Source organism: Magnolia sinica, chromosome 12, assembly GCF_029962835.1.
Source record: "Magnolia sinica isolate HGM2019 chromosome 12, MsV1, whole genome shotgun sequence".
NCBI classification, from domain to species: domain Eukaryota; kingdom Viridiplantae; phylum Streptophyta; class Magnoliopsida; order Magnoliales; family Magnoliaceae; genus Magnolia; species Magnolia sinica.
Window position 1 is genome coordinate 5,857 of NC_080584.1, and position 56,315 is coordinate 62,171.

The following is a 56,315-nucleotide window of genomic DNA, read 5'->3' on the forward strand; positions in this document are numbered from 1 at the left end:
ATCTGATGTTCTGGGTCGATTTGCTTGAGTTCGGAGTGAAGAGTGTGAGAACGGTTGGAATTTATTAAGCTTTTATTGAAATCTGAGTCGTGTCGCTTGCGTGACGATTTTAAGCATTCTGACCGTTGGATTCTGACCCAATTTCACCCTCTGATCAGGATAGTTGGCCCAGGCATATTCTAGTGCTTGTGGACCTGATCGAGATTCCGTGACCGTTGATTTGAGTGTGGTCCGCCACGGCTGATCTGAAGAGCCGGTCGGTATGAAAACTCTGCTTGACCTAGATCCATGGTCAAGGAGCTTAAGTCTGACCTTTCGTGGTTATAGGCCCACCAGAAGTGCTTCGTTAGATCGAGAAAGGCTTACTTTGGTTATAACCTAAGTATACCTTGACCCTGGGGTTATTTCCATCATTCTAAGGCCTATTTATAGTCCTTAAACCCTAGCTCTCATTTCCATACGATTTTTCTCTAACCCTAGCTTGGAAAGAGAGTGGAAAAGAGAGAGAAAGTGAGAGAGATAAGTTGGTGAATCATCTTGGATTCTTCCTTGTTCTTCTTCATCTTTGAACCTTCACTTTGAATCGTTCTTCTGACGATTTTGAGTCCTTTTGGGGTAAGTTAACCTAACCCTAACCTGTGTTAGAGCTTAGACTAGACTTGGTGTTGTTGTATCTCATTTCTATCCTTATTTTAGGGTATTCTAACGCCGTTGACGAAGACAACTCGTCTAAATCAGTTCGGTGTTCCTTTCTTTGCTTAAGGTGAGGACTTTAAGTGTATAGGTTATGATTTTCACGGCTTTCAATCCCAGTTAGTGATTTATTCTTGTTATGGATGAGATTTCACATGCCAAATGTTGTGTTTACATTGCTTTCCTGATATGCATGTGCTATATTGAGATTTGTGTATTCTAAGTGTATTTATAAAGTACCGTATACGTATAAAATACGTACTTATGTTTGCCATGATTATTTGTCATGTATGTATGCTAGAGGCATGTATGATAACTCCTTGGTAAAAGGAATTGTCTAAGTGCATGTATTCCAACATACGTCATGTATGTTGTTCCATGTATGCTAAGTGTTTGTAGAAATGCATGAATGATCTAAGTGTAACTGATTACACTAATTGTGGGCGTTGAGAAGTGATTCTCAATACTCCTATTGATGCGCATGATTTCCTTTATGCAGTTACATTCCAAGTTATTTAAATTCAAGCATCTCCTATGCTTACATTTATGTTAAGTTGATATTCTTCAAGTGCTGGTGTACCATGATTCGAGTTGTTGTTCCATTACTGTCTTACGTTCCATATGAATATCTGTAGTAGTGTAAAGTGTTTGGGACTATGCCTTAGTCCAGGAAATCGGTAGTTGACCCTGTATGCGTGGTTGAGATTGCTTTCGCCACGTAGGACGTATTAGACGAACCCGAGCCGTATTAGAGTTGTCGGCAGTGGTTTGGCCACGCGGAGTGTTTGCGCACTCTATGTCGTTCAATTCAACGTGCGCTCGTTCTAGTCGAGTTCGTCAAATAACCCGATTGTCCGATGTATGTTAACCATGTATGGACGCTACTGCTTGAATCTAGGGTACCGAACTTACCAGTGACATCCTATTAACTATGGTACTTGATCCGCTAAGACTCATGAGCCGGACATGGTGGTATGGGACACCGTGGTCGAGCTGTCGGCCTACGCTGGGGTGACGAGCCTCCCCGTAGTGACCAGTGAGCAACTAAACTCGTGAGCCGATTATGGTGGTATGGGACACTATATTCGTGCTGTCGGCCTACATTGATTGGTGACGAGCCCTTTGGAGTGACCTCGAGCATACCTGAATACCGCAAGGAGGTGACGAGCCAAATTGTGGTAGTAAAGGCATGAAAGGCGTACATTGATTGGTGACGAGCCCTTTGCTACGACCTCAAATGTATGATCGTATGAGATGTCTAGGATTGACGACCCTAGTATGGATTACTGTTTGGATGGTGATATGAGGAAGGTATCTTAGCTTCCCAATCCTGTTGTATGAATTGGACTAATAACAACTTGGTAATCATATCCATGCACCGCATTTGCATGTGCTTTGTAGATGTGGCGCACTTTGAGGCGATGTCATGCGTAACGTAAGATGAAGACGCTGAGGGTGTACGCGGGAGGGCACGCATCATATTGCATTCATCCTTGCATTAACAAGAGTACTTAGGATTTATTTAATTGTCCTGCTTTATCATTACTGTTTGATTGAACTGATAACATGTTAACTAGTGCCTTATTGTTCCCAGTTGATCACTCACTCCCACGTTTGAGGGCCGTGTTACACACCCACCGGACTCTGTCTTAGGCCCTGATGTTGCGGATGTGGATGCGGCGTCGAGGCAGAGCGAGCCTGGATGGCATGACGCAGGCGCCTTCTCTATATGCGGCTTCGAGACGGGTTCTAGCGAGCCTCGATGCTTCGCGAGATCTCCGGGATTAGGCTATTTTTGAATCCCAACGATGTAATTGATACTTATAATTTTGTTAAATAACACTTTCACACGATCTGGATTAATTCAGGGATTTACACTTGTACACATATTTTACTAAGTCTTCCGCTTGCTTTATTCACTTGTCCCTGAATCATATCTGTGTTTGGACTTAATCTATTCCATGTTTTATGCACTAATACAGTCAACATACATCTCTCATTAATTATGTTGCATAAGTGATGTTTTGAAACTCGGGAGCTGAGTTATGCTCGACCCCCGAATTTCAGGGCGTTACATCTATTCTATACACAATTCAATCAATCAGGTTCCCTTTTATAACGATCCAACTTCATATGATTCGGCCTATTTCTAGTGATCCAAACCTTTGACATTGGCCATTTCAATGGATAAAAATCATTGACATACTTGAGCCATTCAATGGATCGAATTTGTTCATATCATTAGGTTCATTCCGCGATCCAAACTCATCATACAATTGAAGCTGCTTTCCATGATCCAAACTCATCATTCGATTGAAGGTTCTTTTCACAATTCAAACTCAACATATGATTGACGCTGCTTTTCATGATCCAAACTCATCATATGGTAGAAGTTGCTTTTCATGTTCCATGGCATTAAATGTGTTAAGTTGATCCATGCCTTAAAACCCTCTTCTGTTCTGTACACAATTCAATGAATCGGGTTTCCTATTATAACGATCCAAATTAATATGATTTGGCCCATCTAGTGATCCAAGCCTTGGACATTGACCATTTTGATAGATAAAAATCATTGACATACTTGAGCCATTCAGTGGATCCAAATTGTTCATATGATTAGGCTCATTTCTCGATCCAAATTCATCATACGATTGAAGCTACTTTTCAAGATCCAAACTCAACATATGATTGAAGCTGCTTTTCATGATCCAAACTCAACATATGATTGAAGCTGCTTTTCATGATCCATGGCAATGGATATGCTAAATTGATCCATGCGCTAAAACCCTCTTCTGTTCGATTACACAATTCAATCAATCAGGTTTCTTTTTACAACGAGCCAAATAAATTTGATTCGGCCCATTTCTAGTGATCCAAACCTTTGACATTGGCCATTTCGATGGATAAAAATCATTGACATGCTTGAGCCACTCAGTGGATAAAAATTGTTCATATCTTTAGGCTCATTCGACGATGCAAACTCATCATACGATTGAAGCTGCTTTTCATGATCCAAACTCAACATATGATTGAAGCTGCTTTTCATGATACAAACTCAACATATGATTGAAGCTGCTTTTCATGATCCATGGCAATGGATATGCTAAGTTGATCCATGCGCTAAAACCCTCTTCTGTTCGATTACACAATTCAATCAATCAGGTTTCTTTTTACAACGATCCAAATAAATATGATTTGGCCCATTTCTAGTGATCCAAACCTTTGACATTGGCCATTTCGATGGATAAAAATCATTGACATGCTTGAGCCATTCAGTGGATAAAAATTGTTCATATCATTAGGCTCATTCGACGATCCAAACTCATCATACGATTGAAGCTACTTTTCATGATCCAAACTCAACATATGATTGAAGCTGCTTTTCATAATCCAAACTCATCATATGGTAGAAGATGCTTTTCATGATCCATGCAAATTTTTGTGCTAAGTTGATCCATGCCTTAAAACCCTCCTCTGTTCTATACACAATTCAATCAATTAGGTTTCCTTTTATAACGATCCAACTTAATATGATTCAGCCTATTTCTAGTGATCCAAACCTTTGACATTGGCCATTTCGATGGATAAAAATCATTGACATGCTTGATCCATTCAATGGATCCAAATTGTTCCAATGATTTAGCTCATTTGGCGATCCAAATTTATCATATTCTTGAAGCTGCTTTCCATGATCCCAACTCAACATATGATTGAAGCTGCTTTTCATGATACTAACTCAACATATGATTGAAGCTGCTTTTCATGATCCAAACTCAACATATGATTCGAGCTCCTTTTCATGATCAAAAATCATCATATGATTGAAGCTGCTTTTCATGATCCATGACAATGAATATGCTAAGTTATTCCATGCGATAAAACCCTCTTCGGTTTGATACACAATTCAATCAAGACAGTTTGTTTTTACAACGATCTAAATAAATATGATTCGGCCCATTTCTAGTGATCCAAACCTTTGACATTGGCCATTTCAATGGATAAAAATCATTGACATGCTTGAGCCATTCAGTGGATCAAATTTGTTCATATCATTAGGTTCATTCGGCGATCTAAACTCATCATACGATTGAAGCTACTTTCCATGATCCAAACTCATCATATGATTGAAGTTGCTTTTCACAATCCAAACTCAACATATGATTGAAGCTGCTTTTCATGATCCAAACTCATCATATGGTAGAAGTTGCTTTTCATGTTCCATGCCAATGGATGTGCTAAGTTGATCCATGCCTTAAAACCCTCTTCTGTTCTATACATAATTCAATGAATCGGGTTTCCTTTTATAACGATCCAAATTAATGTAATTTGGCCCATTTCTAGTGATCCGAACCTCTTGTTTCAACACTTAGGTCATGGTATCAATTCCCAAGTGGGGGTAGCTGACAGTGAAGTGTGAACTGATAGTGGGGTGTACTAACAGGCTAACAAATATATATATAGTGATCCAAACTTTTGACATTGGACATTTCGATGGATAAAAATCATTGACATGCTTGAGCCATTCAGTGGATCCAAATTGTTCGTGTGATTAGGCTAATTTCGCGATCCAAATTCATCATACGATTGAAGCTGCTTTTCACGATCCAAATTCATCATACGTTGAAGTTGCTTTTCATGATCCAAACTCAACATATGATTGAAGCAGCTTTTCATGATCCAAACTCAACATATGACTGAAGCTGCTTTTCATGATCCATGGCAATGGATATGCTAAGTTGATCCATGCGCTAAAACCCTCTTCTATTATATTACACAATTCAATCAATTAGGTTTCATTTTACAACGATACAAATCAATATGATTCGACCCATTTCTAGTGATCCAAACCTTTGACATTGGCCATTTCGATGGATAAAAATCATTGACATGCTTGAGCCATTCAGTAGATAAAAATTGTTCATATCATTAGGCTCATTCGACGATCCAAACTCATCATACGATTGAAGTTGCTTTTCACGATCCAAACTCAACATATCATTTTGCCATTTGAAGATGTCTTGATCTTCAAAATTTTTGTATGTTTGCTTAAACAGCTACATGTTAGATTATTTGGTTGAATCAAATAGTCTATTAAAAAAACCAAGATCCAAAAAAGAAAATAAATTTTGAGATAGATGACTTGTAGGGTTGAGTCGAGGCGTGACGTGAGTCACTCGGCTTGAAATCGAATTTTCTCCCCTTGAACAGCGTCCCAAGTGCAACAAGTTTCCAAAGCAATTGACCTCCAGGATATAACAACTATGACCCGGTCCCAGCGGTGCACTCACTATACGCGGGCTTAAACCACTTGCAGTTTAACCCGAAAGTGCCGAGTTGCCTCAGTGACGAACTCAGCAACCAAAACTCGTAAACCAGAAGACAGAGAGAGTTTTCATAATAGAAGAAAAGATTTTTTGTAGTTTTAAAACTGGAACGAAAGTCCTTATACAGACTCTGAAGTGGTGCATCAAGCACCCGCATCGGCACCCGCACACGTGCCTGTGGCCCGGCCCGTCTCGTCCCGTCTCGCACACGGACTCAGCGCCTGCACGTGTCGTTAATGGCCTAGATTAGAGCTATTAGCATACCCCCCTTGACCAAACTCATATGCCCCCTGAATGGGGCTTAAGCCCTAAGGCAAAAGGCCTATCTTATATAGAAGAAGATTTTCTTTGGTAAATACGATATGAGACAAAACCCACAACTCAAAAGCACCATAAATTTCAAATGCGGAGGAAAACCAAAATATTTGAAATTCCAATTTTAATATAAATTTTGAAACAAAATACAACAATCCACCACATGTTTCAAAATAAAAAGTCTTTCGAGTTAAAGCGTAATAGTTGTGCAATGATGTCAATGTCACCATAGACTTGAACTGACATTAGATTAAGCAAGACAGATTTACAAGAATCAGGTGACACTATAGTCTTGAACCTGAATCCTTTTAGTGTAAATCGCAAGTACATGCCACTCACACAAATATTCTTCTGCAAGTGATTCTGTAGTTCGGTGCTTTTTGGCCATACACAATTACCTAGATCTCATGAGTGTTTTAGAGAATTCGCCTAGATTCTCATAGGAAGCGGCCTCCACCTCCACATCCATATCAGTGAATTCCATCAAGTGTATGCAACAACTATATACACCACCAAATATATGGCTACGAATCCATTAAGAGTTCTAAAAACTCATCATTCTGCGTTGTTGCTCGCACGACTACACTATAGAAGGGGCTCATTTATCTCAGTGCAATTGTCTACCTCGTGTCTTGTTATTTACCCATTGAACTTATCTCATGGGATTTCTACTTGTATAAGTTGGGTTGTCGACACTGGCAGCTCATATATTAGGCTTAGCCCCATTCCCTTCGATATATCATTGACTAATCTTTTAGATAGTCCTTTGGTCAGAGGATCTACCAGATTCTTTTCTGACCTCACAAAGTCAATAGATATAATTCCATCACGCAACATGCGTTTCACTATGTTGTGTCTAAGTCTAATATGCCTGCTCTTTCCATTATATATTTTACTCTTTGCTTTTACTATAGCTGTTTGACAATCACAATGAATAAACATGGCCGATACAGGCTTTGGCCACAATGGTACATTAGCTAAGAGATTTCTAAGCCACTCGACTTCTGATCTAGCCTTTTCTAAGGCAATAAACTCAGATTCCATTGTTGACCGAGCGATACACGTTTGCTTGGTAGACTTCCAAGAGATTGCTCCTCCACCCAAAGTGAAGACATATCCGCTAGTGGATTTTGTCTCATCTGAATCAGTGATCTAATTGGCGTCACTGTATCCTTCTAATACAACAAGATAACCATTATAATGTAAACCATAGGCCATACTGCCTTTTAGGTATCGCAAAATCCTAAACAAGCATTCCAATGCTCTTTTCTAGGGTTATATGTATATCTACTTAGTCTTCCTGATGCAAAAGTTGTCTAGTTTAGTACAGTTGTTAGATACATGAGGCAACCAATTATTATGGAATATTCCAATTGAGACATAATACTACTTGTATTCTTCATGAGAGTTACACTGTAATCATAAGGTGTACTGACAGGTAAATAGTCAAAATGGTCAAACTTTCTCAGTTGCTTTTCAATTGAATGGGATTGTGATAATACAAAACCACTATCTTCAATACCCAAGATTACACAAGCCTCTCCTAAGTCTTTTATGTCAAATTTAGATGACAAGAATTTCTTAATTGCATTAACTAATTTAATATTAGTTCCAAAAATTAGCATGTCGTCAACATAAAGGCAAATAATAACACAATCATTTCCAGAAAATTAACTATATACACACCTATCTACATCAACCATTTGATTTCAAAACACCATCAAATTTTTCATGCCATTGTTTAAGAGCCTGGTTTAGACCATATAGTGATTTAATTAGTCTACATACTTGATATCTTATAACCCTCAGGTTACTCCATATATATCTCTTCTACTAAATCTCCATTTAGGAAAGCCATCTTAACATCCATCTGGTGTACCACCAGTTTAAATATGGAAGCTATCACTATTACCCTTACAGTTGTAATCCTAGTTACAGGGGAATAGGTATCAAAATAATCTATTCCTTCTTTTTGTTTGAAGCCTTTTGCTACCAACTTAGGATTAAACTTATCAATAGTCCCATCTAGTTTTAGTTTATTTTTAAACACCCATTTACAACCTATTGGTTTGTTCTCATGTGGTAGGTCTACAAGTTTTCAAGTATTATTGGATATAATAGATTCTAACTCATCATTTATTGCTTCCTTCCAGAAGGTTGCATCTGGAGATTTAATCGCTTCTGTATAAGTTGTAGGATCATCTTCTACTAAGAAGGTGAAAAAACCATCTCCTAGGTTTGTTTCTCTTCTAACTCTAATACTTTTTCTTGGTTGTATCTCTTCTATTACTTTCTCATAAGCACTTTTACTAGTAGACGTAATATCTGATCCATTAACTTCCTCTATTCCTATAGACTTAGATTTCATAGGGAATACATTCTCAAAAAACTCTGTGTCCATAGGGAATATATTCTCAAAAAACTGTGCCCCTAGCTTCTATAATTGTATTAGGATCTAGAATATTATCCTTAGTCTTTAAAACTAGAAACCTGTAGGCTGCACTATTTTGTGCATAACCTATAAATACACAATTGGTCGTTTTAGGGCCTAACTTTCTTTTCTTAGTTTCAGGCAATCCTACTTTAGCAAGACACCTCCATACTTTAATATATTTATAAATAGGAACATGCTTCTTCCAAAGTTCGTATGGTGTTTGTTCAGAAGACTTAGAAGGAATCCTATTTAGAATATAACAAGCGGACAGAATTGCTTCTCCCCACATATTTGAGGGTAAGCCTAAACTATTTAACATAGCATTCATCATCTCCTTAAGGGTTCTATTCTTACGTTCTGTTATTTCATTCTGTTCTAGTGTATAAGGAGCTTTAGTTTCACATAATTCTCTAAATTGAGAAGATTCATACTCAACCTCCTCTATCTGTTTTAAGTCTTTTAATTTTTAAATTTAACTGATTTTCAAAATTGCTCATTTTATTGAATTAAGGTAAATTTCTTTTCCACGTAAATTATTTTTTACTTGCCCTTTCATTCTCCTAATGTTTGTGGAACTAACATCACAACTACGACCACTCATTCATGATCACCTGGTATCTTCAAAATTTTCTCGTACAATTTTTCACTAAGAAATTGCTTCAATATCGTCTATGAATCTGTATCGTCTTTGCTTGTAAGATGCAAATTGAGAGAAGAAATGAAAGTTAGCATGAAGTGAGCCTTTTGGAAACTTCGGCTATGAATCTTCTCAAATCTACGGGTCAGGGCCTCTAATACTTTCTTAGATGCAAATTGAGAGGAGAAACAACATTGTCAGAGCCTCTGATACGTCTGGAGTGTTTGTGAATGTTATACTTTACATAGAGCTTAGAAAATATCTTACTTTTGAAACCATTGAATTCCAATGGTATTTTGGTTATTCCACATTGTAATGATGTTTTTTGTAGCCAATTAACCTAAATGATGTCTAGTTTCAAAAGTAAGATATTTTCTAAGCTCTCTTGGAAGTTAAGCTCTATGTATAGTGTTTGAAAACACTTCAGAAGTAAATGTACTTTTCTAAACCCGTTTGGAAGTTGTTCTCTTTGAGAAATCCTTAAGCAAAAGGCACTCCTTTCATTTCTTTCGTTCCTATCTTTATCCTATCAAGCATTGAGGAGCTCATTTGTGCGTGATAACAAATATTCAGGCTAAGGGCATATTGCCATTTGAAGATGTCTTGATCTTCAAAATATTTCTCTGTTTTCCCAAACAACTACGCCAAGTACACATTATAATAAACTACACCAATTGCCAAATTTCATTGACCTCCAATTGAAGGCATTGTTCGAATCTTAGCACAAGGATGAGCTGAGTTGAACTCATTCTTCTCCTCTAACTCAAATCTAAGGTGTCAAAAGATGTGGTGGGGTTTCACTTTTCGAAAGTGTGACCAAGGTAGTTGCTATAACGAAAATACTTGAAAAATGAACAAAGAGACTTCACAATCTGGAGGCTTTGAGTCCAATGTTGTTACCATTGCGACCATTGAATTAGTACAAAGTGATCCTTTTGGAATCTTTGGCCAGTGAAAAAGGAGCTTACAAAATATCTTAGTTTTGAAACTATGGAACTCTGATGGTATTTTAGTTTTTTTTCACATTGTAATGATGTTTTTTTAGCCATTTAACCTTCTAAACTCATTTGGAAGTTCTTCTCTCCGAGAAGTCCTTAAGCAAAAGGAAATCCTTTCATTTTTTTCCGTTCCTATCGTTATCCTATCAAGCAATGAGGAGTGGGTAATCCACAAAAGAATTGGAGTATCTGAAAACTCCACTGATGTACGCGCCATTTGTGCACGATAACAAATCTTATGTCTAAGGGTATTTCTTTTGTGTGGTATTGTCAATTTGCATATTGCACGATGTGTATCATTTGTTTTAATGGCATGTGATAGCTATTTATAGTGATCGAAAGAAATTGTGTAATATGGATCTAAGTTATTTAGAATGAGGAAATCATTAGTGGAAAAATTATTAATCTCTTCTCAAATTTCCATATTTGAAATAAGAAGATGAATTGTCATAGGTTGTTTAAGATTGATGGGCTAGTTATATAGGCAAGGTGTGTGATTTGAGTGCTGAATAATGTATTAAACATTGTGATGTTGTGGATATGGGTGTGGCTCTGAAACTGATAATCCTTGGTTTTATGTATTTACTATTACATGCCATCTCTTTGCATGCATTCTTTAGTTTTTGCACTAGTATTCGCGATTGTTGGAAAGGGCTCTTGATCTAACTTGCAAATGTGGTGTCATCGTCAAGGGGACTTCAACTGTAAGTAAATGCACCTGTGGATTTTATTTTTTTTCATTTTTTTCATTTTGAATGATTGGGTTTGAACTTCAAAATCAATGCTCTTTGCAAGTAGCCTCTATGTCAATTGTGTTTTACAATGTTTACTTTTGAGGTTTGTAGCAATTTCCTATGAAGACCTATCATTCATATCCACAACCATGAATAATCAGACTTCTTTAAAGAAGAGGAATCACCTTAGAGGGTATGAAGAAGCCCACAACCAACAGAGGGCAATATGCCCCTTCTTGGCAAGCGAAAAGTCTATGCCATCTAGATGTTATTTACCAAGCATGTTGTCTCTCAAGCTCATTAAAGATAACCCCAAATAAAAAATTTCTAGTTCTCTCCACAAAAGCCAAAAGAAATATGTTTAAAAAAAGTAGCATATTTTTTCAAAACATCGTTTGATTATATTTGGGCATGAGAAGGTTCTTGGAATGAGAATAAGGCAAGAGAGAGCGATGGTTTTCGCTTCTGTAAGATGAGCACATCAGCTAGCCTAGAGAAAGTGGTAATGGTTACATGATTTTATCGTTTCCCTCAAATTGGTATAATGTACATGATCAAATTCTTTTTGCTTTTACTTTATCAAATTGTGCTTAATTTATCAACTTGTTTATGACTCCAAATATATCATATGCAATACGTACGATTTTTATGGTGGCTTACCATACAATTCTTTGTCCGTTTCACGTTGATTGTGTGATGCAGGGACATGTGATAACCTAACCCTAGATGCATGTATAATCAGGTTAAAGAATATTCAAATAAATACACCAATCAACTAACTGTTTCCAATCAAAGGGATTAGGTGAATCTCAACACGAAGATGAGGTTATTCCGCCAGGATCATGCCCCTTAGCATAAGATCATATAAACAGTAAAAAGGGAGGACCTCGGGTTATGAGGATATCCTAGATCTAGCATAAGTCAATCCACGAGTAAGCATGGATTTGATTCTACTGACTAACCATCCCTCTTTTCTGTTCGAACTAGAAAGGGGTATCTAGAGAGAAACGAAAGGGGTGAAGGATGAGGGGTTTGAGGTGAAGAAGGTATGAGTCCTTTGTTGTCAAAAGATAAGGAGGAGGATGATCCTTACCTTTTCCTGCACCTCGAAGATCTTAGAAAGAGGGAAACCCGAAATCAGGGTGGAATCCTCAACACCCAAGGGCCAATCCTGAAACCTCAATCTCTTGAATAAAAAGGAAGAAAATAGACGAATTCTTATTCATTCAATAATAATGAAAATAGGATTCCTCACAACATATATATAAGCTATGGAAAAAGTAAAAGTGCACTAAAGCCCCTGGAAACAAGAAAAATAACAAAAAGACGAAAAATAAAGAAAGTTGCAATAAAGCCCCTGAAACAAGAAAATAACAAAAAAGTCCAAAACTAAAACACCCATTTGGTAGGGTGTAAAATCCGACCCATGGATCTATGGTCGAGGTGAACACCTGTGTAGTAGGGTGTGAAATCCGACCCATGGATATATAGTCGGGGTGCGGTCATGGCGCTCCTGCACTCGTAGCGCGTCAGAAAGTGGGTCCGATGGACCCGTCGTCTATCCACATCAACTCCTCCGATTTGGTACTCTGTCGATGACGCCTCCTCCTCTGGGACACTCTAAAGGACGCACCACTGATGTCCGCATCATTGTGTGCATTTTGTGGGCTTGTTGTTGCGATCTTGTGAAAAGAAAAAACCTCTCGAGTATCAGATAATCAAATTTTATTGCAAGGATTCCTAGTCTTTAACGATCTCCTTTTTAGCTGTACTTATAGAACTTTTAATGATGACCATGTTGATGCTTATCTAAAAGACTAAGCAGCAAATAAAATATTGCATATGACACAACATTGAAGGCTTCCCAAGCAGCGTAGGGACCTTTACCCACCTTTACCCATTTCCTTGATTTGCTCCATCATCGGTTAGTTCCTTTGTTATGTTTTTAGGTTTTAGATTCAGAAAGTGTTCTTTTCTGGAAAGCCATTTTATGGACTTTCATAACCACATTGACGCTTATCTAAAAGACTTAAAGAGCAGCAAGTAAAGTATTGTGGATGACACAAGATTAATGGCTTCCCAAGCAGCCTAGGGACAACCCTTTTTCCTTGATTTTGCCCAATCATCGGTTAGTTCCTTTGTTATGTTTTTTAGGTTTTAAATTCGGACAATATTCTCTTCTAGAAAGCCAATTTATGGAGTTTCATAATTTTTGGAAATTATTGGATTTTTATTTTTTCCAACCATAAGAACTTGGGAGGTTTTTGCTACTTCATGGTTAAGTTTTCATTTGCTCCATCTATGCAAATAGGTACTTAGGCCTATAAGACCAGTAGCGAAGATCTTGAACATTTAATTTTGAACATATTTTATTCTTGTGGGAAAGAATGTTTTTTTTTAAAAACCCGAGCTACATCAGAAGGTGGTGTCATAAACCTACAGTTCTAGGGATTCTAGCTCTATGCTCCGGAGGAAGATTTGATTGTTAGATCACTCGGGGCCTTGGGAGTTTTAAACCATGGATGATCTAGGAAATCCTTTGCTTGGCCCCGAAAATTTCCTCCGTGATGCAATTGACTTGGCAAGGAGTGTACACGGATACATCTTAAAAGCTAATTTTTTATGTTTCCATGCCATACTGCTCACACCTTGTCGATTATTTGATTCACATGAGCGCTTGCCACTTGAAGAAGTTTTCGAACAACTGAGAACTTCACGAGCAGGGCTTTCATCAGAAGATGTTGAAGCATGCATGAAGATTTTCAGCCTAAACAAGCTTCAGGAGAAGACTGGTTTGTACTAGGATTCATTCATTGTGAGACCCACTTGAAGATTGGTTTTATCCTGCACTAACAATGATGAATTAGCCAATTAGGCCTTTATCTTTCCACAAATCCACATGCGTGCAACTCTAACTTTACTGCTATGCAATAGTTAGTTAGCTCCATGGTGCTGTTAAATTCATTTGAGCTTTGCAAAAATGGTTAGTATGTTAAATGGTAAACTCTAGTCCGTTGGCCTCAAACAAGTGAAGCAAACAAATCTTTGCTTGGTTCCTAACTACCATGCGGACTTATACATGCAACTTAGTTTCTCTTGTCCTTGTTTACCACTTCTAAATCCATGTTGCTTTTAGCATCTTTTCCTTGCTTTCTACATAATGAATGATATTTGAGCCACCCTTACCATGTTCTACTTCTACAATTGCTAAAAGGTAAGAAAATCAATTAGATGTGGCATCATGCTCATGACATTCACTCGAAGTGTGCAAGATGGGACAACATTCATTTTGAAGTGTCTAATATCATCAAGGAAATTGGACTTCTTAGAGAGCTATTAAAATCCAAAGTCACACATCCTCCTCTTTTCCTTGCTTTCTACATAATGAATGATATTTGAGCCACCCTCTATCTTACCATGTTCTACTTCTACAATTGCTAAAAGGTAAGAAAATCGATTAGATGTGGTGTCATGCTCATGACATTCACTTGAAGTGTGCAAGATGGGACGACATTCATTTTGAAGTGTCTAATATCATCAAGGAAATTGGACTTCTTAGAGAGCTATTAAAATCCAAAGTCACACATTCTCCTCTTATAATGAAATCTACCTTGATACTTTTATGGATTGTCAAATAGCAAAGACCCCTCTAGCATTCACACACACCTGCAAAGCTCGTGACGACATCCCTAAAATGATGTTATGGACCAAGGATAGGTTTCTTTAATGGCTACCCTCTTGGGGAGCTTAAGTCAACCCCAAGGAAGTTTCCCTGAAAGACGTAGAGGAAGCTCAACCAAGAAATTAGGCTTTAGCTAGTAAGCAGTACTATCTACTATTCAATTATAGTTCCTTATTGGTAAAATGGTGTGGAATGTTTATCTTCCATTAGATTTCATTAATGTTCAAAGCATTAGATCAATCTAAATAGAAGTTTGCTTGAAGACATCCCAAAATATTACAATAAGATTCCCGATAAGATTCATCGGGATTTTAGCAGCTGGATTTGCTCTTTTTTCAATGATAGAAACTGTTTATTTGATAGGGCTCCCCTTGGATGTGGGATACCCAAAAAAACTAAGATTGAATTATTCTACCCGTTGATTATACGAAGATTATGGTGAACGTTCATGCTTAAAGAAAAAGACCAAAATTATCTAAGGGTTGAAATAATCCAATTTGAGTGATTCTATTTGATGTCTTTCCACCATACAAAGTGAGACCTATCATGTAAATGGTTTGGATATTTGGAATCCAGATTCAAAGGCTGAAGTCTTGATGTATCATACTACATTACATTAGGATGTATTCAAGCAAACCTCTCTGAAACATTCTCTTATCATTCCTGTGAGTAAGAAATAAGACATTTATCATTTGCATAGTGGTTATAGAAGGGGAAAAAAAAATATAGATCCGAAGGAATATGTCCATAATCTACCTACATATAAATGATATCTCAAAGTTGTATGTAGAATCATAGAATTCCTACATCATATCATATCGATGCCTGCTACATTTGAGTATGCAAAGATTAACTTAAATGTACATCTTCATGCTTTACATGCATATATTAATGCACCTACTCTTGATTGCCTGTTTGCTTTAGAAATAGGTGGGTGTGCATGCTTGTGCACTTAGGGCCCGTTTGTTTTTCAATTTCCACAACAAATATAGCGTAAATGAATAATCATTACTAATTACACCTGATTGGAAGAGAGCTATTTACGTTTGAATTTGGCATCGAAAAATGTGGCATAAAGGTGTTGAAACCTGATCCAATTTGTGATTGTTAAAATTGTGGGGCCCTCCACTATGTATGTGTTTGATCCATGTCGTCCATCTCTCCCTGCCCCCAACTCTCTCCCTCTCTCTCCCCTCTGTCGTGGTCGTGCCTTCTACTCCTCTACTCAAAGACGAGCTCAACATCATCATCCCCACCATCAGGAACTTGGATTTCTTGGAGAATATGGAAGTCGTTCTTCCAGCCATACCATCCGATGATCGTCCAAGATGGATATATGATTTTTTTTTTTCAAGGTCCCTGAGGGATTCAACTACGAGCTCTATAACCATGATGACATCAATCGGATCTTAGGTCCCAAAGCGTCTTGCATCTCCTTCAAGGACTCTCCACCAATAGAAGAATCTCCCAATCTTCAAGATCTGTTAATGTAAGTTCTGAAAATCCCAATCCCGTTTTCGATTTTGTAGATTCGACTTTCGTTTGGATTCATCTATTTGATAATTTAGATTTTTGTGTTGTTCATAGCTGAGTTATAGGGTTTCTTTAGTTTTTATATTGGATTAGGGCAGATGATTGTCCTTCCCCCTTTTTTCGGCTGTAGATATTCTGTTTCTTTGGTAGCTTTTAGGCGTCTATTGTTTGGATGAGTTGAACGTGTTGTAATGTGATGAAAAGGAGGATTTTTTTTTTTTTTTCCATAGATGGACAGGGGGATGACAAGAGAAGCTGGGGATAAGGGAGGGATGGGAAGGGCCAAAGAGCCATTGGAGGAGGTGAGAATCTCCTCCAACTCTTTGAATAAGCTCTCAAGCTCAAGAACAGTCATTTCAAGGCCAAAACTAGGAGGGATGATTTGGTCAGGTGAGAAGGTGGTTAGGAGGGAAATGACAGACCCTTTTTGTTGCTACTAGGAGCTAGCTTTTACTGTAAAGACAGTAACAAAAGGGGGTCAGATGTGAGATGTGTTGCTGCCACTTTGATGAGTGGAGCTCATCCTGATGGTGGAATCTAAAGGCAGAGTGCCATCAAAGCAGCAACGAGGAATAACAGAAAAGGATATTTAGCAGATCTTGCCAAGTGCCAACTGCAATGGAGTCATAGAATTGTCATTGGTTCTTTTATGTTTGTCAAAAAGGACTAGCAGATCTTAGCTATATTTATTCTCAAAGGTTTAATTTTCTTGTGGTTCTACTTCTTGTGGGAATGTAAGAGGAAATATAAAATGTTCAATTGACATTTGGTTGGCCCTATAAATGTGGGATCCACCTTAGGTGGTCTAACTAGTTCACATTTTGGCTTCATTGTGCATAGAACATCCCCACAATGTTCCTCTGTCTTCTACTACAAGTTTTATGTGTTTATATCGGAGAGCCATTGTTTTATGTTATGTTTGTAGCTTGTCATGTTGTACTTACACTTCCTCTGTTTTCTACTACGAGTGTCATTCATGTTGAGTTTGTATTACCATTTTTCATATCTTTCTGATTTATTATTATATTTTTTGATGAGTCACATGATTGATGATGTTTCTTGGCCCTGAAAATTCAGAGGAGATTTTCTCCAAAGGTTTTTTTTTTTTTTTGGAATGTTATCTAGAAAATCTCAAAGAAAAAATATTTTAAGAGTTTCTTATACATCTAAAATTTAAATATATATTTATATATTTGTATAATAAGCCTGTAATTTTTACTATTTCTCATGTTAATGTTGGCATAGGAATGTGATATTTAGAATCTGGTGAGTTTTTGAAAATCTTGTGATGGTATCTCAAGATTTTTAAAATCGTATTTCTTGCACTGACCGGAACCATATAATTCTCTATGGCATTTGTTCTTTCTCACAATTTAATTATGATCTGAGGTCATATAAAATATATGTTTAGTCATGTGATATTAAATCCTTCTCAGATCTCAACCCTTTGAAAGCTTTAAGCTGTTGGCCAGTGATGATATCCATCTACCAAAATACCACCTTTCGGGACTGAATGGCATTGATGCCTTGTTGTTATTCTACAATTTTGAGACCTTTCAATTTATTGATTGTAAAGCTTGTACTATAGTTTCTGTTTCATTAATTTCCAATATGTTTTATTAGTCTGTTTGAAACATCCAACCCTTTGTGGATATTAGTGTGTTTGAAAAAACATTGTTTCATTATAATTGCCAGCAGTTACACCACCCAGGCATTGCAATACCTGGTAATTGAAATATCCAGTGCATCTAGAGGCCCCCAATTCAAATGATCCTGAAGTAATCTCACATAGTTTTGTTTCTTAAAATTCTAAAGACTTACCTTTATAATTGGTAAAATTGGAGAAGCTATATTGGTGGGTATTTTGGAAGTGGCTTATTTCCCAGTGTACTCATTATGTCAAAGCACAGTTCTAACTTACCTAAAAAAATGTTTCAGGACTTGCACATTTGTGTAAGGACAATGGATTTTCAATCTTTTAGATTTTCTAACTACTCCCAAGAGCAGTTGAAGTTGGCAAAGCTAGCCCTTCTTTCCTTGTTCAGGTCTGTTCATGGCTCTAGAGGTGGATGGTCCCTTGTAGGACAATGGTTTTGAAGCTTTTTAAGAGAAGGGTTTTTTTTTTTTGTGGGGGGGGGGGGGGGGAATTTTAGATTTTTTTTTCCTGAATTTCACAGGAATTTTGGAAAGCATCCATGTCATATACGAAATGCTGCATGTATCAATCGATGCTGCAATTTTTGAGTTATTTGCTCCCTCATCCTTGATATCATCTACAGTTTCTTCATTAGTCAGAGAGAGATGCTTAGTTACATACTTGCCACAGAACTTACGTCATCCATTTTCTCTTATGCTGCAAGAAACAATTGAATGGAAACCTCCATTTTTTGCTTTTTTTTTGGGATTGTGTGGCTTCTTAGCCCTTCGGTTTTTTGAGACAGTTTGTCTGCTTGACGGAATTTGTGTGGTTAAACTCATGATTTTTGGTAAAGTTTTAGTTCCCATTTCCTATTATTGTGGTAGATTTGCAAGTGAGTGTAAAGTGTGCTTAATAATAGAAGTTCTGTTTTTAGCTTTCCTAAATACATTTGTTGGCTGACTAGTGCAGTACTTGTTCTCCGTGTTCTGCAATAAGTGTTCTAACTCGGTTTTTGAAGGGATTATTTTTCTTAAAATTTGCAGTTACCTCTGTTATATGTGGTCTGTTTAGCTACAAACTGATAATTGCTAGGTTCTCCTAATTCTTTTGGTGACTTGGCCCTGAAAGATGCTCTACTTCTTTTAGTGGAAGGACAATTGAGCTCATTGATGTTACTTTCCATCAATGTATGATGACAAGGTTTAACTCGGAAAAGACTGTCAGTTTTGTGCCACCTGATGGTGAATTTGAATTAATGAAGTAAGCTTTTATTCCCTCACAAGGCTTATTTCCCAGTATACTCATTTTTGTCCTTTGCCGATTACTTCTGGCCGAAGATTTTTCTTTTAGAAAACGTTAGGAATTTTGTTTCTTTTAACAAGGGGCAGACATTCCGATTAACGCTTGCTTCACTTCTTGAAATGGGTTATCAGGTATTGTCCCTTTGCATGTACTTGGGATCTTCTTCTTCTTCTTCTTCTTCTTCTTCTTCTCTTGTAAAGCAGCTATATAATTTCTGTGTGTGCCTTTTTAGGTGAGATTTGGTGTTCTAGAGGCTGGAGCCTTTGGTGTTTCTCAGTCTAGGAAACGAGCATTCATATGGGCAGCTTCTCCAGAAGAGACTCCCAGAGTGGCCAGAGCCAATGCATGTCTTTGCAGGCCCAGAACTGAAAATCACATTACCAGGGGATGTACAATATGCTGCCGTCAGGAGTACAGCGGGAGGGGCACCCTTCCGTGCAATAACTGTGAGAAACACAATTGGAGATCTCCCACCTGTTGGAAATGGAGCATCTAAAACAGAGATGGATGTGAGTTTTCTGATGTAACCTTGTCCTCGGTTGTCTGAACAAAACAAATTTAGTTAAAACTTCTAATGATGGAATACACTTTGAGATATCCTTTTCACCTTCATTTTACCAATGGTCTATTTTCACTGCTCTACCAGAAGAAAAGGTACTTACATCACTGATTCCAGTGCTACTAACAGTGATGGATTAAACTAATCAGCCAACAAAATACTCTTTGACAGTACATGTTGGATTTTATATCAGTTTTCCTCCAACTTTTTAATGAACTCAGATGTTTGTGGTGTATTGTCTTACAATGTCTACAAAATGCAGGTTAAACTGTCTACTGGTCAAATGGTGGATTGGAAACCTTGGTGCTTGCAACAGAGCAGAGCTCGATAAATGCTTGCATGAATGGAAAGAATCAGGTGTCTGTGATATGAAAGAAGTGGAGATCAAGTTACCATAACATAATTCAAAATGTTCAACTGTTCCTTCTCCACAGCATAGTGTAAGTTGAAAATCCTCAACCCGACTGAACCTGAACTTTACCTTATATGCAGAACATCTCTTCATAGTGAAGAATCCATGCCCCAACTTACATGCACAGTGGGATTTTGTTCCCCTAATGAGTTTATTCATTGCAGTACTCTTGCTGGTGTGGTCAGTAAGAGCAGTGGGAATGAGGATAAATGCCTTGAAGATCAACCACCTGATGCCAAGAATAAATTTTGATCTTATCACCTTCACTAGGATGGTCTTCAGACTCTTCACTTTAAGAATCTGAGTTTTAATCAGGACAATGAAACAGACCCAAAATGGGTAAAGAAAAAAATGAGGTTCACATCCTCAGTTTCGTAGCACTCTAAAATGAAATCAAAATGAGTTGGTTGTTGTTTCTATACTATTCTGCCCTAGTGAAAGTAGGACAGTTTGATGCATGATGCACAGGCACTTAGAGATAGAGATTTGTAAACGCGACGTGCATTATCTCATTTTGCCATTCAAATTGTGGGGTCCACTGTAGATAGAGGTTATAATCTGAAAATCAGATTGGTTCAACAATCTTAACCTTGATTTGTGGAAACTTATTTGTTGAACAGTTGGATTTTTTATTTTATTTTTTTCAATTTTAACCATCTGATACTTGTCCCCCAATTGGCTAGTTTGGTAATCAAATCAAGGTAATTTCTGGATTATGACGCATCTAAGTTGGTGCTGACAGATTAATTTGAGTTACTTGTATGCCACATTTATCAACCATCACATCTTGCCAAAGTTGTTATGCCTGAAAGCTACCTCTGCAGAAATACTTTACAGGTAAATATATCCCTTGAATTTGTGGATGATGTGATTATGACAATATATCTCATGATTTACAAGATAAGCCTATATTTTCCTCATAAAATGAGCTTATGGTCCAATTTGACAAATTGTCTTTTACTAATTTCTGTGTAGTTTTGTGTTCATGCTACTTCTATCAGCTACATGAATACAGAACTGATCCTTATCCATTTGTCTTAACAATAGTGAGATTGAGGAAAGTGAACTCTCTGATGCAAGCTCAACAAATTTGAAAGAAGATGGATCTTCACCATCCCTAACTCTGATCAGAAAGCAGGTAGATATGCTATACCAGCTCATAAATTCACCAGTTAAATGGTTAGTCTTGTAAAATGTGGAATGTTGATTATAAAGTTTTCTATTTTCAGGCCAGTGATGGATTGATGTATGTGTTATATCCTACAAAAATCCCGATCTGTCGGACTTTGTTGCGGATCCCAGCAGCGCCTGTTTATATGCTATGTAGATTCAAAATTATTATCTGTAGTTTATCTTGGGTTTGGAATTTTGTTTCTGTACATGATTATTTCATTGCTTCATGTATGTTTAACAAGTTAATAATTTCAACAGTTAAATAACTGATTAGAGTTTTTTGTCCATTCAAAACATTGGAACTGATGGTTCTTTCATTTTCAGCTGACTGAGAGGATCACTATTCTGTCTACCTACTATTACGGTGAGGATCAAACCACCCAAGATCCCATAAGTTTATGATGTGCTCCATATTTCTTTTTCTTTTCATTTATTTCTATGAATAACGTGATGGAATTCACCATATCTTCCTGCCAATGGTGTTTTGGGATTTGAGTGTATTCTAAATCCCCATTTTGCAGGGTTTTTGAAATGCAATTTTGAGGTGAAGACTCTTTTTTGCAATGTTCTCTGTTCCAATCCCTCTGTCCAGTCCTGGACTGTCATTGCTGCCTGCTGCAACTTGTTTCTGCAAGTGTCAAATGTGTCTTTGATTTTGGCAGCATTAGCCCAATGATGTCATTAGAGCATTTAAGTGTGATTTTCTATTTATGTGGTAGAACTGATTGTGCCAAAAGCTTGCTGGATTGTGATTGTCATTACCTTTAATTTGGTTGTCTTTAATGGTGTGATGCTGGTAGTTGATTTATCTGGGTTGTTCATTAGAAAGATGCAGAAGTGCTTGGTTGACGGAAATTTGGTAAACATCTTCAACCAATTGCAGGCTGGTACATTAATGCTTGCTGAATGATTCAATACATTTTTCCTTCTCAAATTATTTCCTGAATATAATTTTGAATACAACATTATCTTTTACATTAGAGGGATTCTCATCTCGTTGGATATTCGGGTCCATTTTCATAAACATGGATGGCACATTTACTTCACATGGGTTCATTTGTAAGACATTTACATAAAAATATTCATTTCAAGCTTGGATGCTCTACTTTTGATAATAAAGGTTTTGTTCTATGCATTGATCTTCTTATTTCTTCTACTACAGTTATTCTATGATTTCTTCTTTTACACCTTATTTCATGATTAAATTTTCAGGTTTCAAAGTTTAAAGATCCTCGTGATGCATGTGCTGCAATTGTTGCTGAATCATATCGTCTTTTCTTCCATGATCCGGTTTACGAGTCTCATTGTTCCTATTTGGCTAGTCATGTATTTTATTTTAAGTAACCATTTTCAATTCCATGCCAGACAAGTGGGTCTCACATTTCAACAATCTATTTATTGGGCTGTTGAGTCTCACCGTGGATGGAGAATGCCCAAAAAATCTCTCACATTGGATTTTTTTCAGTTGAATATGGACCATTGTTCAATTTCTCTTCTTAAGTGCTTCTGTAGGCTACAAATTAGCAGATTAAGATTGCCCTATCAGTGGGATTTTTAAGGCATAGTCCAATTGCTGATGGGTAAAATTGATCAAAGGTATGGATTCTGATCCACACAACCCACTTGTCTGAGTTGAAAGCCTGTGTATACCATGCAAAGATGCAGGCCACATATCCTGTAATTCCTCAATTATGGCAGTTAGCTTAATTGATATTAAACTTGGATATGCAGGCCACATATTCTGTGATTCCTCAATAACTGAATAGAGTTTTTTGTCTCTTTCTTTTTGGTTCTTTTCTCACGATAGGCGGGCCTATCGTCTTTTGTTGGGTAGGCCCGCCCAAAATATCTCTTTGTACATTCCTTGCCATTAATGGAAAAGAGAGTTCTTTTTAAATAAATAAAAAAAGGTTCAAGAGGCTTTGTGGGGGCCTTTTCTGTTGCTAGTCAAGGAGTAGCTCTTGGTGTTTGTCCCATGCTTGCTACAGGTTCTTAATACGCCTATTTGATGAAATAAAATGCCTTTCTTACATGTTTTCTTCTACTTGCGGATGTGGTAACGTCTTCTGAATTCAACCCTACTCAGTGTTAAGTATGAAATTCCACAGAATTTAATGGTATCCGTGTTTGTTTAGTTTTTAATTATCCTTTCTATAAAATATTGCACTTTCTTAGCAACTCACTGCAGTTCTGCTCTACTCCTTTATTCACAGGGCACTTAAACTTATATTAGAAGTAAATAAATATTCAACAACTATTGACAGGTGCTTATTGGGCTGTAGAATGGCTGAACTGCTAAGTAACAATTATTCAATGGGAAAACTGAATTCGACCAGCTTGACAAGGTAATCTCTAGTCCATCAATTTTTTTGTTGAAGTACATTGAGACGTGGGTACCTCAAGTGGATTATATGCCCAATTTCATCTAGAAGACTAGAGAGTTCTACATTTTGGAGATCCATCACCCTAAGCAATTTGAAACCTACAAATAGGATTTGCAACTGCAGTTTCTCTGGCATTTCTCGGATTCTACTGAAGTACAACAAAGAGCGAAGGTGTAAAGTGGAGCGGTTAAGAGAGAGAGACTTACTGATGCCACCATAAGTAATTGCAAGTCGGCTTGCCTTGGTCCGTGATGTAGGTGTTATGTTCCCATGCACATCTAGAAATCTCTCCTCCTTGCGTTCTGATATTGGGAGGTCACATAGAAGATCATGAATACAGCATGTTTCAACCGTTCCATTGCTCTCCCTTATTGACACCTGAATCATGCTTCTACTGATGAGCTCGTCAAGGTAATCCTCTGCTGTTTGGCCCCTTTGGTTCTATATTTGAATGTGTCTATCTGCAAGTCTTGATTTGTCTTCATATTCTGTAGTGAATATTATATGATGGAAATTGGACTTCACTGTTTTATGTAAAAGATTTATGACTCTTCCTTTTTCCTTGCAGGTATTTGATATCAATGTTCAGTTACATTGTTGCTTTGTGGAATAAAACTGCAAATCTCATATAAAAGAGAGGATATGTGGCTATTAAAGACTTTTTTCTTCACTTTGAAACTGGACTTTATGGAGGATGCCTTTTCTTAGGTTTGAGACATGTCCTACCATTTCTTTACTTAGTTCTTATTGAGATTAATGCCCCTAAAATTGATTTATCAGATTTTATTATGCCTTTCTTTTAATAAAAGATGTTTGAGATCCTATCTTGATCTCTGTAAGTTTATTTGCTGATTTGTTGTTTATGGATCTTGAACTGTGGTTAGTTTATAGCCGGTAGATATGCTATACCAGCTCTGATCAGAAAGCAGGTAGATATGCTATACCAGCTCATAAATTCACCAGTACAATGGTTAGTCTTGTAAAATATGTGGAATGTTTTTTTGAAGTTCTGTTTTCTTGTAGTGTGTATCATATGATGTGTGGCTCCAATGTTCGGATACCAATTAGACTCAGTCGAGGAGTCAAGAGTCATAGCAGTCATTGAGTAATAGGTCTGTGGAAAATGATCATAACTGGTAAGAGCAGTGTCTCCTTGCTGGCCACACACCAGACAGGTCACCTGACAGCGGCCAGAAGAACGAAGAAAGCAAAAGCTATGCCCAACAGAATGTGTTATGGCTGATATGGGACCTGAAGACCAATGTCAAGAGGAGATCGACTTAGGTTAGTTCAGCTTTATGAAAATGTGTCTATCAAAAATAACCTTTAGCCTAGTTAGTCTGACATGATTGATGTCTGATATAACTGCATGCTGGAGACAACAAAAGCCATTGGCATCTTCGTGCAGGACAACAATCTTGAAGCATCTGCCTCGTGGCATACCTGAAGCAGTTATTTCCAGGTCATGGTTATCCAAATTAAAGGAGTGAAGGATTTAAAGATACTTGAAATTGATCTGTCTGATCATCAGTGAAAGTCAGTGGGCCATGCCAAATACTATTTTAGGTCCCACTATTATAATGCTATAAATTTTTGGCCTGCAGGGAATAGATTTGTTAGCAGGAGTGGAAGCAGTCATAAACCATTAGTAGTGAAGGATTTCCAGATCCCTTGTGCTCATGCACCTGCATTGGCACCTCTTCCTCTAAGCTCATCCTTATTCCCAAGATCTGCTGCTGAAGAGGTTTGTAGATCTCTCATTTCAATATATCAGAAATGAGTAAGGACCACGTCTCCTTTTCTTCTTCTTCTTTTTTTCTTTTTTTTTTTTTATGAGAAAGATTTGATCTATGGCTAGCCTTAAGCTCTATAGCTACGGATTTAATCCGTAGTATTTGACCGACTTCTGAAAAACTTAGATTTAGGGGTGTCCAGTACAACCGCAGGTTAAGGTCCCTAACCGCCAGAAAAAGCCTTTACCGACGCATCTTTTACCGGCGGTTACCTGACCGCCAATAAATCCTTTACCGGCAGTTAAAACCGCCGGTAAAGGACAGTTTTCTTATAGTGATTATTTGTTAGGTGGTGGATCCTCAAGGTTGTGGTCACCCCCGTATTGCCTAATAAGAAATTAAAAAAAAATTTCTACTCAAAGAATTTAGTTGGTTAGTCTACCCACCGGGAAGCTTGATAGTTTGGTGTGATGAATGGAAAATTTGAGTCGCTTCTTGGTGGTTCCTTCCATAAGATGGTTGTGTTCCAATTGCTCATCTATTGTGCCCCGACGGCAATGTTGTGATGTCACGGGGCTCCTCTGAAAGTGGCAGCTTTTGTATGGCTGGTGGAGAGGAAGAGAGTTTGACCATCAACAACCTACGCAAAAGAGGCATGGTGACCCTGAACATGTGCACTTTATGTATAGGCAATGATGAGACAATTGGTCATCCGCTCATTTCCCTTTACTAAAGGGATTTGGGATTCTATTTTTTCTTCTTTCAAGGTGAAATGGTCAATGCCTGCTTTGGTGGAGGTTTTTTTTTTTGTTTTTTTTGGAGGTAGGCCATGGGATTTATCTTCCAAAGCAAACATGGGCGAAGTGGTAATTGGTGATTCTTGCGGCTCTTTGGATAGTGTGGGGGAAAAGTGGTAGGAGATGCTTCAACAATATTGGGAATGATGTTTGTTTTGTCATATGTATGGTGAGATCTTATGTAGCTGAATGGGCTTCTTGCAATGCATCTTTGAAAGATTGTATCTTGCTTTTTTGCTTGAAAGGGTGGTAAGCTTTTGCACACCATCTTGGCACCTCTTCAATAATACTTTTATCTTTCAAAAAAAAAAAAAAAAGATCCGATGATACTCTAACAATTTTCTTGTTGAAGACTTGCCAAAAGAAAGACTCGGGTGGCCCCTTTAATCATGCCCTAATATTTAAATGAGCCCCTACAAAAGCTAGCCTTATCATCTTTTGGAGTTGCACCAATGTTTCAGATTAAAGGAACCATTGTGGTTTTGTGATGGAAGTCAATACTCCTCACGTGTTTCCAAAGGCCTAAAATGCTACTATCACTTCCTCCAATGCATGATATGCTAGGGTTAGGATCATGTGAGCCACTCCAATGCATATGTCGTATATGCAATATAGTTTTACATATGAACTATATATATATATATATATATATATATATATATATATATATATATGGTGGGCCACACCCGTACAACAGTTGAGAGGGGTTACCCCCCCATTAAAACATTCACAATCATTTATTGGGCCCACCGAGACGTGGTTCACAAATTTGGACTATCCATTGTGTGTGTCCCACTTGGATGAGAGGTCAGACCACGTTTCAACCACATCCAAACTCGGGTGGGCCCACCAAGTGCTTTTATATCTTTTAGGCATGTCTTCATGTGCTTTTAGATGGTCTGGCCCACCTAAGTTCCGTATACGACTGATTTTTGTGATATCCCATAACCTAAAGGGGACCATCAAAGGCACGGTGTTGATGTTCAACAAACATCACGGTGGGGCCCACATTAGTTTGGATGCACTCCGATCATTAGTTTAAACCGATCATGATGGGCTGCGGTATTGAAAATGAGGAAGATTTGAAGTTTTAGGTGGGCTGTAAGATGAGAAATAGTGGGGTTGAACGTCGACCATTGAAACTTCCATGGGTTGATGATGGTGGGTCTGGTATTAAGGGTTAGGGCTGACAATGATGATTTACCTAAGAGATAGTTTGGACAGGCGAAGGGACAGTTATAAGTTGTTATTTTAGAATGAAAGATTAAAAATAATTTATTCCGCAACGAATTGTTAGATGGTCTTCAGAATGCAACATGAGTGGTTCAAGGGACTCTTCGAGGTATTAAGGAGTTGATGTATATTTGGATTTTTAAATGAATGGTCAGATTGAGATCCATGGTGGAATAGTTTAACTTGGTACGAAAAAAGCATTTGATGGATGAAGTGGGTAAGCACGAGATGAATAAAATGGTATGCATGTGTATGTATATGAGAACTGGTTTATTACAAGGGAGTCGAGATAGATAATTTTATACATAAGTAGAAGATAAGATGGACATTTTAGATTTATAAGTGGGCAAGTACATGAGCGGATATTATCCAATAGTTGGTTTACTATGATCAAGAGGCCCGATGGTGAAGTGAACGGTCGGATGTATTTCACAAGATGATGAATAGCTGTTTCAATGGTTGGATTGGCGAGTGACCAAGTATACAAATGTATATAGGGTCTTGAAAGTTTTAGTGTGTATATGAGGAAAAAGCCAAAGTGTAGATTTTTTTTTTAAATATATAATTATGATTTCAAATTAGGATGTACATATGTTTAACCACCTATGTATATACAAGAGCACAAATTTTTTAGAATATGACATCTAAACAAGCTACTGATGCCCAATCCAAGTGTCTTGGGACTAATTATGATTTGCAGCACTGTCCCTATTGTCGTATGAGTCCAGCTGCAAACATCGGCAAATACCTGTTTTCTTGCAATGGAAGGTGAAGACAAGGGGACCAAAAAGATAAATTTTCTAACACAACTTCCACTACAAGAAAACAGGTATTTTCTAACACATCTTCACCAGAAAGAATTAGTAGGTGTAGTCTAAGGAGTTCCAATTACGCTGAAACATCGTACCTATATTTATTCATGTATAGATTGATACATTGGAGAAATAATATAAGACACCTGCATCATATCGTATGACATGTAATAACAATTAAAATGCATGTGAAGTATATGATGCCCTGACCTAGAGGATCTGAATCCTCAAATAACAAGTTAATGACACATAATACTCCTTCAACAATGTAAAAAAAACCTACATAATGGCTATGTACCACCAGGCTTAGTATCTAAAATAACAAAACAAAGGAACATGAAATCCATCCAGTAGGTATCTGAAACTGAAATATAGCATAGGAAAAAAGAAAAGAAAAGTAACATTTGGTAACAAATAATTTAAGTTTGTTACATCCCCTCAAAAAAATCTTCTGTTGTAAAAGTGCCATGATTCATTCTATCTCATCCCTTAATCGACCCCACACATTCCTGTCCCTTTGCATAATGTTCACTACCAACCTTCCCCCACCGGCCACAGTTACCTCTGCCGATCGATGATGGTGTAATATCTGTTAACATGCCACCACAAGTATCTTCGAATGGATAGTTGTAACAATTCAAAATTTAAATATCTATGTTATCCAATTGAGCCTTTGTTACAACGACATTCTGTTGTAACTGTCTGTGGCTATCCACTTGCATACGTCAATTTATAGTAATGCATTCTTGATCTTCCCTTAAGATTTAATATGTAGATTGTTGAATAATCTGAGTTAATTTGCAGATTGTTGAATAATCTATTTTAAAAACTAATTCATGTACATATGTTAGGGTAGAGAACTTTCAGATCCTCTCTCCTAATGTTTTTCCAGAGTCTAGCCAACTGTGGAAGCAGAGTAACTGACTAGTGGTGACTCCAGTCAAATATATTCCCCTATACTTTAACAAGAGCACACACGCCACTAAAAAGGCACACGTGAGCACGATCCACCCACAATCTAGCATCCTCACCTGTAGATAAAGGATGTATGGAGTTTCTTCTTTCTTAGGTTTTGTGCTTTTACAAGGACTCTTAAAGTTCTTGGTAACAGAAACATTAAAGCTATAGCCATTATCATACCAAATGCACTCATTATCACTAAGTACCCTTTACCTATGGCTCTTCAAGTCATTCTATAGACACATCCGCTTAGGGTTGATTTGAGTCCAGTTGAAGGCCTAAAATCAAGCCGAAACCCAAGCCCAAGTTCAAGCCCAATGCAAGGCCTAAATCAAGCCCAAATCCATTTAACTCGAGGACCACAATAAAGGAGAAAGAAGGGCACCAGAGAGGAATTGACACCTCATCCGGGGTCCCAATTTTGATTGAGACCCATTCACATGGAAGGCGTTGCATGATGTAACACCCGCCATGTGGAATCCCGCAATTTTTTCACATGTTAAGTGGGGAGGGTAAAAAGTAACTTATGTCTTGGAAGCTTACTCGGTGTAAAATGATCCCTCAGTCCTTAGTTTTGCCCAAAATTATGTGTCCTACTATCCAATCCAACCAACCATATTATGCAACATAACACACCTATGTCCTTAACCAATCACAACCCTTAGACCTGTATTTAGCACATAAACGTTCTCAAGATACCAAAATGTCACTCAAGACAACTATAAATATACCCCATCTCATCATTTCCAATCAATCTCTTACCCTTCCATTACTCACAATTACCAAGAAACTTTAAGGAAGAGGAAATTTTGGAAGTATTTGCTTATTTTGGCATTTGGGGTCAACATTAATCGATTTGGATCGAGCTGTTGTATTGATTTTGGCACGCCTGCATAAATAAAAACAAACCAAACCGCCAACATATACTAATAGTATGATTTGAACTATCTAAATATTAGCCATTTATATGGATGGTTAAAAAATGGTGCAAGTCACTTATTTGTGATTCTCACGTTTGTAGCTTATCAGAAGGAATTTCCTCACTTTCGGCCAAAGAATATATTCCTTTGGGCTTATTGCAACCATTTAGGCTACTAAATACAATTTTTTAAAAACAAATTCCAATGCATTTTAATTATAATCTACCAAATACAATTGAAGATTTCAATTTGTATCACTTTTATGATAATTGTGATTAATATTCAATTCGTATTGAATGTAAGCCATTAGCTTCTGAATCATGAGTTAACACCATATCAATCACAAGAATGCAGCTGCCAGGCTTAATCTGACTACGGAGGATGGTGGGGTGTTATAGTCCCAGGACTGCCTGAAACGTTCCATCAATCCTAGCTTACGGCCCATTGGTTAGGGACCAACGGCTCGTAGCTATCTCCCTATTGAAGTGACATCATCAAGTTCGGTGGGCCCTACCATGATGTATGTGTTGTATCCACACCGTCCATCCATTTTGAGATATCATTTTAGGTTATGAGTCAAATAATGAGGCAGATCCAAAGCTCAAGTAGAGATTGAACGCCCACCATTAAAAACTTACCAAGGGTCACATAAGTTTTCGATAAAGCTGACTTTTGTGTTTTCCCTTCGTCCATGTGTGTGTGAACCTATGAATTTCAAATAAGCATCATGGTGGACCTTAGCAAGGTTTCAATGGTGGACATCACTCTCCCCACTGTTTTTTGTAATGGGGTCCACTCGAGCTTTAGATTTGCTTCTTTTTTGGGCTAATGCCTTAAAATAATCTCACAAAATGGATGGGCAATGTGGATACAATTCATACATCATGATGGGCCCACATAACTTGGTTATGTCACTTCAGCGGCGAGATAGCTACTGAAGCCGTGAGTAGCTAATCCGCGTCCCATTGGTTAGGCACTGAAGAACCAAGAGTATCAAACCTTCAGACAACCAGAGTATCAACTCACTCCCATTAGCTATAGCAGCAAGTAGAAAATGAGCAAACAAGCTCAATGTAGTGCCAGGAAAATAAAATGCATTCCCTCTTCTTCTCATCTCTGAAAAATGCCATCTCTCACATCTATCATTTCCCAACAAAACCCAAAAGTGATAGAATTCCTAGAAATATGCAACTCTCTCAATCAAATCAAGCAAATCCACACCCAAATGCGCATAACCGACCTTCTCAACAATCCTCTGTTCCTTGGGAAATTCATTGCTTCCATTTTCCTAAAACCCCCTCAAAACCTTAACTATTCCCATCAACTCCACATCCATTCCCAAACCCCACCTAGCCTTTTCACCTTAAACACCATGATCAAGGCCCACTCCCCACCACAGCTTCCATTTCTACTGCCAAATCCTCCATTCAAACCTCCCCCCTAACAACTACACCTTCACTTTCCTTGTCCGCACGTGCGCCACGGACTCCTCACGTGGTGCCGACCCCACGGTACATGGCGTTATTATGCGTCGTGGCTTCAGGGCCGATGCGCATGTCCAGAGCGAGCTAATTCACATGTATGCCGAATTGGGTTCCTTCGGCCTTGCCCAACAGCTCTTTTTGGAGATCGCCCATCCGGATTTGGTGACCCAGACAGCGATGGTGGGTGCCTGTGCAAGCTCTGGGGATATTGAATTCGCAAGGGAGCTGTTTGATGAAATGCCGCACAGAGAGCCCATTGCGTGGAACACAATGATCACAGGGTATGCTCATCGCGGGAAGTCGAGGGAGGCCCTGCATTTGTTCAATTTGATGCAATTGGAGGGTGTGAAGGTCAATGAAGCAACGATGGTTTCAGTCCTTTAAGCATGCGCACACTTAGGGGCGTGGGATCAAGGCAGGTGGGCTCACGTCTACATAGAGAGAAATAGACTCTAAATGACAGTGACTTTGGGTACTGCACTCATAGACATGTACTCAAAGTGTGGCCACATGACCAAAGCTATGGAAGTCTTTGGGAGGATGAGAGATAGGAATGTCTATACGTGGAGCAGTGTTATGAGTGGATTAGCCATGAATGGTGGTGACGAGAGATGCCTTGAGATATTCTCTCTAATGCAAGAAGAAGGAATTTCGCCAAACGAAATCACTTTCATCTCTATTCTTCGCGGCTGCAGTGTGGTTGGGCTGGTTGGCAAGGGCTGTGAACACTTTAACTCAATGAGCTGCGTGTACGGACTCAAACCTAGGCTTGAGCACTACGGGTGCATGTTGACTTGTACGGTCGAGCTGGACAGTTAACCAAAGCAGTCGACTTCATTAACAACATGCCTGCCAAGCCTCATGTGGGTGCATGGGGGGCTTTGCTCAATGCTTGCAGAATTCATAGGAATCCTGAATTGGGTGAATTTGCATTGAGTAAGATTGTTGAGTTAGAGCGTGGAAATGACAGAGCGTATGTACTTCTGTCGAATTTGTATGTTGATGCTAGGAACTGGGATGGAGTCAGCAATGTGAGGAAGCTGATGAAGGTGAATGGGGTGAGGAAAGAGCTTGGCTGTAGTGTTATAGAGGTTGGTGGTGAGATTCATGAGTTCTTTGTGGGGAGTAAAACACACCCAAGATATGGAGAGATTGAGATGATGTTGGGAGAGATGTATAGGAAGTTGAGGTTGGCTGGCTATGTGGCCAATACAGAGCAAGTCCTATTTGATATAGAAGAAGAGGAGAAGGAGGATGCTTTGTATAGGCATAGTGAGAAGGTAGCCATTGCATTTGGATTGGTTTGTTTGGATGAAGGTGTGGCCATGAGGATTGTGAAGAACCTTAGGGTGTGCAGGGATTGCCATGATGCTACAAAGATGATTTCAAAGGTTTTCAATAGGGAGATTGTTGTGAGGGATAGGAATAGGTTTCACCATTTTAAGGATGGGGAGTGTTCTTGCATGGATTATTGGTGATAGGGTGTTCAATTTTATTATAATACCATTTTTTACCATTTATTCTTTGAAGGGGAGTTTGCATCTGCTGCATTGTCAATGCTATTGCTGCATGTGATTTTGTAGGCATCATATTACAATGCCAGTCATTAGTACCAAGGCCAGCCTCCGCTGGCTGAGCTAGGCGGAATGCATTGTCAGGTGGGGAGTTTGGCAGGGGTGGCACGTCTATTAAAAGATAGGTGTCTTAAGGATGGGGAGTTTGGCTGGGGCAGCACCATTTAAAAATTCATGACTTAATCTGCAGATTGTTCAATAATCTGTTCTGGAAATGTGGACATGTTTTAATACACGAGTTTGGAATGTTTTCTTGTGATTGTTGAATAATCTGAAATGAGGATGGATGATGAACACACTACTGCTGCACAACAGCAGTTTGAATCCACACATTCTCCATTAGCACTTGCTTTGAGGGTACAATGTTAAATTGCCTCTCTCAATGCTTAGCATGTGCTTTTTTATTTTATAAATGCATGTTAACAACTGGAGCTCGGTGCTTTTGTCTTTGATGTGATATATATTTTCTGCATGAGGCTGGATCAACTACAGATGTTAATATGATAAGCTTAACCTACAATTCGACGTTTGGGGCTCAGCGGGATGTTTCACATGACATCCATGCTCCCTGATTTTGTCCTTTGTCATATGCTTGTATATGGGCAAATACAAGAGGCTCTTTGCTCGTTTAGTTCTGTCTATTGTTCACATGCATGCATGTACACATACATCTTCACCCACCTTTTATAATTCACAATGCTTTCAAATTGCAGGATGCAATGAGGTCTGCATCATCCATCACTGAAACCTTTAACTGGTGAACTAGCCGACAATACCATGAGTAGCCCATGAGTGGGAGAATGTTAGAAATAATGGGTCGCAGATGGCATCGCTGGATTCAAGTAATGAGATGGACGGCTTGGATCTCATCAGGCAGGGCCAACAAATGTGAGCTTTATAAAATTGGAATTTAAAGGCTGAATGTAGATTTTATTAATATGAATGCAGTTGCAATTGGCATATGAAAGTAAATAAAGAAAAGAAGTTACCAACAACGATTCAAGTTGAGTGAGACGGCTATGGCCTGGACTATCTTCCAAACCTGGATAGTCATGACATGGTCTTGGAAAAATCCTGTCTGTCATGGGATAGTCATGGTTTTGGTCAATAGGATGTGACCAAGAAATCATCAAATAATGGCTGAGGGATTTGTAGAGGATCCAACGAAAGGGTCGTGGATATTTAACTAAACCGACTTGCTGCAGTTATGTGCTGGACAAAAGTAGATACTAAGCTAAATTAAGCTAATCGATCCAGACTTGCTATAGTATCGTACTAGACAGAAGAAGAGAGGTTAAACTAGATTATGCTAAGATAAAGTATTCATAAGAGACGAAACATTGATAGGCAATGTTGAGCTTAAAAGAGTTGTGTTTGATTGGATTAGTGAGGGCTTGGTGCTATTCTTTGTGTGTTACTTTTATAAACTTGGAAAGGAAGTCTTATGCATGATTCGGCAGCATGATTCAAAAGCATGAAAAATTCGAATGGCTAGCCATATGAAATATGATTTCCTGCAAATTTTCTCAATCCTCCACATAAGTATAGCTTGTCGTATTTGACCACGTGCACAAGAGATATCATGTTTCCAATAAGTACGTGATTATGTATGCTCTTCTTTTGTAAAACTTGCATTTATTTAATGCTTTTCAACACAAACATGCTTCTAACTTCTCGACTTTAAAGTTCATCTTCACCAAGTGCGGTGCATGGCTGCTACGTGGCATTCTTTGGGTTGTCTCATGAGACAGGTACAAATGGATCCAAACATAAGGTGGGTAGGTGTAGGAAATAGTTGGGATGGCTTTGACCATTGTCAGTTGTGTAGGGACCACAATGATGTTTTCATGCCCTCCAAATTCAGCTACAACTTGTTTAGATTAAATAGTTAGCCAAAGTTCACATTGTTCCAAAATCAGCCTCAAATAAAACTCAGGTGGGCTACACATAAGAAACAGTTGAGATGGGACGCCCAACCAATGAACCATTGTCGTTTCCCCCCCCCCCCCCCCCCCCTCAAAAAAAAAAAAAACAGTGCAACTGCTGCAATTGTTCTCGTTCTAAAACATTGAAAATGAGTCTCGCTAGTGGAACGATGTAAAATAGTGAAAATGCAAGTTATCCGAGTGTATGAAAACATCTTTTTACCACTTAAAAAGATGGGATGGGACGCCCAACGAATGAACCGTTCTCGTCTCCCCGATAAAAACAGTTCTGCCACCACTTCTGTTCTCATTGTGAAACGAGGAAAATGATCCCGGTGGCAAAAAAAATCTTTTAGCATCTTCTTTTGCTAAACGTCTGTGTAGAAATATCTCTCTTTCTTTATATATATATATATATATATATATATATATATATATATACACACACACACACACACACACACACACACACACACACACACACACACACACACACACACACACACACACACACACACACACACACTTACGTGGACCTAACCAATATGCACAGTGTACACATGCCCCTTGTTAATCATGGTAAGGAAAAGACCTAGCAATAATTGACAGTTAGTAGGGGTTTTTTTATATATATAAAACAGGGAGTGAGGATACCATAGGACCGCACAATTTGGATCATTGAACCCGTGGGCTCCACTAGTGCATAATATATATATATATATATATATAGGAATGCTCACCTATGCACCTTCTTACGTGAGCACCCTCGTGCCCACCTTTGCACGTGTCTTAGGCACACCCTTAAAACCTCGCCAGCCAAACTTTCATACAAAACTCTGGTGGGCCATGGCAAAAGGAAATAGTTTCCTCCCTTGATTTGCATTTCTCTTTGCTATGGCCCACTAGAGTTTTGTATCAGGCTGAAAATTAGGCCCATAGAGTTTCAAGGGGTGCCGCATCATGTGAACCATTCAGATTTTGTGATCATGATACGTGCACGTGTCATGGGCACAAAATCTGAAAGGTCCACAAGTTCAACTGTCAGCCGATACAAAACTCTGGTGGACCATGGCAAAAGGAAATAATTTCCTCCCTTGATTTGCATTTCTCTTTGCTATGGCCCACTAGAGTTTTGGATTAGGCTGAAAATTGGGCCCATAAAGTTTCAAGGGGTGCCGCATTACGTGAACGGTTCAGATTTTGTTGCCATGACACGTGTGCAGAGGTGCGGGTGCTCACCTAAGAAGATGCATGTGAGCATTGCTCACTATACATATGGAAATGGTACTATGAGGTGGAACTCATGGGAACTTCCCATGAGGTCAAGCTGTGAACATCAACACCGCGCATTTTATTGGTCTCTTTTAGTTTATGTGATATGCCGAAAATCAGCCATATACGGAATTCAGGTGGGCCATATTATCTAAAAACATGTGAAGACATGCCTAAAACATATAAAAGCACTTGGCGGGGCCCACCTGAGTTTTGAATGCGGCTGAAACTTGTTCTGACCCCTCGTCCAAGTAGGACACACGCAATGGATGGGGTGGATTTGTGAACAACATCTCAATGATTAGGAAGGTTTTAATGAGAGGGTAACCCCTCTCAACTTTTGTATGTGGTGTGGCCCACCCAAGTCACTGATTGACTTGATTTTTAAGCCCGTGGCCCACCATGAAATGGTGCATTTGACTGATGGTGTTGATGTTCAATCATGTAATGCCTTTTTAAGTAAAGCCACTTGAGCTATCCCTTCACCATAACAAGCTAGTAAGGTGGCCATGGCCGCATGCACTGATCCAAAGGATAGCATTTTTATTGGACAAGAGTATGTTATAGTTAATTAGTGGTCCTCCTTCAAGGTTTAGTGTTTAATCATGGCAGTTCCTCTACTCAGCTCAGTTTGGTTTGGGCAGAGAAGATGGGAAGATCCAAGCCTTCCCAGTGCATTTCCCTCAAAAAAACCTGCCACCACTGACAACCATGGTTTGGGAGTACACCAAATCAATATTTGTGATGAGGAGCGAGAGAAGCCCTGGGCCCAACCAACAATAAACTATAAAAACTTAACACAAGTAGATTACATGGCTCAATTCAGTTATACTAAGGGGCCTGGTTCAAAAAATATAGGCTCCACCATTCAAATTGAAAAGCAGACTCCTAGCATTTGGGTCAATACTTCCTCTCTTTCACAATGCAAATTCATCAGTGTCATCTGCGAGAGTTGGGTTTCTTCCAATTGACCATGGGTATCCATAGGAGCATCCTACAATGCTGTCAAACTGTGAATATCTTCCTCACTTTCTTCATTTTCCTGCGGCAAATGGGGCAAGTACCAGCCTCTTCAGCGATCCTGCACAGTTTGTTATGACCACCTCAAAATGTCAGCCTCTCAGTCTTCTGGTTGGGGATCCATTTCATCAGAGATGAAAAGGTAATGAGAAGAAGGAAAGAAGAGAGAGAACATTTCAATACAAGTAATATTCACCTTGTTCCACATGTAGAACAAGTTGCACAATGTCCACATGGAAGGAAGAAGCAGTCCCTAGGAGCATCAAAGCAAATTGCACAGAGGCGTCGGTGATTAGTTTTTTCACCCTCTTTTACCACCTTCGCTTCAAGAGAAGCCGCTGCAGGCCAATCATCTGGATCTTCCTCCTCATGGGAAACTGAATCGTAAGACGAACCCCAACTTGAGGCATCATCATCTTTAGGCATAAGCAGAGGGGTTCTCTCATGAGCCATCTCTCCTGCTTGAAATCCAGTCCCATTCCCAAGGGTGTTCTGGAACTTGCTAAAGATCTTAAATGCTAATAAGATGGCTATCGTCATTCCACCTACATGCAGAAAATGTCAGAAATGTATAGAGAGTGAGAGAATATCACATCGCAAAATGGAAACAGCACAAGAGAATACCTGATCCCACAAAATATGTAATCCATCGTGGTCCATACGACAGTTTAACATACCAGTCATCACTTTCCCTACCCTGAAGACATGGAACAGGTCTAAATGTATCACTGACAATTGGTCTTCACTAATGTTGCTTCTCATGTCAAAATCTCTCATCCATCTTAAGATTATAGACCTAGAAATTACACTGGCACTAGAATCACAGTCATTTCTATGTTTGGAGTTTCATTTACCCCAGCAACTGCATGTGAGCCAGTAACTAGTAAAAAGAATGTTAAAACATACCTGCTCGGGACCTGGAGTGGTAAGGACGGCAGCATTTACCCCAAAAATCAATAGCTTCAAACCACATAGATTGTGATCCGGTGAACATTTATAATATGCTCCTGTTGTATTATACAGTAAAGCACTTATGCTGAAGTTCAACTGAACCTGTTTCCGTGAGGGTACGCATGAGTGAGAGTGACACAATGTCCAATAGAGAAAAAAGAAAAGAAACACACACAAGTAATTCAGCTAAGAGACATGATAACATGCTATGGGAATAAAATAACCAAAATGTCATCGAGTTGTTGCATGTATGTTGCTGTTGCTTCTTATATAGTATAAGTATAGCACACAATTCTTCAAAAAAGGCAGCAAAACCAAGCTAAAAATCTGCGATTGGTGTCACTCCTAAGGGGCAACTCCAACTCAGTAAAGGAAGACATTGTGAACATCGAAAAGTTTCAAACAAGGTAGTCCTTTAGAGTAAACATATGGCATCTTCTTGGTTTGTCTTAATAAGATATGCACCCAAGTATGAATATATGCAGAAGCACTAATGACACTCAACGGGAAACTCATTCCTAAAGTCTGCCCTATAGTAAATAGGGCACACAGATGACACAACCTTAGAGGCGATTTGATATAAACTCCATCATGGCAGTACGAACTGGTGTGATGATAAACCCCTGCTGGTGGCAGCACCAAGAGTTACTATTTGAAGGTTGTGGGTGGTTTTGACTTTCAATAAATACTACACCTCATGGATCTTTGAGGCTGCATGAATGTAAACAAAGAAGAAAGAGCCTAATATGTCAGGGGAACGCTACAACTGAATCAGAAAGGGGTGGAGGTGAAGGCACTAGAGAGGAGTGGATGATTTGGTTTTCTTCTTCCAAGAACAGTTGAAGGGGATTCAAGAGAGGTCATTTATGGGCTTCTAACAAACCCTCCAAAGCCATGGAGGCTCTCCTCTTTTTTCTTCTTTCTTTTTTTAGATTCATGAGCTAGTTGATTAGCTAAACATTCCATTTGCTTTTCTGGAAGAGGACCACAACATCTTAATAAAGAGGGTGCAGCAAGATGTAGCATTTGCGTTGGCAATGCATGCCTTCTTTTTCTTTTCTTTTCTTTTCTTTTTCTTTTTAGTATTCTTTTTACTTTTTTCATTTTATTCTTTTACTTTTATTGAGAGGTAACAAAATTTTTATTAAGAAAATCAAAGCAGGAACAAGTTCGCAATAAAAAAGTGTCCCACATCAAACACCTTGTCAAGCTGGGACATTGGCTATGGAGTTTGCCATTGCACCAACATGTGCAAACAAAATGTAGAGCCCAAAGGCAAGGTCGCAAATCTTTCTAAACAGAATGCTCAAATTCTGAAGCTCGGAATTTGAAGAAGGAACCCTTGAGTTCACAATTTTTAGGCACCTCCATAATAACAGCCCCAAGAAGTTCCTTGAAAAGATTCTCAACACTTTCCCCAGGGTAGCCATGGGATCAACACTAGAAGCCTCCCCTGACTGTCAAAGCCAAAAAAGCACATGTCCACGATGGCCCTATCATCTCCGAGGACTCCACACTGCCATATTTACTAGGTTTACCCATGGAAGGCCCACCATCTATTAATGATTTTAAGGGCTTGTTTATATCGAAAGTAAACTAGGGGAAGCATTCAATTTACGTCGACAAGACACTTGCACTTGCTTGGGAAACGGAGGATTCTGCAGACCTGCAACAAACTGTTTCCTTTGCATTTCTCCCCTCAACAAGTGAGTACAACTTTTTTTTTTCAAAAAGTCCAATAGAAGGAAAAGAGTTTGCTTCTAATTTGACATTTTAAATGGCAATTTTGGAGGGAAAAAAGGTTTCTCTGTGTGGGATTGCAACCCAAACAGTTTCAAATGCAAAGTAAAAACATTTTCCAAGACTTTACTTTTGCAAAACAAACAGGTGGAAAGAGTTTGCTTCCCCTAGCGCCAATGTCAGTTTACCTCCCGCTTATATCACATTTGCTTTCCCTTGCGTTCCCCTAGTTTACCTTTAGTCCAAACAAGCCCTAATATGCAAAAGATTGATATTCAGCAGAGGTCGCCCAATCTCTAATCATGCCTGACACCGAAAACCCCCCTAAATTTTAGTTTCATAGGGGACCATATAATGAGACTTCTTTTATCCTTCATCAATCTTGGACACAGTAGACAATTTATCATTGGAGATTCAATTATTTCTCTCTTACATTTTCCAAAATAAAGCAAATAAAAGAAACCATCAGATGGTTCCTCTTTCCTTAAATTGCTCTACCCCCAACAATTACAAAACTTCCTCCAAGCTTCTTTGTAAAACCCCCTGAATGCCACCACGGACAAACATGCACCTGAATGTCTCTCGCTGCCACACAATCGATGAAAAGCATGTGCTGCCTATGTTGAGAGGTGTATATGTGTGAGTATGTATGTATATCTTTATTATGTGAAGAGAGGCATATATGTTCCATGTATATTTGTAGTCCTGAGGAGTACCATACTCTCTTTCCTTACATTGTTGGTCACCTAGACGTTAAAAAAATTATTTTAGATGTTAGTCACTTAAAATTATGACCTACAAACTCCCTTTTCTAGACTGTTGGTCACTTAGCCATTAATAAAAGAACACTAGTCACTTAAGTGTTAGGACTAACACAAAAAATTATGACCTACAAAATCCATTCTCTTAGATTGTTGGTCACTTAGCCATTAATAAAAGAACACTAGTCACTTAGACTAACACAACAAATTATGACCTACAAACTCCCTTTTATTAGATTGTTGGTCACTAAGCTAATTAATAAAAGAACGCTAGTCACTTGGACTAACACAACAAATTATGCACGTTGGTCACTTAAGACTAACACAACAAATTATGCCCTCTCATTTCATTTATCGTAGGAGTACAACACCAAAAGTTTTGTGCTTACTTAGCCACCTTGAGAAGTCTTAGGAAACTTTAGGCGAGGGATTCGTCCCCCACCTAGAAATCAGTCCAAAAGTGAATGTTTCCGTCTTTCCCAACACTGAACTTGACGTGCACTTTGAAAACCCTACACAACAAATTTTTGCTCATCCCACACTTCATTAATTTTTCTTCCAAATGCAAGACCACTTTCCACACCTCAAAGCTCTAGGAACCTCTCCTAGAGATGCCATAGTTCCCACTTGCTACCCTTCTCCAAAAAGCATTTGGTTCTTTCTCGAAACTCCAATGCCACTTGCTAACAAGATCACATTCCTTTCCATAATTATCTCCCCACCCTGAAGCTGCCTTCTTTTGGACCTCAAAGCTCTAGGATTCCCTCCTCGGTACCCTTCTGCAAAGAGAATTTAGTTCTTCCTCAAACCTCCACCACCACTTGCTAAGAAGGCTCCAGTTACTTACCATAATTCACCCCACCCTGAAGCTGCCTTCCTTGCCTCCTTTCTGGACTTCTTTGAAACCCACACACTCTATTAGCTGGTATTTATGACTTTCTCCCTGACCTTCCCAAAGGAAGTCTCTTTGGGGCTTCTCAAGCTCCTGGCCAATGGAAGACAAATTTTGAATAAAGAAAGAAAGTACACCTGGATATATGATTGGGTGGCATTGATGGTAATCCGACGCGAAAAGAAGGATAACTTCTTTTTTACAATATCAATTTTCTTTGAAACAATATTCAGAATGCCACTTAGAAATGGAGTTAAGCTTAATTCAAAACAGAACCTCCAAAGTAGAGAGAGCGAAGTGTTCAATTACAGCCAAGGCACTCAAAGAGTGGATGCATCTCCTCTCTTTCACGCACTACCAACCATTCTACTCTTATTCAGATGTACCCTTAAACCAAATCTGACTAAAAACATCTGAGTTATCATTGAGCTTTAAGACCTCAAAGAAGCGGGCAAAGCAACAGAAGTATCTTCGACAAATTGGATGTGAAAGGGAAACCTTTGGCTCCCCACTTTGAAACATTTCATGTACCCAGTCAACTCCACTTTAAAAATTAATCCACTTGCACATTCCATGAAAATGAAAAAAAAAAAGAAAAAAGAGGGGGGGGTGCATGGGATGGTGGATCTCCTTGAAAAAGACCTCTAGTGCTATTGATGAAACCCGTAGAAGTGCCATTTAAGAGGACGAAGAACGTAGGAGTGTAGATCGGTTCTTTATGCACGCCCTCCACTTCTCCCCAAAGGCCAAACCCATCTTCTCCATCAAATATAAGAGAAAAGGCCCAATCTACATGAGGGTTGCTTTGTCCATATCAATTTTGCAAAAAAACACCAATGGCACTTTCTTCACTGGATTTGATGCAATTCTTAGCCAAAAGCTCACCACAAGAATTTGCCTGTCCTGAACAGAAGTGCCCTGAAATGGAGAATAATGATCGGCATCACTTCTCTAACTCTGAATATATATATATATATATATATGATTGTCTTGAAAATGCTCCCGAGATGATGACAAGATGGAGGTCCTCAATCTACTCCACACTTTCTTCAGAATGAGCATTACTTGTTTTCAATGAAATTGCATCCCTTGAGAGACTCTCCAACTCTAAGGACATCCAGACTTATTGCAAATTCCTTTTTCGTAGAAATCCCTGACTCCTCACGTGGAAAATCGGAGGTATTTCGTCTGAAGGAATGTAAACTGAAGAGGGCAATCCCCAAATGAAATTAAGGACCCTTATTGAAATTTATGATATCTTGTTTGTTTTTCCTTTTATTTCCTGATCTGTTTTCGTAGATTAGGAATGTTGACTTAAATTACTTCAAGATATTTCTCAAAAGAAATATAAACTATACAACCAACAGAAAACATGCTTCTTTAAATGTTTGAAAACTCAATTCTGCTCCTTATAAGCCAGAATAGGCACTAGAGATATAGAATATATTAAAAACATTGTGAAATTACCTCCATCACTTGTGTGTTCAAGTTACCCACTGCAACATAGTATTCAGAGGACTTGGAAATTTTCTGTTGGATTAAACCATTTCCTGCAGATGTTTTGTTGTTAACTTTAGAAGTTAGTACAACTTCAACAATATGAATAATGAAACATTACTTTCAAATTTTCAAAGAGTAGGCAAAAGAGACGAGCATTTTTTGAAACACATGAGACAATGATTACCATGAATAATATTCCATGATAATGTGGTATTAGGATATGTTGGGTCCTCAATCCATTCAATAAGGCCTTCTTTACCTGCATGGTCAAATCAACAATACAATCAAGAAATAAGATTTTGTCACCGCCAAAACATTGCATCAACCTAGACAAACCCTTGAGAGTGCAACTAAATGCATTGCCAATGTTTTTCAGCTAACTGGCAAAAAGTACAGCATAAAAAGCAACCAAAACATTTGTGTTGCCATATTCAATAAAAGTCTCCAATACTGGATTTTGCTCAGTGGCTAGACACAGCCAGATGAGGAAGCCAAATTTTATGCAGCACCACATAAATCGTAATTGGAAAACTCTCTTGGACTCAGAAAGCTTCTTTCTTTCTATGATAGTCCTTACCTTGCCAATCTGACATTGGGTTTCCATTCAAAGCACATCTTCAGCCTCCTTTTTACCTTAGTATTGAGCAAAAGAAAATCCCCCGATTGCAATTACAACTTTGCACTTCAGAGTTCAGACTAATGTCTTCCACCACTATTGGCTTCCTGAAATACCACAAAAATTTGAAGGCCATCCACTCTCCTGGAAACCACGCAATGAAGTGGTAGGAGACATCCCTAAAGGCTCTTGGTTCTTCAACTTATTTCTAATATATAGCTCCCTAGCTTTCTTAGATTTTTCACGAGTCCAGCCATTATTGGCAGCCTCAAATCCCTAGCTCCCTTGTTCTCCATCTAGACTTTTCACCACTTAGAATTCCCACAGTGCAAGAGTACATTCATGATAGCATCAGTCAGACCTTTTTATCCGCTTTGCTTTTCAGCTAGGTGTGAAATTTTTTTATTTTATTTTTTGAAAGGCTGGGTGTGAATTTTTCAATGAACGTACTTTGAAGTTGAACTCAAACTAAGAATTAATGTATATAGGTGCTCAGGCTAATGAGTAGTCAAATGCTTAACCAAATCTAAAGTGCTCGTGAATCATTTAATAAAAATATGCAGGCAGTAAAGTATACATGTCTGAAAACTTTCCTGATCCTAATTATGATCCAAAAGATAGAGCAATTCAAGTTAGGTTTGAATAGGAAGGTGACTCAGCCAAAGAGCTTACAGTTTGTTAATTGTGCTATCCAATGGAGATATAGGGGTGGCGGTCCCCTTTGTTCTGAATTTGTTCTAAAGGTACCCTCTGTGGGAAGTGAAAATTGGTGTAAAGATCTCATATATGACTTTAAAGTTTGAACTCTTCTGATGGGGACATCTCGCGCATACGCGCACGCACGCCGCCTCACGTACGCATGTACGTACGGAGTAGGAGGGCCCCATCATCGATTTGTCTCGATGACGACGTCCAGGGAGGGCCTCCTACCTAAAAGACGAAGTTTGGTTCAAAAGATTGGGCCCGATAATCAAGAAAAGCCCATCATGGGATCTCATGATCGTGGCCCACTCGTCGGATTGATTTCATATTTTAGGTTTTGTTTATTGTTATTATTTAGAATATTGTGAACGCTTTAGATTTCTCTGTTTGGTTTTTATTTTAGTTTACTTCATCGCCAAGTAATAGGTTGCGCACATGGTGCGAGTGTTGGGGTATAGGATTTTCCCTATAAATAGGCACCCCTTGTAGTTCTTTTGATTCATTGAAGCTAATAAAAAAATTCCTGCTTTATTTTTCTACTCTCTTCGTGAGTTATGAAAGAATTCAAAAGTGGGTGCGAAGCCCTCCCTTTTCGAAGGGCTAACTACCGTGGTGCGAAGCCACATCGATCCCGATTCACCCCCATCCTCCATCATCTTTTTTTCCATCTTCCCCCACCATCCGTACTTCGAATCCGTCCTTTTGTTGCATCAGATTTCTTCATTACAGCAGATTTCCAGATTTCGGCCCACCGGTGAGCTGAAACTTCGGCGGAGCACCACGCACAAAGTCTACATCGGATCGAGCTGAGATTTGGGAGTTTTGGAGACCATCCCTGGCCGACCAGGGCCAAGGTGGCCTTTTTCTGAATAGTGGGCCCCACACACGTGCGGCCGAGATCACACGCATGTCCGTCTGGGCCATTGTTACTGTCCACATGCGGGATCATCTTTTAGCTCAGGTTTTTATCCTCTTTTATCTTTTTATAGCCGTTTTTCATGAATCCTAGCCCTAGATTACATTTTCCCTAAGTTATTTGCCAATTTTCTTACCCCAGGGTTCCCCGAATTGGAATTTCTGAATCCCTTGGATTATGGACTGATTACTATGCATGTGTGGATGATTATTTCTTATCTTTGAGTATCGTTTGGTTCATAATTTTTATTGATCCAGCCCTATCATGTGTAGGCCTGGACCCGCATAGATTCCTCTTAATTGAATGTTTGGACTTTCATGTGGGATATGGAATTTGTGTAATTGTTTTTGAACTAACGTGACCTTAAGCTTGAAATCTCGCATGTCATATTTAATTTTCATGTCCTACATCAAATTTGGTATCAGAGCCTAGGGTTCTTATAGGGGAATTCACCACATATTTAGGGTTTAATTTGTTTGAGTCATTCATACATCCAGTCCATCATATATAGCTGCTAGAAAACCGTAGTCCCTGATATATATATAGCTGAATTTTCGTAACGGTGTGTAGTCTCCTTCATATAGTCTCGTAGGGTCATTTAGTTTTTAGACGCATATAGTCGTCATAGAAAGTCCTTAGGTTGAGTTAGCCAGTGTATGCCCACACTTACGGGTCATGGTTTTGGCTTGCACCCTACACTAAACATGGAGCAACTGCTAGAGTCAATGAACAAGTTGTCCCAACAAATAGAGTATTTGGGTTAGTGCTATGAACAATATATAGACCAACGCTTTGATCAATTTGATGCACGCATTACCCAACTAAAGGCCTCCGCCAGGACAAATCCCAGTATTGGGGTAGATGTCCAATCTCAGGCAGGTAGCCAGGAGGATAGACCAATGAATGGAGGTGGCCAAGGAATCAGTCATGGGCATGCACCCGTGCACCCACCCCAACAGGAGCATCAAGACCACTATTTTGAGTGGCACAACACGTACGGCCTTGTGGGTAGAGAGAGTGCCCCAGAGGCTAGTATAAAGTTAACCCACTAAGGCCATTCCGGTAGTAAATGAGTTTCGTGATGTCTTTCCTGATGATCTCCCGGATGAGTCTCTCCCTAGGAGGGATATAGAGCACACCAGAACATGGGACATTGTAATACCTACAGCCGAGGTTGCGCTTAATAGTTCCGTCGATTGGTCCACAGGTCTCAGTCCTTATGAAGTCGTTACTAGTTATAAACCTAAGAAACCTATTGATCTTGTCCCTATGTCACTGCCCCATAGGCCGTCAGAGCCTGCAGAGTCTTTTGTACATCACATTCATTCATGGCATCAAGAAATCAGGCAGAAGATCACTACTAGTAATGAACATTACAAATTTTTTACAAACCAGCTAAATGTTTCAAAGAATTCAATATAAGGGACTCCGTAATGGTCCGCATCAACCCCGAGTGGTACCCTCCGAGGGCCGTTCGTAAGTTACACGCGCGTAGCGCTGGACCCTTCAAAATTATAAAATGAAACGGTCTCAATGTGTATGAGGTAGATCTTCCACCTTCCATGGGAATTAATTCCACATTCAATGTGGAGGATCTAATTGCATTTCAAGGGGTCATTGATGCATTGTCTAGCCTTTCGCCTAACCATCTTGATTCATCAGACCTTTCCATTGATCCATGGCCCCCTCCCGACCCATTTTCCCAGCCTCTACCTCCCATACCTATCCGTCCCGACCCATCTTCCCAGTTACGCCTCATATCTACCCCTCCCGACTCATTTTTCCAATCTCTACCTCCCATACCTATCCGTCCTGACCCATTTTCTCAACCTATACCTCCCATACCTACCTTTCCTGACCCATCTTCTCAGCTTCTACATCCTATACCTACCCTTCCCGACCCATTTTCCCAGCTTCTACGTCCCATACCTACCCGTCCCGACCCATTTTCCCAGCCTCTACCTCCCATACCTACCCGTCCCAACCCATTTTCTCAGCCTCTACCTCCCATACCTATTCTTCCTGACATTTCTTCTCAGTCACTCCCTCCTATACCTAACCTTCACACACCCAGAGAGGAAATAGAGGATATCCTGGACCATCAGATAGTTTTAACGTCGGACGGCAAGTTTCAGAAGTACCTGGTCAAGTGGAAGTCACGCCCAGCTTCAGACAGCACGTGGCTCACTGCGGAGGAGCTCCAGAGACTTGATCTTGACGTCCTGGAGTGGTTCAGGAGTTTTATTTCGCCAGTAGCGAAATCTTCGCAGCCGAGGAGAATTGATGGAGACATCTCGCGCATACGCGCACGTACGTTGCCTCATCTACGCATGTACGTACGGAGTAGGAGGGCCCCACCATCGATCTGTCTCGATGACGACGTCCAGGGAGGGCCTCCTACCTAGAAGACGAAGTTTGGTTCAAAAGATTGGGCCCGATAATCAAGAAAAGCCCATCATGGGATCTCATGATCGTGGCCCACTCGTCGGATTGATTTCATATTTTAGGTTTTGTTTATTGTTATTATTTAGAACATTGTGAACGCTTTAGATTTCTCTGTTTGGTTTTTATTTTAGTTTACTTCATCGCCAAGTAATAGGTTGCGCACATGGTGCGAGTTTTGAGGTATAGGATTTTTCCTATAAATAGGCACCCCTTGTAGTTCTTTTGATTCATTGAAGTTAATAAAAAAAATTTCGCTTTATTTTTATGCTCTCTTCGTGAGTTGTGGAAGAATTCAAAAGTGGGTGCGAAGCCCTCCCTTTTCGAAGGGCTAACTACCGTAGTGCAAAGCCACATCGATCCTGATTCACCCCCATCCTCCATCATCTTTTTTTCCATCTTCCCCCACCATCCGTACTTCGAATTCGTCCTTTTGTTGCATCAGATTTCTTCATTACAGCAGGTTTCTAGATTTCAGCCCGCAGGCGAGCTAAAACTTCGGCGGAGCACCACGCACAAACCGTCCATCAAATCGAGCTGAGATTTGGGGGTTTTGGAGACCATCCCTGGCCGACCAGGGCCAAGGTGGCCTTTTTTTGAATAGTAGGCCCCACACACGTGCAGCCGGGATCACACACACGTCCGTCTGGGCCATTGTTGTTGTCTACACGCGGGATCGTCTTTTGGCTCAGGTTTTTATCCTCTTTTATCCTCTCATAACCGTTCCCTAGATTACATTTTCCCCAAGTTATTTGCCAATTTTCTTACCCTAGGGTTCTCCAAATTGGAATTTCTGATTCCCTTAGATTAGGGACTGATTACTATGCATGCGTGGATGATTATTTCTTATCTTTGAGTATCGTTTGGTTCATAATTTTTATTGATCCAGCCCTATCATGTGTAGGCCTGGACCCGCATAGATTCCCCTTAATTGAATGTTTGGACTTTCATGTGGGATATGGAATTTGTGTAATTGTTTCTAAACTAACGTGATCTTAAGCCTGAAATCTCACATATCATATTTAATTTTTATGTCCTGCATCATCTTCTAACCATCAATAATACAAAATTTATAAAGTATTACAGAATTTATGTTGCTTCATAGATGTAAAAAATAAATAAATAAATAAAACTAACGACAAGCCATGTCCATTTTGCAAAACCAATGAAATCTGTAAACGCCAATAATGGGTAGATATTGCAAGTACTGGTGCACGCAACCAATGAACAAAGTATTCGAAGCATGATTTACATGTGCTTTTAATCAACGCAAGTAAAAAAATAAATTTATCGATCTCCACCTAGAAGGAATTTGCCAGATTCCCCTATGTGAGATGTTTGGACGATGTCTAGATTTTGAATCTAAAATTAACCTATTAGTGCCATAAACTCAACAGCACACTGTAGTTGAGAATGCACGACTTCTATCCAAGTATAGACCCGACTGCTGCTGAAACTGATTGAACATCATGTTCATGCTATGAAAGCTTCTCAAAATCAAAATGTAATGTATCCTTCAAATAATGTTTACTCTAGAAGTTTGCAAGCGCAACATGAAACCATACTGCCATATCCTCCCTGTTCAGCTCCCCAAAATACACTTTTCAGTTTAACATACAATCTTAAAGGGAATTAGTGGACCAGAATAAGTATTATAATAATCACAACAAGACAAAAGAAAATGAAAAAACTCAGCTCACATTAGGCAAAAGTACCTTGGGAAATTATGAGGGATAATGAGGAGCTCTTTGATTTCACACTGTAAGAAACATTTATTTGAGACCCCTCGTTCAAGTAATATATCCATTCCTGTGACAAAAGACAAAATTAACTGAATTCATCCATTCCTGCATGATTGAGTTAAATTATAATTGGATGGTCTAATAAGGTGGAAATAACCAAATTTGGATTTCTTTTCATGGGATTCATGTTGAGGGTCTGGTTTTCAATTAACTTTCATTTCAAATTGGACATGAAAGCGAAGGTTACGTCACTTTGTGCGCTACTTCACTATTGTCAATACTAGGAAACATCAGCAACTTTTGGCATTTGCTCTTTCATTAAACTGAGTGTTTTGGCATTTCCATTCACTTGCACAGCCCAACACAGTGTAAGTGTTGTAAGTTGCATGATAAGTTGGTACATGGGGATTCATGGAAGCATTGGAAGGAATGGATGGGATTGATGGAAAGAGTCAGAGTGCAAGAAGTCTTGCCTTGTGGAAATTGACAGGTATAGTAACGCCGTGGGTCTCGGACCAAGTGGTCTGGTTGTCAAGAGGAGGAGCTTTGGAAAATCCATAAAGCATTGGTCCTGTCTGGGGTTGGGTAGTGGCTTTCACCTGGGAAAAAATCATCAAACCTAAAAAGCACATACATAGAGCAGAGGAACATGAATGTATCTATATATCCACATATGTATCGAATGAGGAAGAGGAATGTATCTATGTATCCACACACACATAGACAGAATTGAGGAAGAGGAATGTACCTCTGTATCCACACACACACACACACAATGTGCTCCAACACATGCAAAATGCACCCACACAAGTATATATAAAGAAATGCCAATGTTCCCACCTTTATCAAGGCAATGGAAACATCCCCAAACTTTTTAATTGACGTGTAGGGCGGTCAATCATCGATCTAGCTTATCCATCCATCCATAATTCCATACAACTAGGGGCAAGCCATGGTGCTAAAGATCATGCAAGTGAATGATCCCAATCTTTGAATGCAAGTCATTTTGTTACAACCATCCATTTTCTATGAGCCATGACAGAGATGGCCAGCATCACTAAACAAAAGTGCTTCTTCGGAATCATACACATTCCATGATGAAGCCTGTTTAATAGATGTTTCGAAGATGATAACAGGACCTATTTTATTTTTCAGCTCGATCCTGACTGCCCACTTTTCATGTTATTGATCAGATGTGAGCCAAAACACAGAAAACAATAAAACCACCCAAAACCCCCCAGATTCAAATGGCGTGATCTACATCTACTTGTATGGAGTCCAGCCCATCCGATCTGTGTGCCCCACCGTTCCAATGGGACCCCCCAGAAGTCAGGCCAACAAAATCATCAAGAGGGCCCCGCCACTTGAATTTGGAGGTTTTTTGTTTTTTGCTTTGGTATACTTCTCTATGTTGTAGACAACCTGATTCTTGGGGCTTATGCCATCATGGCAGGGTGCACCTTTTGGTCGGGTAGGATGTACCCACCACGAGGGACCCAACAACAGCCCAGTACCAAGGATATATTGGGTGTTGCACACCCACCCCATATACATATATATACATATGTAGGGAGACGTTAGCATTCTCCATAGATATAAAAGATAAGAGAGAGGAGAAGCAATTACCTTGATATCCTGTACAAACAATGAGTTTGCCTGTAGAAGGCGGGAACAATTGGGTCCCAGCTGTAAATTGACGGATCCGTAGAAGCCAAGGATCAAAGTCATGGATGCTGCTGATGATAGAAGGAAAAGAAAAACAGAAGAGCTTTCCCAGAGTGAGTGAGAGATAATTAAAGGGAAGAGAGAGAGAGAGAGAGAGAGAGAGAGAGAGAGAGAGAGAGAGGGGACAGACCGAAGAACCAAAAGGTGACAAGTACGACAAGACACGACCATGCCTCATCCCTCCTCTCGGTGGTAGCAGCATCTGATATTGAGATGTTGACTCGATAGGAAATGCTCTGATGCTGCTGCTGCTGCTCTGGCTCCGCATGCGAAGAAGAAGAAGAAGATGAAGGAGAGGAACTGTGGCTGGAAAGCTGTTCCATGCTAGTGCCAAAATCACAAAAAGTTCAAGTCAAGATGGAACTACTCAGAGAGAGAGAGAGAGAGAGAGAGAGAGAGGCTTACTAGTCCTTGGCAGACGATGTACTTACTAGGGGAGTAGAAAGAAGAGGCCATGGAGGGATGGGTTGGAAAATAAATGAGAAAAAAAGAAAGCGAGAAGGTGAACCAGTCGGTCTTCTTCGATTGGTAGGTAGCTCTGGAATGGTAAGTAGAGTACCTTTTTTATTCTTTTTCTTTCCTGTTTTTGCATTACACTGTGGGTGTCTTGCGTTGGTTGGTCGTTGCGAGTCGGGACTCTTTGACTCTCTTCTCTCCATTCACCTAAACATGTCCCAATGGCCATGCGAAAATAAATTAATCAATTAATTAAAATAAAAAACCACCAGTGTACAATCAAAATTCGAGATGCATGGTAAGTTGCGTTACTTATGCTTCTTACTTGTCAAATAACTTATCTTGGTTTCTACTTAGCCAACATATAAGTGTTAGGTAAACTACAGACTTATCATTCGCCAAGAAATTAAAAAAGTATTTTTCGTTTCCAATATAGCAGAGGTACTTATCCTTTAATTTTATTTGGTCCATACTTGCTATCCATCATCCATCACTCGGACTAACCTTAATATGAACTGTTCATTATGTTAGGCCCACCTTGGCCATGTCTTTAATATAAACAATCCATCTTGTGGGGCCTACCTTCAAGATGGATTATCCACCTTGTGAGGCCGACCTTCAATGTGGGCTACCCATTATGTTGGGCCTACCTTATATGTGGATTGCTCATCATGTCAGACATTAAATGCAGGCCATCCATCATGCGGAGCCCACCTTTCATGCGACCATTCATCATACAAAGCCCAACTTCAAAGCGGGTTGTCCATTGTTTTGGGCTGCCTTGGATGTGGACCATTCACCATTCCAACCTTAGATACGAATGTCCTCATGTGGTGCCCTCCTTCATGTGTCATCCATCATATGGGGCCTACCACAGTGTTATTATTCACCATGTGGGGCTCACCTCCAATATCCATTGCCCATCATGTGGAGCCCACCTTCAATGTGGACTATCGATCGTGTGGGGCCCACCTTCAGTGTAGGTTGTCCATCATACGAGACTCGCCTTGGATGTGGGCCATTCGTCATTAGGTTGACCTTTGATGCAGGCCATCCATCGTGTCAAACATTACATGTGGGCCATGCATCATGCAAAGTCCACTTTTGATGTTAACTATCCATTGGTAGGCCCAACCTTCAATGTGGGTCGTCCATCATGCAGGGGTTGGCATGGATGTGGGCCACTATATAGGCATCCCACTCTAAACGTGGTGACCAATTGCATCGAAACTGGACAAAATATGATAGCTCGAAACCTAGAATCAACCCTAAACCAGAGGAAATCTTCATAAAAACCCAAACCCTAGAAATTGAATTCTGAAAAACCAATTAGAAACTCTCCCAATTCAATCTTGAGTTGTCTTAGGACCCAGTCTCTTTGCTACCCAATATTTTCAAAGTAGCATCACAAACCAACGAGCTCAAGATCATTCAATTTTGACAAGCATAGAAAGAGATACAACCAATTTACCAAAGCAGTGTGGCTGAAATTTGTGAGCAGTCACACCATTAAGTGACTTTTGCCCAACTTTTCAAGACTCAAATAGACTCCAAATGAGATAATTCCGATCGCATTGGAAGGTTTATCAAATTAACCTTTCAACGAGCACAAAAATACTATGTACATGCATTTTGCCAAAGCCATGGTGCATAAAAAACCTATAGGTTTGATTCTCACCGATGCCAAAAGTCACCTTATCACTAACAGGCAACTCTTATCCCCCGGAATGGATGAAACTGTCATTAGCGAAAATCTGATTCCTGTTAATGTTGCTTATATAAATGGACCACCCCTCACTTGCAAAGTGTAGTTGGAAAGAGGTAAATATGGCTAGAGACATATGTGAAGAGAGAAAAAGAAGAAGGAAGAGGGAAGAAAAGAAAGAGAAAAGAGAACGAGAGAGGAGAACCTAGCTACCCATCCTAGTTACACACCTAAGTCATCTAAGTTTGCATTCTAATCAATTCAAACCTCTTTAGCGGTCCAAATTTGACGAAGTAGGGAAAGGATTGGAGACATCTAAAAGATATATGAACATTTCTTTCACAAAGAATTTTGGGTCTCTCATTTTCTCTTTCACATCTCTACAGCGCACGGTCAACTCATGTAGTTCTACTACGATATCGAACTTATTTCAAGCTGCAACATCTTTCTTCTCTACCCCCTGCTCATCTTTTCTTTACTTTCACTAGTCTCCTCGATGTATGTTATGTGTCTTGCCAAGTAGTCAAAGCCCGATGCAACAAAAATCAGGAAAGCAATTGCCTTTTAGGTTTCTTACATTAGTCACACTTCCGCGCGTCAGCTTGACATTGAGCATAATGTCCCCGTAGGGCAACCCGAATGTAACCTTCTTAGAGGTTAGTTAAATATCTGTAAAATCTAAAATCCCGTAAAGTAGAAATTGCACTTTGTGTTAGCATAAAATGGTGGCTAACCCCTTCTTTTTCATCATTATGACTCTTACATAGAATTTTTGGCCCTTGACCAACTGCATGACTCACTTGAGTTGGAAAATTTTCGATTCCCCAACTCTTAAGTAATTCTACAGTTTTTAGCTGACCATAGATTCTAAGTTTTCATCGGCTAATGATAACTCTAAATTACATGCATTATTTTTTCGAGTCAATACCACACCCCATCTACACAGAGCAAAAAGTTGTGAGCTAACTGCTTGTGGGCAATATTCACGCATTCTTCATTGGGGACAACCTTTGATGTGGACTACCTATTATGTGAGGCCCACCTTAATGTGGGTCATCCATCACGTGGACCCACCATCAATGTTAGTTATCCATCATGTGAGGCTCACCTTCAATTTCCATTGCCTATCACATGAAGGCATGAAGCCCACCTTTGATGTGGACCATCCACATGTGGGGTCATCTTTGACGTGGGTTATTCATTATGGGGAAATAAGGTAGAAAAGTAAAAACTAAAAAAGAGAGAAATTTTCGTTCATGGCTATTTTAAGTGTTAAGTTACCTTTGAAAGGGTGCTTATCAAATTAACTTTAAAAATGCAATGTTTATGTTGTTATAAGTAAAGAAGAAGAAGCTATCTATAGGGTGATACCCAAACAAGCTTTAATTATGTATTAGAGATCATATGTATAAGGAATACAAAGAGAGTCTTTAAGCCACACATACCACGATGGAAACTATTCTTTAGTATCATTAAATCGCCCTGCTGTTTGTATGACGTTGGCCCACTTGATAATTGAATTGGGCTGACTGGTCAAACTAGGCCATTAATCATTGACCCAAGCCTTGGTTTGGCTGAAACATTAGCCCCAAGATTTCAGGTTCAAGCCAAGTCCTACTAATTAGAAGTTACTAAATCACTTTTGAATTTTGGACTATGGCAGTCTAAAGTATGTCTCCCAACTTTAGTGGCTTAATTGAGTTTAATATATACCATATTTACAATTTTGAAGTGGCTAAGTATCAACCATCACACTGTGCTAAAACACCAAATAACTCCCCTTTATTGAAAAACAGATGTCTTAAATCTGGTTTCACCGCGCTGCTCGACCAGTTGAGGGGCTTACTCGACTAGTCGAGGATCCCTTCGACCAGTCGAAGCCCACTCAACTCGAAGTCTAGCAATGATGTATTTGAGATTTTCGGGTCCTTTGACCAGTCGAAGCCCAGTCTCAACCAATCGAAAGTTACGCAGACGGTGCGCAGATTCTGCGCAGACTGCGTAAATTTATGGCGATTTCAGAGAGGTGCATAAGCCGAGTTTCCTAAACTATAAATAGGGGTCCCTAGGGTTTTTCTAAGTTAGTCTACGGCTTCCTAAAGGTATTTCAAGGGTTTCTAAAAGGGTTTCTAGGGTTATTAAAGGGTGAGATTCAAGCTTGTTTGAATCAGGTTAATCCTCTCTCTTTATAATTTCTATTTTCGTAGTGAAGATCTGTCGCTTTGTGTCGTGGTTTTTTTCCCCCAAGGGTTTTCCACGTTAAACCTTTGTGTTCTCTTTGATTGCTTGGTGCTCTTGGATTGTTATCCTAGATCCATATTTGTGTGATTCCGCAGACCAAATCCCAACAAGTGGTATCAGAGCAATCGTTGGGGCATAGATTTAAATCTGAGGAATAAGCAATAATGGTAAGCACCAGGTATGATATTGAGAAGTACTCAGGAAAAAATAATTTTGAGTTATGAAAGATCAAGATGATCAGTTCCTTAATCAAGCAAAGCGAAGATGATGCTCTTGATGATCGAAAGTTTACTATGACTAATGATGATTGGAATACTCTTGATAAGAAAGCCTTATCATCGATCCGTTTGTGTCTCACTAATGAGGTTTTCTATAAT

The 56,315-nt window shown here is 39.2% G+C and overlaps 1 protein-coding gene, 1 long non-coding RNA gene, 1 other non-coding gene and 1 pseudogene across 17 annotated transcripts; 3 read left to right on the forward strand and 1 right to left on the reverse strand.

The window, feature by feature from the left end:
- The first annotated feature begins 15,986 nt into the window (after positions 1-15,986).
- LOC131220699 (uncharacterized) lies at positions 15,987-33,804 on the forward strand. 7 transcript variants are annotated; one of them, XR_009158785.1, is made up of 11 exons: positions 19,135-19,422; positions 19,524-19,800; positions 20,113-20,290; positions 21,005-21,099; positions 21,264-21,400; positions 22,648-23,522; positions 23,649-23,780; positions 23,943-24,230; positions 24,388-25,103; positions 25,228-25,281; positions 25,424-25,609. It is a non-coding gene; the product is annotated as an uncharacterized LOC131220699 (long non-coding RNA). The 7 variants fall into 7 exon arrangements; XR_009158783.1 differs by lacking the exons at positions 25,228-25,281; positions 25,424-25,609 and adding an exon at positions 33,342-33,804 and having other exon boundaries at positions 19,273-19,422; positions 24,388-24,527; XR_009158788.1 differs by lacking the exon at positions 19,135-19,422 and adding an exon at positions 15,987-16,306 and having other exon boundaries at positions 24,388-25,609.
- On the forward strand, positions 17,816-17,905 carry LOC131222073 (small nucleolar RNA SNORD96 family). Its single transcript, XR_009159781.1, has one exon. It is a non-coding gene; the product is annotated as a small nucleolar RNA SNORD96 family (small nucleolar RNA).
- LOC131220698 (putative pentatricopeptide repeat-containing protein At5g40405) lies at positions 31,339-33,804 on the forward strand (annotated as a pseudogene).
- Positions 33,805-37,293: 3,489 nt separating this feature from the next.
- LOC131220700 (E3 ubiquitin-protein ligase APD2-like) lies at positions 37,294-52,150 on the reverse strand. 9 transcript variants are annotated; one of them, XM_058215471.1, is made up of 12 exons: positions 51,968-52,148; positions 51,667-51,860; positions 51,438-51,544; positions 50,285-50,410; positions 49,785-49,878; positions 43,578-43,652; positions 43,361-43,443; positions 42,779-42,811; positions 38,456-38,602; positions 38,174-38,246; positions 37,746-38,094; positions 37,294-37,610 (listed from the first exon to the last, which is right to left on the reverse strand). In XM_058215471.1, exons 1-12 carry the CDS (start codon positions 52,126-52,128, stop codon positions 37,535-37,537), a joined length of 1,518 nt encoding a protein of 505 aa, XP_058071454.1. In that variant the 5' UTR covers positions 52,129-52,148; the 3' UTR covers positions 37,294-37,534. The 9 variants fall into 9 exon arrangements, with proteins under 9 accessions (XP_058071454.1, XP_058071453.1, XP_058071457.1 ...); XM_058215470.1 differs by having other exon boundaries at positions 51,438-51,547; XM_058215474.1 differs by having other exon boundaries at positions 51,438-51,547; positions 51,667-51,850; positions 51,942-52,119.
- Between the last annotated feature and the right edge of the window lie 4,165 nt (positions 52,151-56,315).

What these genes read in the sequence shown, in the direction of transcription:
- LOC131220700 (XM_058215470.1), bottom strand. Translation starts at nt 52,128, where the DNA reads ATGCAAAAACAGGAAAGAAAAAGAATAAAAAAGGTACTCTACTTACCA. An exon ending in TGTTTGTACAGGATATCAAG is followed by an intron (nt 50,411 to 51,437) that starts GTAATTGCTTCT and finishes ATTTTTTCCCAG; the next exon opens with GTGAAAGCCACTACCCAACC. An exon ending in ATCATGGAATATTATTCATG is followed by an intron (nt 43,444 to 43,577) that starts GTAATCATTGTC and finishes AAACATCTGCAG; the next exon opens with GAAATGGTTTAATCCAACAG.